Source organism: Macrotis lagotis, chromosome 1 (genome assembly GCF_037893015.1).
Source record: "Macrotis lagotis isolate mMagLag1 chromosome 1, bilby.v1.9.chrom.fasta, whole genome shotgun sequence".
NCBI classification, from domain to species: domain Eukaryota; kingdom Metazoa; phylum Chordata; class Mammalia; order Peramelemorphia; family Peramelidae; genus Macrotis; species Macrotis lagotis.
In genome coordinates this window covers 518,440,938-518,513,026 of record NC_133658.1, presented here as the reverse complement: position 1 = coordinate 518,513,026, position 72,089 = coordinate 518,440,938, and the positions used below count along the sequence as shown (strand labels likewise).

Below are 72,089 nucleotides of genomic sequence, written 5' to 3'. Positions count from 1 at the left end.
GGATGAGGGATGGCAGAATTGAGACATCAGTTCCCAGACCAAATCTGGTTGTCAAAGAAAAACAATATATATACTGGACTTTAAGTTCCTTTATGCATTTTCAAATAGGAGGAAATGTCTTTTTGTCTCCTAATTGATAGAGCAAATTAAATATATAAACACAAATAACTAAACAAACAGAAATCTTTTATTTTTAACACCACCATATATAATACACACACACACACACACACACACACACACACACACACACAAACACACACATATATTCTTTCCTTTCCTCTACCCAGAAAGTCATTCCTTTATAAAGGGTAAAAAAATTAAGGAAAAAAAGAACTTTAATATTAAATCAATTGATGCACCAGTTATGTCCCACACTGATATACCCTCATTTCTGAAAAGAAAGGAGGGAAGCACAATGAAAAAAACACATTTTCCTTCAGGTCCTCAGAGGATGAATGAGCAGTAAGTACAGGATTTTGCAGAAGGAGTGTACACCTAAACTCATTGGAGCACTTTGTTGCTTCTTCACTATCCCTGCTTTCCTCTGCAAATTCCTCCTTTATCTGTTTTTTAGAGTGGGATTTTTAGGAAGAAACAGACCTCCGGTTACAAAAATGGGTCTGTCTCTCAGAATTTTATATCAGGGAAGAGTGGATTTTTTTCTTTTTCTTTTCTAATTTCTGCTTTGGTTGATTTTTAAGCTACAGAATGTTAAATTCTTCAGGGCAAGAATATTTCAATTTGTAGTCCTAGTCTCCAGGGTCTAGCACATAGTATACGCTTAAGAAATGCTTGCTAATAGTGTTTAATGTGCTAATGTACCAAGGATTATTCATTATCTCAGTTGATCCTCAAAACCACCCTGGAAAGTATGTTCTATTATTATTCCCATTTTACAGATGAGGAAACTGAGGTCCTCCAGGTTAGGTGACTTGACCAGGGTCACACAGTTCATGTTTCAGTTGAGATTTAAACTCAGATCTTTCTGGACTCCAGACTTTGTGCTCTATCCACTTTGACTACAGCTGCTCCTAAATTAAATTGACTGGCACCCCTAAAGCTGTCAAGATTACAACAAACTTCTGCACCTTTAACACTGCTAGCTCCAGTCTTTGCTTTGCTGTTAGGGAACTCTAGTTCCCTCAGATTCTTCTAAGCTTGGACTCTTCTCTTGCTTTCCCTTTATTCATTGATAACAAAGCCTACATTTTTTCAAAAAAATACTTTATCAACATTCCATGGAAAGAAGTTTTCATTTATGAAAATAATGCTTATTATTACAGAGCATAAGAAATCTATCCTAAACCATTCCCAGTCTTCTTAGACTCCAGAATCAGCTCACAAAGTATCTTGCCCTTAAAGGAGGTTATTTCTTAATGTAGTAACAAAAGATACACATAAATTTAAGGCAGACATCTCAGTGGAATCAATCCAAAGTTAATCAGGAGTAGATAAGTTCTTATTCAAATTGAAAGGATCATAAGGGGCTTTGGATCATTGAATGAAAATCAAGTATGCCATGAAGAAACTGTATTTTGCAGCTTATGGAAAGAATCACACAGACCTTTGAATCAATTCAGACTCATTCAGGATTTCCCAGTTGAATCTAGTACAGAACTGCATAGGGACAGTTGCCTGAAAGGAAATAGGGAAAGGATAGAAAGGAGTGAATGAGTGAATTTCACCCTCAAACCCACCCCCCATACCTTTAACTATCATATTGACCAGGAAACAATTTTCTGAACTTTGAAAGATTGGAAGAAATAAAGTTCCTAATATGTCCACTGGAGGATGATAGTGACTAATGACAGTGTCCATATCATGAGCTAAGAGACTCGCCAATGATCCACTAGACACACCAAAGTTAGCTTCAATTCAATACATTGGATTTTATCTTAGGAATTGTCAATAAAGGTATTAACTTGGGACTTTTATTAACATTTACTAACGTTAATTCCATAATAAAAACAAATCAGATTTTTATTTCAAAGTTACAAAATTTTGAAAGTGATTCAAATTAAATTCTTCACAACAAGGAACTTTCCAAATACAAAAAACAAAGATCTAAAAGACATAGAAATAGCAACATTGGCTTTGGAAGAGTCCAGAAGAGAGCTGTCAGTGAGCATTTTATTCAGTGCCTATGATGGGTCACTCCCTGTTCTCAAGAAGTTCACAACTTAATGGGAGATATAAGATGAAGTACTATTATATATAAATGTGGTAATTGGGGATAAGATATAAGATTGGGGGAGGGGGAAATAAGCTTTTAAGCCTATTATACTATGTCTCAGACACTGTATGAAGTGATTCCTACCAATATTATCATCTCATTTGACCTTTACAGCAACTCTACAAGGTAGATGCTATTATTAGTTTCCTTTTTTACAATTGAGGAAAATGAGGCAGGCAGCAGTTAAGTGATTAGCCCAGCACGTAAACATTTGAATCAGGATTTGACCTCAGGTCTTCTTGACTCCAAGTCAATACTCTATCTGTTACCTGGGAGACCAGGCAAGATGAGATTTTAGTGGAGATTCACAGGAATCCAGGAAAGTCAGAAGATGGATATAAGGAAGGAGAGTATTTCAGGGATGAGGAATAATCAACGAAAATGTCTTGAATCTGGAGTTGAATGTCTTACATAAGGAAGAGCAAAAAGGTCCATGTCACTGGTGTATGTAGGGCAAAGGCTGTAGTGGACAGAGTGCTTGGCCTGGAATAAGGAAGACTCATCTTTCTGAGTTCAATCTATACTCAGATACTTCATAGCTGTGTGACCCTGAGTAAGTCACTTAGCCATGTTTGCCTTAGTTTCCTCTATAAAATGATCCAAAGAAAATGGCAAACCACTCAAATATCTCTGCCAAGAAAACCTCAAAATAAGACCACAAAGACTCAGAAATGACTGAACAATAACAATTATTCAATCCATAATATAATGATGCTTGATCATGATGATGGTATTATACAATTGAGGTAAGAGTCGTAGGACTTTATAGACATGGGGTAATCTTTAAATTCATTTTCAAGGTAATGCTTTATTATACTCATTTTACAAATGAGGAAACAGAAAGAGGGGCTGTGAAAGCATATTCTTGTTAAGTCCATAGTAGACATAAGGATTAACTTTGCCTTTTTTGAACTCAGTGCATTTAAACAGTCACACTCAACACTTTTTTCTTCTCTGGGAAATTAGCTGCAGAGTGGGATGGCATTACTTATCTTCCTTTCCCTTCAGAGAAGAAAACTAGCAGTAACTCTAGCTTCTAGCTGCCTATGGTTGGTTCTCTTCTCCAGGGGACCGGTGACCCAGCAGTCCTTTCCATCAGAATTAAATGGACCTGGTCCAAGCTGAGAGGCAGCCCTTGTATGCTTTCATATTCTCAAGGACACACAAAGCAAGTAAAGATTAGAACGAGTGATGCTGACTGAAAGATCATTAGAAAGCACAGGCTGTTACTGGTGTTTAATTAGACGGCTATTGGATTGCTAGGACCAAGGCAGACTTGCTCCTCATTTCCCATTTGACGGCCCCCAGTGGCAACATTTTAGAGATTAAGGCTTTCTTGCTACACTGGTAGTGTGTGGTATTTTGCTTTTTTGTTTTTTCCCCTCTCTAGTTTCTAAACCCACTGAGCTGAGAAATGGAATTCCCTGTTCTTGTCTTGCTGCTGGCTGATTAGCCACCAAAGGCTGCTACCTGCCGGCACTTTGGACTCTCAGTACTCCCTGCTCAGCTGTATTCATTTGCTAGTATCTTCTCTAAAATGTGTGTCTGCTGATTGTGTCCTTGTCCTTGAAGAAGGCACCCTGCCTTCTTCTATGGGAGAAAGTGAATCTGAGGTTGTATAACTGTCTCTCTCTATAAAATCTCCATGTTGGATAAACTATGATTTTATTCCCTCCAGATAAATGATTTTCCAGCTGCTTTTATTTTTCACCTGTGATGGAAATGGATATGGGAGGTTTTCCTAAACATGAAACCAGGAAAGAGAGCTCAGGGATGGAGGATGGGGACACAGAATAAATCTTATCACAGTGTCTCAGTGGCCAAATGCCTTTGATACCCTGTGGTTTTTTTTGTGTGTGTGTGGGTTCATTCTGATATTTGTCTTGCTCCAAGTGGGATGCCACATACAGTGGTAATACAACTGCCTAAATCTAGTTTGTGTGGCTAAGTCACAGTAGGATTAGTTTCTTGTGAAAAATAATTTATTCTGGTGGTTTGATTCTGGGATTCCTCCAAGTTACCACAAATGCAGCACAAATATGTTTCAAGGCATGTTTATCTAAAGTTTTCCTCAATGTGGAAATGAATGGTGTAAGATTGACTTTTTGAAAAAGTTTTTTTTCTTTTATTTTCTGAGCATTTACAAAAACAGATCAGAAAACCATGAGCCATAAAGAATATATACTTTGGAATATATACTTTTTCTTCAGTACTATGAAAATTCACTCAGAAAAAAAAACAATAGATTTTCATCTAATCAGGGGATTTCAAGGTTCCATTCATTCATTCTTCTAGTATATCCCCATTCCTCCAGGCAGAAATGAACATGGATCATTCCAGGGAGACCAATGTCTATCCTTTCCTTTTTAAAAACCTGTGGGAAGAAGAATTCACTACCAACCCCCTCATCTATTTCAGTGTTTATTAATTTTGTTCTTAGGAAGTTCTTCCTAAAGTCTAATTCAAATCCCTCCTGTTCAGTTGATTTCCTTTTTTATTTTAATCTTGTTCTGTATGTAGTAGAGATGGGGAGCAGCCAATCCATCCCGACTCCCTCCCCACAAACATACACATACATAAGAGTTATATATATGGGACATTAGAATTTAGTTTAAAATGTACCTATGGGGCGGGCGGCTAGGTGGTGCAGTGGATAAAGCACTGGCCCTGGAGTAAGGAGTACCTGGGTTCAAATCCAGTCTCAGACACTTAATAATTACCTAGTTATGTGGCCTTAGGCAAGCCACTTAACCCCATTTGCCTTACAAAAAAAACCCCAAAATAAAATAAAATGTACCTATGGGAATTCAAGTTAACTGATGAAAGTCATCCTCTTGCAGCTGAAAGGATTTAAGAACAATGTAATCTTTTCTGGGTAGAAATGGAATATGCAACAAGGGAGAAACTGGATTCCACATGACTTAATTTCCTTTGATAAAGGAATATCAGGGTCTTACTTTGAAATACTCCTGCCCACATTCATTCACAGTTAAAGACCCAGAATGTCATCACAGGATGTTTATAATGTATTTAAAAATGCCTGAAGAGATACATCTATGTCCTGTTCCTTTCATAAAATGGAGATGCTTCTCCGAGTGAGTCTAGAAAGGAATGAACTAGTAGGAGGCAGGCAAATCTGAAAGCAGTGTTGGAGTGATATCCTTAAGGGAATTTTTCTTTTCCTCCTTCCTTAATCAGCCCTGTAACTTTGATGGGAGTTACTGGACCAGTGAGAGAGACTGTATCTAGTGGGAGACAAAGACACACATATCAGATAAAAGGGAAACCAAAAGATATTCAATTGAAAGAAGAAATATCTTCAAGAAATGTGATCCCTGATCACCCAGAATTAGGAGATGTAGGAAAAGACTCTGGAAAACTAGCATGAGAGCTTTATGAAGAGTTCTCAGTTCTCAGGACTTGTGGGTTGTCTTTGTCATGAGGGTATCCTCCATATGTGCCAAGTGAACACTGGATTCTAAATGAGATCTCATTCTTCTCATTGGAACTATACATATCTGTAGATATCTGTCCATCTGTCTATCTGTCTATCTATCTATCTATCTGTCTATCTATCTAGCTATCTATATTTGAGCACCTGAGGTTTATGAGGTAGAATGTTTTTTACCATGCCCTCTTAGTAAATGTCTTTGTTAAGAGCTAATTGAGTCTACTGACTGATTATTAAAGAAAAGCATGGTGATCAGGACCTGTGAACTAGATTAGTAAATGTAACCACCCCTCTGGGGACACAATCTGAGAATTCAGGTGCTAGTTGGATGAGTTCACCAAGGGGGATGTTACACTTTCTGCCTGTAATTTAAGAAAACAGATGGTTTCCTGGATATCGCTTACACAAACCTTTATTATAAATCAAACAATTCATGTTTCCATGGAGGAAGGAAATGCTTCAGTAAGAATACATTAAAATATATAATTTCCAACTAAATATGAAATATAGTGAAAGTATCCTAAAGAAAGGGATAAGATATTTAAAATAGGCACACACGATCATTTCCCTGTGCCTACTCTTTGTTAATAAAAGGAGAATTTCTCATCCCTTTCTCCCCACGCATACAAGAGATGATAGCAGATAAGAGATGCTGTCAAATCCTGATCCATTAAAACCATGTAATAGCTAATATACAGCTTCCTTTCTACAATTCTAGAAAGAAAATGGAAACAAGGAGTCTGAAAAATGTCAAGATGGGGGAAGGTTAAAAAAAAAAGGAAAAAGGCATAAAGGGGATGCCCTGTGGGTCCTCAAAGTGAAGAGAAATCTGTGGTCAGTCATGCATTTGGGCCAGAGACTCAGTTTTTGTGTTTCCACAGGTTAGCAGGGGGTGTCACAAAGTGAACAACTCATTTTAAATCAAAGAAGCACACCAAGTTTCTGGTTAAGATAGAAGGAAGTCTAATTGTCCTGGGAGAAGAACAAGGACACTGTTGCCTGTAATGTGTTTGTAAAGAACCATGGAGAGTTTGGCTATAATCTTCCAGGCAGTCATCCATTCTGTGATTTTCGAATATTTATTTCTTATCCACTATGTACTATTCATTGCACTGAGGAATGAGAAAAAATATACAATCACTTCATCAACAAGAAGATATTAACTTTGTGTCAGAAACTTTGCTAGACATACATATCAAACAACCCCCCTAAAGGAAATGATATTCTAGTAGGGGGAGAAGGCATGTATGTGAATAAGTGAACAGATTAAATGAAATAAATATTAAGTGATTTGAAAGGAGATTGGGATGAGGAATGAGGAGATTCTCCTGGGGAAGGATGTAGGTTATTGTTATTCCCATTTTACAGCTGAGAAAACTAATGCAAATAGAGGCTAAATGACTTGCTCAGAACTCTAATAAACCAATTTGATTTAAATGGAGTGTACATAAGGAGGTAAAATCTAATCATGAGCAATAGGACATGATTGAAATGACTGTACTACAACAATTCGATTCTGATGATGATAGGGACAGATGTATCATCTGCCCATATTTGAATGTAAACAGTTTATAATTATTTAATTCCTAGTGATTGTTCATATTAATCTTTTTATGTTTCTTTTAACTCCTCAGTTTAAACTCAAAGTTTCTAGGAGTTCAGGTTTTGTCATCAGGAATGCTTATAATCCCTTTATTTCATTATTTTTCATTTATAGGACTATATTTAATTTTGCTGGGTAAATTATTCTTGGTTGTAAGCCCAAATCAATTACATACTGCACTATCAAATTCTAAGCTCTCTTCTCTTTTATAATGATAGCTCTAAATCATGTGTGAATTTGACTGTGGATCCTCAATATTTTAATTGTTTTTTTTTCTTTCTGACTGTTGTAGTATTTTTTCTTTGACTTGAAAGTTTAGATTTTGATTATGATATTCTTAGGAGTTTTAATTTTGGGATTTTTTCAGAAGATGACTGCTGAATTCTTGTTATTTCTATATTGCCCTCGGGAGCTAAGAGATATAGACATTTTCTTTTAAGATTTCTTGAAATAGGGTGGCTAGGTGGCATAGTGGATAAAGCACTGGCCCTGGAGTCAGGAGTACCTGGGTTCAAATCCAGTCTTAGACACTTAATAATTACCTAGCTGTGTGGCCTTGGGCAAGCCACTTAACCCCGTCTGCCTTGCAAAAACCTAAAAAAAAATATTTCTTGAAATGGGAACAGCTAGTTGGCACAGTGGATAGAGCACCAGCCCTGGAGTCAGGAGAATATGAGTTCAAATCTGCAAGTCATTTAATCCTGTTGCCTTAAATAAATAAAAATTTAAAAAAAGATTTCTTGAAATGAACTTCCAGTCAAGTTGGCAAAGAGAAGCCAGGAACATGTTAAGCTCTCCTAGGTTTCCTTCAGAAATGACATTAATCAAACCTTTTATCAGATTTTGGAGTGACAGAACCCACAAAAAAACAGAGTGAAATATCTTCCAGCAAAGTCTGTTGCAGGGAAATGTGGGTATGCCCAGGGCTGATGGTAGGAACCCAGGGCATGGGCAGCTGGGCAAATGGAAGACTAACCTGAGATCCTCACCTGTGGTAGCAGAGGTTTTTGCAATTTGAGCTGGCAAAACAGACAGGCTGGGAGAGCTCCAGCACAGGTGCCCAGGACCCCTCTTCAGTCAGTGGGGCTGCTCTGGATGATCTAACCTGTAGAGCGAGCCCCTGGCATTTCCAGCCTGGAGAAACTGGAAGGGTCTGACATTCCAGTACAAACAGCCCAGAGACAGCCCCAGATGTTTCCACCATTCCCAATAACCCAGGGAGCCAGTGGATGGTCCAGAGAGAGAGAGAGAGAGAGAGAGAGAGAGAGCCTCAGGCATTCCTTATCTGATTGGTCCAGTGAGCAACCCTCTAGAGTTCCTAACATTGACAGCCCCAGATGAGTAAGCAAGCCTCTAGGGTTCTCAACACCAAAACACAATGAGGAAACCCCTCTCCTAAAAGAAGAAAGTTGGGATAGGTAACAAATCCCAAATGAATAAGAAAAGTCAGAGAAAAAAGGTCTATTGAAAGTTACTCTAGAGAAAAGGATGGGCAAAAAAAAACACTCTCAGGAAAACGAAGGTGGAAGGGGTACTAATGTGAAGCTTTGGAAGAGAATGTGAATTCAGCTCTAACTCAGAGAGATTTCTTAAGAGAGCTCAGAAAGAATTTTAAAAGTCATATGGAAAAAATGGGGGGGGAATGCAAGAGAAAATTAACATCTTGCAACAAAAAGTGATAGAAGAAAACAAATCCTTTAAAAATACGATTCCTTTAAAAATAGAATTGACCAAATGGAAAAGAAGATGCAAAAGCTAACTGAAAAAACTACTTCCTTGAAAAATAGTCTGGGAATAGTGGAAGCTAATGATTCTATGAAACATCAAGAATTTGTTTAAAAATTTTTTTTGAATGAAAAAATAGAAGAAAATATAAAATACCTCACTGGTAAAAACAACTCACCTGGAAACTAGATCTAGGAGAAATAATTTAAAAATTATAGGACTACCAGAAAGATATGATCAAAAAAGACCCTGGATAGTCTTCTTCAGGAAATTGTCAAGAAGAACTGCCCTGATATTCTGAAACTAAAGGGCAAAATGGTCTTTGAAAAATTCACTGATAACTCCTGAAAGGGATTCCAAAATGAAAATGTCAAGGAATATTGTAATCAAACTCCAGAAACAAATAGAGGAAAAAATCCTGCAAGCAGTCAGAAAAAAGCAATTCAAATACTGAGGAGCCATAGTCAGGATTACACATGACCTGCTGAATCAACATTAAAAGTTCAAAGGACATGGGATATGTTATTATGGACCAGCACAAATGAGTGTATGTTTTCAGGGGGAAAAGGAGGTGGGGGCAAGGGAAGGAGGAACTGTTAGAAGGAAGGGAAGTAAGAAGAGAAAAGGGAAAGAAGGCAGTAAAGGTAGGTGGCAGTTAGATGGGAAGACAGATTGAGGGAGGTGGTATTCAGAAACAAAACATTAGTGAGGTGAAATAGGGTGAAAGAGGGGGGGAAAGTACAAATGAGGGGCAATAACATGAAGGGTAATAAAAAGTTAATAATTATAACTGTGAATGTGAAAGGAATGGACTCTCCCATAAACTAGAAGCAGATAGCAGAGTGGATTAAAAACCAGAATCCTACAATATGCTACTTACAAGAAACACATTTGAAACAGAGAGATACCCACAGGGTGAAGGTAAAAAGCTTCAACAGAATATATTATAATTCAACTGAAGTGAAAAAAGCAGGGGCAGTAATTCGTATTTCAGACAAAGCAATTGCAAAATTAGATCTCATTAAAAGGGATAAGGAAGGAAGCTACATTCTTTTAAAAGGTTCTATAGACAAATAAATAATTTCAATACTAAATACTAAAATTTCATTACTAAACCAAGTGGTATAGCACTTCTTAGAGGAGAGGCTAAATGAGTTACAGGAAGACATAGATAACAAAACTATAGTAGTGAGGGACCTCAACCTCCCACTCTCAGAATTAGGTAAATCTAACCATTAAATAAACAAGAAGGAAGTTAAGGAGGTAAATAGAGTTTCAGAAAAGTTAGTTATGATAGCTCTTTGGAAAAAAGTTGAGTGGTGGATAGAAAGGAATATACTTTTTTTCCCCTGTGGTATATGACCCACAAAAAAATTGACCATGTATTAGGGCATTAAAAACCTCATAATCAAATGCAGAAAGGTGGAAATATTAAATGCATCCTTTTCAGATGATGATGATGATGCAACAAAAATTACATGCAATAAAGAGCCATTGAAAGATAGACCTAAAATTAAGTGGAAATTAGATATAACCTAATTTTAAAGAATGAGCAGGTCAAACAACAAATTATAACAATAATTAATAATTTTATCTAAGACAATGACAAAAAAGAGACAACATACTAAAACTTGTGAGATACATTCAAAGCAGTTATTAGAAGAAATATATCTCTGAATGCACAATAAAATAGAGAAAGAGGAGATCAATGAATTGAACATACAACTAAAAAAATCTAGAGAAAGAACAAATTAAAAATCCACAAGTAAATACCAAATTAGAAATTCCAAAAATTAAAGGAGAAATTAATAAAATCAAAAGTAAGAAAACTGTTGAACTAATAAATAAAAAGAGTTGATTTATGGAAAAAACAATAAGATAAACTTTGGTTAATTTGATTTAAAAAAGAAGAAACCAAATTATCAGTAATAAAAATAAAAGTGGTAAATTCACCACCAGTGAGGAGTAAATTAAAGTAATAATTCAGAGCTATTTTGCCCAAGTGTATGTCAATAAATTTGACAAAAATATAAACCACCCAAGTTAAAAGAAGAGGAAATTAGATAGTTAAATAACCCCATCTTAGAAAAATTGAACAAGTCATCAATGAATTCACTAAGGGGAAAAAAAATCTTCAGGGCCAGATGGATTCACAAGTGAATTCTATCAACATTCAAGTTTCACTTCTATTTACACTATTTGGAAAAATAGGTGAAAGAGTTCTGCCAAACTGCTTCTTTGCCACTAATATGGTGTTGATACTTAAACCAGGAAGAGTCAAAATAGAGAAAGAAAATTATGGACCAATTTCCCTAATGAATGTGGGTGCAAAAAACTTAAATAAAATCTTAGCAAAATGATTACAGCAAGTTACCATTAGAAGAATATGCTATGAACAAGCAGGATTTATACCAGGAATGCAGAATTGGTTCAATATTAGGAATACTATCACTATAATTGACCATATCAATAGCAAACCTAACAGAAACCATGATTATTTCAATAGATACTAAAAAAAATTTTTGACAAAGTACAACACCCATCCTTATTGAAAACACTAGAGAGCAAGGGAATAAATGGAATGTTCCTTAAAATGATAAGCAATATCTATCTAAAACCATCAACAAGAATTATATGTAATGGGGATAAGCTAGAAGCATTCCCAATAAACTGGGGGTGAAACAAGGGATGTCCATTATCACACTACTATTCAATATTGTATTAGAAATGTTAGCTTTAGCCATAAGAGAAGAAAGATAAATTGAAGAAACTGGAAGAGGTAATGAAGAAGCAAAGCACTCACTCTTTCCAGATGTCAAGATAGTATACTCAGACAAGCCTAAATCATCTAAAATCAACTACAAAAACTACTTGAAACAATTAACATATTTAGCAAAGTTGCAGGATATTAAATAAACCCACATAAATTATCAGCATTTCTATATATTACCAACAAGTCACAACAGTAAGAGACAAAAAAGAGAAATTCCATTTAAAGTAACTGTGGATAACATAAAATACTTGGGAGTTTACCTTCTAAGGCAGACTCAGAAACTCTATGAAAATAGCTGTAAAACACTTTTCACATGAAAAAAATCAGATCTAAATAACTGGGCAAATGCCAATTGCTCATAGGTAGGCTAAGCTAAAATAATAAAAATAGCAATTCTACCTGAATTAAATTACTTATTCAGTGCCATACCAATCAAACTTTCAAAACATTACTTTATTGAGCTAGAAAAAATAGTAACTAAATTGATATTGAGGAATAAAAGGTCAAGAATATCAAGGAAATTAATGAAGAAAAATGCAAAGAAAGGTGTCCTAGCCATACCAGATCAAAACTGTTTGATATTAACTAGGAAAAAGAGAGATAGATTAGTGGAAAAGATTAAGGGCAAAAGAAAAAATAGTAAATGAAGATAGTAATATACTGTCTGATAAACCCAAAGGTTGTAGTTTCTGGGATAAGAACTCACTCTTTGAGAAAAACTGCTGGGAAAATGGAAGATAGTATGACAGAAATTAAGCTTAAATCAACATTTCATACCCTATATCAAGCTAAGGTCAAAATGAGTACAGAATTTAGACATTTAGACATAAAAGATGATATCTTAAGCTAATTAAGTGAGAAATTGTTTACTTGTCAGATCTATGGAATGGGGAGCAATTTATTATGAAAGAAGAGATAGAGAACATTATAGAATGCAAAATATTTTGTGCAAATAAAATGAAAGCAACCAAGGTAAGTTGGAAAACAATTTTTATAGCTACTGTTACTGACAAAGGATTAATTTCTAAAATATATAAGAGAGCTGAATCAAATTCATAAGAATACAAGTCATTCCTCAATTGATAAATGGTCAAAGGATGTGAAAAGGCAATTCTTAGATGAAGAAATTAAAGCTATCTATAGTCACATGAAAAAATGCTCTAAATCATTATTAATTAAAGAAATGCAAATTAAAACAACTCTGAGATACCACCTCACACTGATCAGATTGAGGAATATGACTAAAAAGGGAAATGATCAATGTTGGAGGGGATATGGGAAAACTGGGATGCTAATGCATTGATGGTGGAATTGGGAACTGATCTAGTCTTTCTGGAGAGCAATTTGGAATTATACCCAAAGGACAATAAAATTGTGCATATCTTTGATCCAGCAATACCATTACTAGGTCTGTATCCCAAAGAGATCATAAAAAAGGGGGAAAGACCCACATTGACAAGAATATTTATAGTAGGGCAGCTAGGTGGTATAGTGGATAAAGCACTGGCCTTGGAGTCAGCAGTACCTGGGTTCAAATCAGACACTTAATAATTACCTAGCTGTGTGGCCTTGGGCAAGCCACTTAACCCTGTTTGCCTTGCAAAAACATAAAAAAAGAATATTTATAGTAGTTCTTTTTTGTAGTGGCAAAGAATTGGAAATTGTGGGTATATCCAACAATTGGGGAATGACTGAACAAATTGTGATGTATGAGTGTGATAGACCACTATTGTTTTATAAGAAATCATGAGGGATGGAACTTCAGAATAGCCTGGAAAGACTTACATGAACTGATACAGATTGAAGTGAGTAGAAGCAGAAAAACATTGTACACATTGATAGCAACACTGGGTGATCATCAGCTATGATGGACTTGTTCATTTCAGCAGTACAATAAACAAAGACAATTCTAAAAGGCTTGTGATAGAAAATACCATCCATATCCAGAGAAGGAATGTGGAGTTTAAATGTAGACCAAGCCTTACAAGCTCAAAACCATGCAAAAAATGATTGTTGAAAGTGACCGTTGTAAAAATAAATAAAATATTTTTTAAAAAAGATTTCTTGGAGTGGCTAGGTGGTGCAGTGGACAGAGCACCAGGCCTGGAGTCAGGAGTACCTGAATTCAAATCCAACCTAAGACACTTAATAATTACCGAGCTGTGTGGCCTTGGGCAAGCCACTTAACCCCATTTGCCTTACAAAAACCTAAAAAAAAAAATTTCTCGTATTTTTATGTTTGTTCATGGCATTTAAGACCTCATTCTTTTATTATTTTGTTTTTTTTCGTTTTTGCAAGGCAGTAGGATGAAGTGGCTTGCCCAAGGCCACACAGCTAGGTAATTATTATATGTCTGAGGCTGGATTTGAACCCAGGTACCCCTGACTCCAGGGCTGGTGCTCTATCTACTGTGCCACCTTAGATCATTCATTCTTACATTCTTTTCTCCTCAATCTGTTTCCCAGGTCTGTTGTTTTTGTTATGAGATATTTTATATTTTCTTTTGTTTTTCAGTCTTTTGTGTTATCTTATATTTTTTGTTGTTTCATGAATTCATTGACTTCTATTTAATCCATTTTATTTTTAAGAACTTTGTTTTTGGGGCAAGGTTTTATACCTTTTATGCCAATCTGTCAATTCCCTTCCCAATTCCTTCTTCCATAGCTTTCACTTCTTTTTTATTGTTCCCCCTCTTAGGCTCCCATTTCATTTACTAAAACAAAACAAAACAATTTTTAAAACTGCTTCATCTTGGAGCAGCTAGGTGGCACAGTGTATAAAGCACCAGCCCGGGAGTCAGGAGTACCTGGGTTCAAATCCAGTCTCAGACACTTAATAATTACCTAGCTGTGTGGCCTTGGGCAAGCCACTTAACCCCATCTGCCTTGCAAAAACCTAACAAAAACCCTGCTTTATGTCTTTCAAGAATTCTAATTAAATTTGTATCCATACTGTTACAAAATTTAAGACTTTGCTCCTATGACAATAGTTAATTTATAATAATTTTCTTCTTCTGGGATTCTGTCTTGAGCATCTCTGTCAAGCGAATAACTTTTTATTAAGATTCTTTTTTTAATTATTTTTATGGTGAGATCTTGTTTTGTTTATTTATTCTTCCAAATTACTTCCTGACTTAAGACCTCATGATAGAGCCTGGTTCTATCCACTTCTGGAAGTAAGGTCCTGCTTTTTTAGGATGTTGAATTTTGTATTATTTCAGGATCTTGGGGATAAATGTGAAGTTCTATATAAATTTAAATTTTTTCTTCATGAATATAGGATACACGAAGCTAAGACTAGGCTAAAATTCATTTGAAAGTTTTTTTGGATATTTCAATGGATTGAGTCAACATGGGAGGTGGGGAAAACAATATCGTAGAATATATATACATATATTTATATATATATATATGTGTATATATATATTTATATATACATTATATGTGTGTATATATATATGAATGATACATGGTGACAATAAATAAATGAAACTTCTGCTATCCTCTGTGCCAGCCAGATCATGTTAGGAGTACTGTGTTCAATTCTAGGTACCACATTTTAATAAGGAAATTAATAAGCTGGAGGAGTCCAAAGAACAAGAGACTAGGTAAGATGAGAATCTGTTGAAGAAACTAGGGATGGTTAGGCTAAAGAACAGAACTCTTAGAGGAAAAGAGAAACTGTGTTCAAGTAGAAAGTAAAAAGATTATCATTTGGAAGAGGGATAAAATTTGTCCATTAGACCCAAAGGGTAGAAGTAAGAAGAATATGTCTAAATTGCAAAGAAACAGAATTTGGTTTGACTAAAGTATTTATTCAACAAAATTGCCAACAAAGGTATAGACTGATTTGAAAAATGTAAGATCAGCTTGATGACCAACCATAATTCCACAGGACTGATAAAGTATGTAGCTCATCTATTGATAGAGAAGTGATGGACTTAGCATGCAGAACAATTTATATGTGTGAGCATAAATTTACATATATAAGTATATATGTACATCTGAGTATATGTAATACACACACACACACACACACACACACACACACACATATATATATATATATATATATATATTTATATATAGCATGACCAATATGAGAATTTGTTTTGCCAATACATATTTGTTACAAGAATCCTTCATTCCCATTTTTTCTCAAATTGTTTGGAGGCCTGAGAGGAAAAGAAAGAAGTAAAGGCTTGATCATTGAAAAAAATAAAAGTCAATCAAATTCTGTCAAATTCTCTCTCTCTCCCAAAATGGGTCCTTTTATTTTATTTTTCAGGTAGGTGAGAGTTGTGCATTGTTGTAAACCAAGAGAAAGAACCAATGGAAAGTAAGATTGTTGATGAATCAAAGTCGTGGGGGAAGTAGAAGTATCTAGGTCTTGATCTTCTAAAGGGATGTTTATTTATGGTTTTTTAATATTTATTTATTCTCTTTTTGTACAAATAATGTTTTTATACATTAATAAAATATTCTTGTTTAAGAGTAAGCAGAATACCCCCACCCCCCCACAAAATATAGACTTGCTTGAGCAATAAAGTAAAGGGGAGAGAAAAAAATTAAAATAAAAAAATGATAGTAATAATTGTAGGTATGGCCAGGTGGCACAATGGACAGAGCAGTGACCAATAGTGACTTTGGAAGACATGTTTATGATCTTAGTGTTATCTTTGACTTTCCTTTGCTTTTACTTCTCAAATGTAGTTGCTTCCTTGTCAACTCTAGCTCTACAATATTGCACAAATTCACCCCTCCCATTTATATTCCCATTATTATTAATTTTTTTCTTCCTTCCTAATCCCACTCCGGTCTTACCATCATTAAGATGTCTTTTCCATCCATTTTTATAAGAAGCAAATCTGACTACATAAACTTTGCTCCATTTCCCTCCAGTCCACTTCAAAGTACATTTCTACCTTGCCTTTTACCCCCTTCCTTCCCTCTCTCTTTTAGAAATAAACATCCCTGAGCGGAGCCAAGATGGCAACTAGAGAGGAACATCTCTTAGGAGCTCTGTCATAAAACTTTGAAACTAAGGACTCTAACTAAACTTTCGAGAGACAGAACCCACAAAGGGACCCATTGAGGAAGTTCTCCTACTCAAGGTAACCTGGAAAAGAGCAGAAAGGCTCTGCTCCCTGGGATCAGATGGGCAGCCCACCAGAGGGGTGACCCGCCAGAACAAAAGAACTTCAGCCTCCTGGAGGCAGCCCCAGGGCACTGGGAGCCGAGGCTCACAGCAGTGGGGGAGTCTCCTTCGCTATGCCCTCGGGGAGCACCAGCACAAAGTGGGGGAAAAGCGGGGGACCTCTGCCAGAACCAGCATGTGAAACCCAGCCCTCATGGCACACAGCCAGCAATATGGTCTTTTGGCAGCCCAGATCCAGTAACAGAAGCAGGTGGAGTGGGTAAGCAGGAGCACCCAGGGCATGAACCCATTGAACCTAGGGAGGGGAGTGAAGAGAGAGACTGTAGAACTCTGATCTCTGCCCCTGGAACAGGACTCTGGGGCTCTGACCACATTCATATCCTGATCGCAGTCTAGGCCCCCCCATAGAACAGTAGGACCCCCCCCACCTCAGCTCCATGGCAGAGGGGGGGCGCTTATGGTCATTCACAGACCAGGAGGGAGGACAGAGCCTCACACACTGAGACCCTTGTGGGAGTTTCCCAAAAGCTCAGGAAGCACCCCAAAACCAGGCTCAGTATGGGACAATGAGCAAGCAGAGAAATAAGAGGAACATCATTGAGAAATATTTTTCATATGAGCCCAAGAAGGATCAAAATACTCAGTCTGAAGATGAGGAAGCACAAGCTCCTGCATCTAAAGACTCCAAGAAAAATAGAAATTGGGCTCAGGCTATGACAGAGCTCAAAAAAGACTTTGAAAATCAAATGAGGGAGTCAGAAGAAAAACTGGGAAAAGAAAGGAGAGAGATGCAGGAAAAACATGAAAATGAAGTCAGCAGCCTAATCAAGGAAATCCAAAAAAATGCTGAAGAAAATAGCATGCTAAAAACCAGCTTAGGTCAAATGGATAAAATAGTTCAAAACATTATTGAGGAGAAGAATGCTTTAAAAAGCAAAATTGGCCAGATGGAAAAAGAGATAAGAAAACTCTCTGAGGAAAACATATCCTCCAGACAAAGAATAAAACTCAAGGAGATTGATGAATTTACAAGAAACCAGGATTCATTACTTCAAAACCAAAAAAAAAAATTAGAAGAAAATGTGAAACATCTCATTGAAAAAACAACTGATATAGAAAACAGACCTAGAAAAGATAATTTAAAAATTATTGGAATACCTGAAAGTCATGATCAGGAAAAGAGTCTTGACATCCTTTTCAAAGAATTACTACAGGAAAATTGCCCTGATATTCTAGAAGCAGAGGACAAAATAGAAATGGAGAGAATCCACCGACCCCCCCCCCCCAAGAAAGAGATCCCAAAAAACCAACCCCTAGGAATATTATAGCTAAGTTCCAGAACTCCCAAGTCAAAGAGAAAATATTACAAGCAGCAAGAAGGACACAATTCAAATATCATGGAGCTGCAGTCAGGATCACACAGGACTTAGCAACAACTACATTAAAAGCTCATAGGGCTTGGAATATAATATACCGGAAGGCAAAAGAGCTTAGAATGCAACCGAGAATCAACTACCCAGCAAGGTTGAATGTTCTCTTCCAGGGAAAAAGATGGACTTTCAATGAATGAGGGGAATTTCAAATGTTCCTGTTGGAATGGCCAGAGCTGAACAGAAGGTTTGATCTTCAGATACAGGACTCGGGTGAAACAGAGAGAGTGGAGGAGAAGGGGAAAATATGAGGGACTTGATGATGATGAACTGCATGTATTCCTGCATAGAAAAATGACACTGATAATACTCATATGAATCTTCTCAGTTAATAGAGTAGGTAGAGGGAGCTTTTGTAGTTGAAGCACAGGAGAAAGCTGAATTTGAAGATAAAATATGGTGTAAAAAATGGAGTCAATAGAAAAAAGGGAAATGTAATGGGAGAAAGAAAAAGGAGAGGGGGACTAGGCCAAGATATCTCATATAATAAGTTTTTTTTTCTTTATTACAATGAGCTATTGCAATGATATGGAAGGGGGGAAGGCAAGGGGGAATGAGGGAATCTTCGCTCTCATCAGAGGTGGTTAGGAGAGGAAACAGCATATATACTCAATGGGGTATAGACATCGGGAGTAAGAAGGAGGGGGGGACAGGGGGAAGGGGGGGATGTGAGTGATGGAGGAGAGGATGGCCCATGGGGGGAGAGTGGTCAGATATAACACATTTTCCTTCTTTCTTCTTGCAAGCGACTGGGATTGGATGGCCTGTCTGGGACCATAGGGCCAGGTGGAAACTGAGCCTAAGGGATGGTAGGGGGGCTCAGGACCTCTTGGCCCCAGGACCAGGGATATGTCTGCTGTGCCACTCAGCTACCCTACAGCAGAGTCAGAGTGAAAGGAGAGAGAAAATATAGTACATGGTAGTGGAGAAATACGAAAGGAGGGAGTTGCAATCAGCAATGGCAACAGTGGAAAAATATGGAAGTAACTTTTGCGATGGACTTATCATAAAGAATGTGATCCACCCGCAACAGAGTTGTTTGTGTTAAAACAAAGACTGAAGCACATTTTTTATTATTATTATTTGGGGGGGGTGCAGGGTAAATGGGGCTGGGTGACCTGCCTGGAGCTGCATAGCAGGGTGATCGTTGGGTGTATGCAGCCAGATATGGGCTCGCATGCTCCTGGCTCCAGGGCTGGTGCTCTGTCCATTGTACCACCTGGCCATACTTATAATTATTACTATTTTTTTTAAATTTTATTTTTTTCTCTCCTCTTTATTGCTCAAGCGAGTCTATATTTTGTGGGGGGAGGGGGTATTCTGCTTACTCTTAAACAAGAATATTTTATTAATGTATAAAAAACATTATTTGTACAAAAAGAGAATAAATAAATATTAAAAAAAATAAACATCCCTTTTAGAAGATCAAGACCTAGATACTTCTACTTCCCCCATGACTTTGATTCATCAACAATTTTACTTTCCATTGGTTCTTTCTCTTGGTTTACAACAATGCACAACTCTCACCTACCTGAAAAATAAAATAAAATAAAATATTTCTTGACTTTATAAGTTATTATTCTTTCTCCTTTTCCTTTCATCATCAAACTCCTTGAAAGAGTTGTCTACATACACTGCTTTCCTCCAGCTCCTTTCACTCCTTATTCCCTGGCTTACATCTCTTGACTCTATGAAACATTCTGCTAGCATCAGAACTGTGATTGATGCAGTGACCAATAGTGACTTTGGAAGACAAAGATTTTCTCTTGGTTTAATGTCCTTGATCATAGTTCTTTAGGGGGAAGTATAGGAATGGAATGAAGCCTGTATTTCTGACATGGAAAATGTTTTTATTTGTTTTGCTTAACTAAACCTTTATGGGAGAGGGTACTTTAGGGGTGTGGAAAGTTAGTAGGTTAGAAGGGATCTTTGGGAACTGACAGTTATTTAAAAAGAAAACCAGGCATCAATTTAGCATTTATTTAAAAACACACTTTTCTCTTCAGCTGAAGATTTCTCTTCAGCTGAAGATTACCAGTAACCACCAAGTCCTGTGAACTATTCTCAGTCTTAATTATCTTTGTTCTCTTTGGGAAACAGTTGACCAATCTTTCCTCCTTGCATTTCCTTAGGCTTCTCTGAAACAGCACTTACCTTATTCTGATCCTGTCTTGCTAACCTGACTCTATCTCTTTTCCTTGTTCTTTTCCCCTCCTTCCACTCCAATTGTAGATATTCCATCAAGATTCTTTCCTTATCTTTCTTTTCCATTTGCTTTGCTTTTGGGCTCTGTAGATTCAGCTCTCATCACCGTATGGGTGACTTTCAGTTCTTAAAGCTAGTCCTGATCTCTTCTGTGTTCCAGAACTGCCCATCTAATTGCCTTCTGAACAGTTCCACCTGAATGAAAGGCAATAGTGGAGCAAAAATATGGCATTTGGAATCAGAAAACCTGGGCTTAAATTTTATTTCTGCTTCTTATTTATCTATATGACTTTAAGCAGGTCTCTTAAATTCTCTGGACCCCTGTTTCCTCAACTATAAAATGAAGGATTTGGGAAGAAATGATTTCCAATTCCTCTTACAATTTTAAAGTCTATGATCCTATATCTTGTTACTACCTAAAACTCAAAATACCTAATGCTGAACTTATTTCTTCTCTGTTTCTCAGTAAACCATGTCTTCCTCCAGATTTCCTTATTTATATTAGTTGGCAGGACTATTCTCCCTGTCACTCAGGCTCAAAACCTGAGTCATCTTTGATTTCTCTCTCTTTGCCCTCGCAGCCAATCAGTCGAGTCTTGTCAATTCTACCTCCATGACTTTTCTTGCCACCTCCTTTCTATTCCTACTGCTACCCACTAAGCTGACCTCTTTTTCCCAGTAACTCAAAGTAATTGCTTCATTTCCTTCTGGTTTCCCATAGCATTTTTTTGTATATTTTCCCTGTCACTTACCATATATTCCCTTGTATTAGTGCACACTTTACATCCTCTCCTGTACTATGTTACAATGTTTGTATTTGATTAGGGATTCCTGGACTCTTTGCCAGAAATATTCACTATATTAATCTCCCAAATTCTTCAGAATCTTCTTCAGTTCAGACAGTGATCTTTTGACTTTGTAAGTAGCACATGTAGGAGGACTGATTTCTACACAGTGCCAGGGACTGAGAACACATCCATCATTGGGAGACATTCATTAGACATCTCCTACAGTGAAACATAATGATGTCACTAGTCAAGGACTCAACAGGTAAGGTGGGGGTGAGAAAGTGGAAGTGAGTACTAAAAATTGGACATGAGAAGGTAAACTATGAAGGGATGGAATAGGAATCATAAAGAGTGATATTGCAGGGATATCCCAGATCTCAGTAAACCTAGAAGAATCTTAACAACTTCAGAGTCAAGGCAAGAGACCTCCCAGATTACTGGAAGCTCCATTTATTCTAACTCCAGAAAATTTTGCTATATGTCCCAGGATCAGTGTGTAATGCAATTGACAACCTGAATCCCCATTCAATTAATTCTCTGTTACTATACTATATAGGAGACACATAAATTCAAGGTCAAAATAATTTAACATATGAAATAAAGGAGAAAGAGCAGAAGAAGAAAGAAGAAAAAGAAGAGGCCAATGAAGAGGAAGAAGAGGAGGAAGAAGAGAAAAAAGAAGAGAAGAAGAAGAAGAAGAAGAAGAAAAAGAAAAAGAATTGATCAGTGAAATGATTTATATACAAATAGGTGCAATTCACCATAGGGGAACTATGATACCATCTCTCTTTATTCCTCTGACTCCCTAGCACTAGGTTGAATGGTACAGAGTCACTTCATAACTTACAGTTTCAGTTTGTCCATCCATCAATAAACAAATATTAAGCATGAGCTATGTTTCAGATCTTGTGCTAAGTACCTGAATTTTTAAGAAAGAAGCAAAGGATAAAAAGACAAAAAATCCCTGTCCTCAAGGGTAGCTCAAGTGATCAGAAGAGACAATATGCAAACAACTATGAACAAATAAGATATATAAATGACAAATAGAATATAATTAAGAGAGGGAAAGCACTGGAATGAAGAGCTGTTGGGAAGGGTTTCCTATAGAAGATGCAATTTTAATTAGTCCTTGAAGGAAATGAGAGATGGCAAAAAGTAGAGATCTAGAAAGAGAACATTCCAGATATTGTGGGGTGGGGGTACAGGTAGGGAAAATACCTGGAGCTCAGAGATGGAGTGGCCCTGGTTCATGGAGTAGTAAGGAGATCACTGCCATTGGACAAAAGAGCGTATGTGAGGGAGTAAGGTGTAAGAAGACTGAAAAGGTAAAAGAGGGCCGGGTTATGAAGGACTTTGAATGCTAAACAGAGCAGGCTGTGTTTGATCCTGGAGACAACTGGGAGAACTTATGATGATGGGGATTTCCTGTGTTTTAGGAAAAATTACTTTAGGAAAGGCATGTTAGTGGCTGAATAGAGAATAGACTGGAGTGGACAGAGACTTGAGGAAAGTAGACCTACTAAACAGCCTTTGCCTATAGTCCAGATCTGAGGGTGATCAGGGTCTGCACTTAAGTGGTGGCAGCATCAGAGGGGAGAAGGGGACATATAGGAGAGATGTGGTGAAATTGAAATTTAAGGGTTTTGACAACAGATTGGAAATAACTGGGAAAGGATAAAAGGTGGTAATAATAATAATAATCAATGATTATAACTAACATTTATATATAACAAGCACTATAAAATTATTTCATTTGATCCTCAAAATAATCATGGGAATTAGGTGCTTTTCATTTTGCACATGAGGAAACTGAGGCAAATGGGTTAAATGACTTACCCAGGATTACTCAGCTTTCTGAGATCTAATCTGAAGATAGGTCTACCTGACTACAGGTAGTGCATCCTATTCATTGTACCACCTAATCTAAACATGAAGGACTAGGAAGATAGTGTTTACCTCTACAGTAATAGAGAATTTAGAAGGAAGGGAGAATTTAGAGGGAAAGCAAATGAGTTTGATTTTTGGATCCACTGAGTTTAAGATGTCTACTGTTCATCCAATCCCATGTGTCTGAAAGACAGGTGGGGAAATGAGATTGGGAATCAGCAGGATAGGGGCATCAGGGGCAGAATAGGTAGATTGAAGAATAATCAGCACAAAGATGGCAACTGTTGTTGATGTTATGAAATTCATGACTGCTGATGTTACTTGGGACAACATAAGGGAATACACAATAGTGGCATATGCTTAGGATTCAATGTTACCTGGCTTCTGAAATCCTATGCAAAATATCTTCCATCAGGATGAATACCTGTACCTGAGGTATTTGTCTTTGTCAGTAATATATCTCACCTGAAGTCTAGAATTACTAGGTCCCTGAAAGATTTACCAGGGGGTCATGGACAGTATGTCTGGGCTGCTTAATGCACTCTTCTTCCTCATCCTTGCTCCCCCCAACCCAAAGCTTGCCTCTCCCTTATCCTGTTTATATAGCTTCCATTATGAGTCCAGAAACCCTTTCTAAATTTGCCAGCTTATGGAGCTCTATTCACTGATCAGATGGTATATGGTGATCAGCAAACCCAAGCATTGTGAGAGACAGAGCTCAGTGAATTTTTTCCCAATGTGTCAGGAATGCCCTTAGACACAGGCATTATGGAAAAATGATCCAGGTGAGGGACAAGCTATTGTAGAACAGCACCTTCTTTGCTGAAGAAGCAGTTTGCATCAAAGAGCAATGATTACTGAACCAAGTCTTCCATTCAATAAATCTTAAAAGGAATGACTGTCTTCTGATTCTTTCTGTCCCATCAGCCAAATGTGGCAAGATCTTTTGAATGGTCTGTTAATGTGTGTGTTTGTGTGTGTGTGTGTGTGTGTGTGTGTGAGAGAGAGAGAGAGAGAGAGAGAGAGAGAGAGAGAAACAGACATACAGAGACAGAGAGAGACAGAGAGATGGAAAAATAGAGAGACAGAGACAGAGAGTTTGAGATTGAGATTGATCCTGAATTTGGCTCTCAGGGTCCTGGATATCTGTTCCATTTTGTGTTTCTAAACTTTAGTAGAGGTGACTGAACAGTGATTCTGAGATAAAGATCAGAAGTGGTAGAGCTAGTTCTTACTGGCTAGGATTACGTAAGTCCATTTTTACATTTTTATTATGAGCATTTATACCTCAACAAATTACCAAACATTACAAAACAGGGTCTAGATTTATTGTTTTGTTGATTGTCTAGTTGTATACTGTACATTAAATTTAAAAATGTGTCTTGTGCATTTTGTTGTTTTCATCTGGAGATCATTGTTACACATTTTACCACCACTTTACAGCTTTTTTAAAAAAATTAGAAAGATTTTATTTGTTTTGAGTTTTACAATTTTCCCCCAATTTTGCTTCCCTTCCCCCACCCCCCACAGAAGGCAGTTTATTAGTCTTTACATCATTCCTATAGTATGCTTTGATCTAAGTTGAATGTGATGAGAGCAGTGTACAGCTTTGTAGGAATCTCTATGTCTTCAAAAGCTCAGAAGCTCCTGGGTCCATTACTTAGTGATGGCTATCCTGGAAGAAATGCTTCCTAAAGTTACAACAATGCTTCCTGGAAATGATGATCTCCCCAGGAGACTGGGGCCAAGCAAAACCCCAGAAGCTATGCACCCTAAGGAAGATATTCATACATTGCAAGTCTGAGATGAAGGTGAAGTGACTGTTCAGCAGTTCCACAAATTGTCTCATGTTTTAATGTTTTAGGTATCAACCTCTTGGGAAAGTACAATAGAAGTTATGAATTACTGTTTTGTGTTTTAAGTCTTTGTCAGTAAGCACTTAGAAATCTTTTGTCTTTCAAACATTTCTTTCTTTATTTTAGTGGAGGAAATAAATAACTGTCCTACACCTTATCAAGTTTTTACATTGAGTACTTTTCTATAATGGAGTCTATTCATTCCTCTTAAAGAGTCTTCAGGCATGAGAAATCTTTTCTGGCGTTCTGAGGTTGTTGCATAAAGTACTGAAGAAATCTAACTTATATCTTTAAATTCCAGGACTTCCAAGAGTTAGAACCAGTCTGTGTGAGTACAGAACTCAAACCTGTTAGAAGAAGAGGACACCCCAGCTCTCCTGGGTCAGTAGACACATAGACATGGCAGTTTTTTTTCCCCTATTAACTCTTTACTTTGTTATTCTCTAGCTTCTCCTTAAAGTTGGTATGTCCATCCTGGTTTGGGGTTTTGTTTTCCTGTCTCAAAATAGAAGGGAAAATAAACATCAAATACATTTTCACATTTCTCCCAGAAAGTTCCTCCCTTCCCCCTGACCCTTTTCCAGTTAAACAAATACCCCTAAACACTTTACAGAGACCTTTCTTCTCACTTCATCTATCTCTAATGGGTGGTACTCTAAGCAGTTAGAAAACACCAAAATAAAAACAAATTTATTCCTGATCATGCTAGAAATCTACAAAGCAGATTGCCAATATTTGTGAGCTCCTTGAGGAGAGGGGTTGTTTTGTTATGTTTGAGTTCCCTATGGTGTCTAGAATGGTTCTTTGAACAACTCAATAAATATTGACTGGATAAATGAATGTACCAGATGGAATTTGAGATAGAACTTGAAAAATGCCTAGAAATTTTATAGTAAGAGATAGTAGAGGGAGATAATTCCACACAGAGAGAACATGAACGAGAGTATGAGTAGAGGAAAGCAGAGGATATTCAGGGAATTTGGCCAGGATATAAGGTTCATATAGAAAAAATAGTAGGCCAAAGAACAAGAAAAGTAGACTTATGGAGAGCCTTGAATATTAGAATAAATAGTTTGGACTTCATTTCATGGGAAATATGAACCAAAGAGAATTTTTGAGCAGAGAAAGACATGAACGAGAATTACTTTAGTAATTTTTAAATCTCTTAGGAAAGGGGAGAAATTGAAGGCTTCAAAACCATTTATAATGACTAAGTCTGAAAATGAAACCCTTCAAATGGAAATGCAAACAAACCAACAAACAAACCAATATGGAGAGCTATTTATGAATTTACATGGTGACAAAAGGATCCCATGAAACTCTTCCAAAGGAGCCATTGAGAAAGGTCACTTGCTTCTCCCCTCTCTTTTTTTCTCACAGTATCAATAAGCTGGTTAAGACTCTCTATTCCTTTCTTATGGAAGTACAGGGCAGTGACCAAGAACAGCTTTCTGGAGAAGAACCACTAAATTGCAAAGGTGAGGAAATCAACATAAGACTTTGGACCCAGCACTTCAGTGAAAATGAAGTGATAAGGAGGTCAGAGACAGAAAGGAAGGGTCCATAATATTACTTTTTGTGGAAGCAAAGAACTAGAAATAAAAAAAATGCCATAGGTGTATGGAGAATGAGTATTCCTGGCCCATACATCTAAGTTGTCCAGAAATGATTAGGGAATGACTGACAAAACTATATAATATGAATGAATTGGGAATGTTATTACACCATGAAAAATGACAAATCTGAGAAATTCAGAGAAACACAAAAATGCCTATGAATTTATACAAGCAAAGCAGTCAGAATCAGAAAAATAATTTACATGACTACAATAATGTAAATGAAAATGATAATAAAAGGCAAGGGGCCATAGATGAAAGGCAATGATCAATATTTTTCTGGGGAGAGGTGATGAAACATTTCTTTTCCTAGTGAAGACACAGGACTCTAATGCTGGGCAATGCTATGTACCTTGTCAGATGTGGCCACAGCAGTGGCTGCTTTTAACTTACTGTTTTTCTTCACAACAACGAATAGTTATCTAGGGGGAGGGGAGAAGATAGAGAGGTGAAAAGTCTCAGAAAATGTGGTTTAAAAGGGCAAAAGGAAAAGATACATTTTTTTTAAAAAAGGGAAATAATCACTAAAAAGGGCTTTGAAGAGTGATGCTATAAAGGAAATAAGCATGGTAGGGAGGGGAAAAAAGAGGAATTCTTAAACCTTACAGCAAAGATAATCTAAGGATTGTTCTAGGATGGATTAAACTGGCAAATTATGGATTTTAAAGGAAAATAAATCAGAGGGGAAAGGACTCCTCGGGTACCCCAGCATTTTGTGAATTTAAATAACAATGGTGCTTCTCAATCACACTGTCACTGGGGTTCATGCCATGGCATCATATTATACATGAGCTACCTTGTAAATATGAGGTCTTTGACTCTGCCCTTTTGATATTTCTGTTAAGTAAATGTTTTGGGACAATGTTCAAAATAATATATGTTATACTGCACCTCAGGCTGTAACCCAATGAGACTTCAGTGTACAGGGCTTGGAAATAGAGCCAGAAGAAGAAAGAGATAGGAAGGAAGGAAGGAAGGAAGGAAGGAAGGAAGGAAGGAAGGAAGGAAGGAAGGAAGGAAGGAAGGAAGGAAGGAAGGAAGGAAGGAAGGAAGGAAGGAAGGAAGGAAGGAGAAGGAAAAACTAAAAGGGATCTGACAGACCAAGCAAGGCATTTAAAAAGTAAAATATTTAATCAGGACCAAATGACGAGTAAAGGAATAGAAAAACACATTCCAACACTCCTGAAGATGTGCAATCTCCTTCCAAATTCCCACCAGAGTAACCTCAATGCTTCTGGTATTTTCACTTATTAAACTAAGGAATACTCTGTGTCTGTTGCTCCAGCGTCCTCCATAGCACCATTGGAGAAACCTAGGAAATAATCCTCCCAAAAGACTTATACTCCAGTCTCTACCCTGCCCAAACTGAGTCTGACTATAGCAGCTAGGTATCCTTTTGTCCCACCATCTCCTTGTTCTATGGAACTCTCAGCTTGTTCTCATGCTCTTATTGCCTCTCTTCCTAGGCTTGGCATGGCCAAGTTTGCTTTTCCGTATAGCCTTCCTCCTTTTCCTCCTCCTCTTCTTCTTTCTCCTTCTTTTCCTCCTCCTTTTCTCATCCTCTTCCTTTTCTTTTTCTTTCTTAGTTTTTATGTTGAGACAACTGGATGTTATAGTGGAAAGAGCATGAGACCCAGAATGAGAAAGACCAGAGTTCTAATCTAGCTTCAGGCATTTACTATTGGTATGATTCTGGGCAAACTTTGCCTGCTTCAATCTGTAAAGTGTGGATAATTAGAGCACCTACTTTTCACAGTTGTGAGGATCAAATGAGATGATATTTGTAAAGTGCTATTCAAATCCTAAAGTGTTTTATAAATGCTAACTATCATTAATTTTGTGAACTGAAACCTATAAAGGCTTTGCAAATATTTAGTATCTGGGGAAAGTACCTCAAGTTAAAAATTTAGAATGGCACCAGTGGAATTGGTATCATTATATATCTGATAGTGTCATCGTGGAGAGCTATCATAGTCATCTTTGTAGCTTTGCTATTTTGTTTCTGTATACTGTCTGAACATTTACCCAGATCTGGGCGATGAGGATGATTTTAGTTTCCTCTGCTACATCTTCCCTTCTGCTTGCATGCCATTCAAAATCTTTAGAATGAGCGTGAGAGGAAAGAAATTTCCCCTGAAGTGTCCTGGGGAGCTTAAGAAAGATTCCTTTTCCTAATGCAATTTGAGAGAAGACTAATTAAAGTGGCTGTATCAAGGATTCAGTATTATTCAGCAAAAGAAGGATCAAGATATATTTACCAGTCAGTTACCCACCTCGGTGGCCCTAGCTCTCTTCTTTTGCCTGTCATACAGGAGATTGGACTTTCCAGACTTCAGGCTGCAAGGTTGTTTTTTAAAGGAGGGATAGTGTGGTGTTGGATCTGATAAAATGGATATACACACATCATTCTGGACCCTCCAAGGAAAGAAGAGAAAGGAAGAATTTGAAGTCAGAATTAAAGAGGGATAAAAGGAAGTTGGGAAAGGGTGGAGGCTGGAAGAGGAAAATCTTTAAACCCCCATATTTCCTCTCTCTTGTGATGTCTATGTGGTCTGCTTGTGAATGATTAATATAATAAGGGCGTCAGAAGAGGGCTGCTAATAATGAACACTGATTGGGAGCAAGCCACAGCTGTTCTGATGGATTTCTGAACAGCAGTCTCTTGCTGAATGAGCCTCGTGATTATTTATCTGCAAGCCAGGGTCTTCATTGTGTAGGCTCTGCTGTCTCAGCCTGTGGGCTGACTGGTGTGCCAAAGCTATAGAAATCTCTGATGATGACGGATTCTAGATGAGTTGCTTTCTGTCTTCCATGCAATGTGGTACAATCCTAAATCAGGACACTCGGAAAAAAATCAGACAGATCCTCAAGGACAGAAGCCTGAAGCTGCAACATCCAATGCTACAGTCAGACACAAGGGAAACGCACATGGAGATCTTTGATTGTTCAAAAGACAATTTTGATTCTATTGGCAGAGAGGCATGTTTAACCTCATTAACACAAATATTCAGGTAGACCATAGAGTCAATCAGAGCTGGAAGGAATCGTAGGCAACACCTAATACAACAATCTACCATGTCCCCTCATTTTACACATGAGGAAACTGAGAACCAAAAAGACTTACCCAGGATCACATAGTGAGGATGACTTCAGCAGGCTCAGGATTTGAAATGAGGTATTCAGACATCAATATCAGTGCCTTTTCTTGACATCATAGTGAATGACCTATACAATGTAATTAAAGTCAGTCACTTAAGAAGCCTTTATTAAAGACTTACATTATACTCAATAGAGCAAAGATTGTGCCAATTTTCAGATGATTCAGGCTGAAAAATCTTTTCTTTCCTAAATTTACCTATCACTTCTACTAGCATTGGGGGCTATAGAAATGAAATCTCATTTTAAGAAACTGTCCAAAGAAATATTTGTGCAATATCTGGTTCAAGTAGATTTCAGAACAATGGTATTATTTGAATCATTCCGTGAAGTAAATTGTAACAGGACTTGATTTGTGTTTACTACTAGTCTAACGTAAATAAAAGAGCAGTGGTATTTCCAGTTTACAATAGCTGGCTAATCATGCTATTTCATTATGCCTATGGAGAAAAAACTTAAGGCTCAGCCAGTGACTTATGACTCTGAGAAACATGGAAATATGATTTTCTCATTTACTAGTTCACCTTTTGATTTGATTTAGTTTAATTTTTTAAATCATTCAATTGGAGTTAAAAGATACTTTTTAAAAATGGCAACTTATTCAAGAAGCTATGAGAACTGGAAACGGAAGGGATTCTTATCAATTGAGGAATGGCTAAACAAGTGATACTATATGATTGTGATGGAATACTATTGTAAATATAAATAGGAAATGATGAGCTCAATGATTTTAGAAAAACTTGGAAAGACTTCCACTAAATAATGAATAGCAAAATAAGCAGAACCAAAAAAACCATTGTATTCAATAAAAAGTCATTTAAGAATGATTTTCTGCAAATAAGTTATTTGTCTGTTATAAATACTCAAATTAACTATAAAGGACATATGAAGAAAGATGCTATCTGCATCCAGAGAAAGAACTGATAAATAGAAGTAGTATAAAATAATTTTATACTGATTTATCTATGTATATATGTATATAAACATATTTATTTATTTGTATCTAAAGTTAGCCTTCTCTAGAGGGAGGAAGGGAAAAAAGAGAAAAAGAAATTTACAAATATACAATAAAATATATTGTGCATTTGAAAGGAATAGCAAGATGTGCATAATAGATTTGCAGTTTCATTTGCAATCATCCTTTTAAATTATATTTTGTTATGGAAATGCTTGTCTTATTCCAAAATTTAAAAATTTTTTAAAAGAGAAGCTGGGGCAGCTAGGTGGTGCAGTGGATAAAGCACCAGCCCTGGAGTCAGGAGGACTTCAAATTTGACCTCAGACAGACATTTAATAATTACCTAGCTGTGGGACCTTGGACAAATCACTTAACCCCACTGCCTTGATGAACAACCTAACAAATAGTCCGTCTTCAGAGAGAAGTAACATTTGCCCTATTTATTCCCCTCCTGACTTCACCTCTAACCCTTCTGAACTTTCTTTTAATCTTCCATCATCATCATCATCATCATCATCTTCACCATCATCATCATCTTCATCATCATCATCATCATCATCATCATCATCCTAGCTAAAATTTATATATTACCTACTTTGTGCCAGATACTATACTAAACATTTTAGAAATATTACCTGATTGATCCTTACAACAACTCTGAGAGGTAGGTGCTATTATTATTATTATTCTCATTTTACTCATCAGGAAATCAAGGCAAGTAGAGATTAATAAAACTTGCTCAGGGTCATAAGTATATAAGCTAATAAGTATATGAGGCTGGTTTTGAATTCAGATCTTCCTGACTACAGCCAGCCCTGTGCTCTATCTATTTCTCTACCTAGCTCCCTCTTCAATGTTCCAGAAATTTCTTCATCTGGGAGGCTCATTTTACCTCTGGATTTTTATACACTGTAAATATTTTTCCTCTAATTGACTAGTTCCATCTAGGATCTTCATTTTAAATTAACCATATTTAACTCAATAGAGTGACCAGGAGAAAACCCCAAAATACCTATGGGTAAGCAAAAAGGACTCCCAGAAGGCATATTTACTATCTAAACTTGAGTCTACTTTTCCTTGGACTTTGTTGTAATTATGGAAGTGTATTGTCACAGTTTTTGACAAGTGGAGAGGAGGTATGAAATGTTTTATAGCAATTGTTCATTCCAATTAGCTTTGTAAAATACCTTTTTCTAGAAGTTAATTTATTAGTTGATTAATTCCTATCAATTGACAATCATTACAAAAAGAACAGTTGTGGTGGCTTATGAGTTACAGCAATAGAAAAGATACACTCCAACCCCTAGAGTGTAGAAATTAGCATAGTAGTCATACTCTAGTAAGCCAACTTGTTAGTGAGTAGGAGAGATTGGAAAGGGAAGAGGCTGAAAACAAGGAGATCAATTAGGAAGTGATTGCAATAGTTCATGTGAAAGGTAAGAAGAGTTCATATTAGTGTAGAGGGGTAGTTAGGTGACACAATGGATAACGGACTGACTCTGAAATCAGGAGGACTTGAGTTCAAATCCAGCCTCAGACACTTGACATTTACAAGCTGTGAGATCTTGGGTAAGTCACTTAACCCCATTTGCCTCACATCCAGTGCTGTCTCTAGTCTTGTTTCCTGCCTCTTCCCTTTCTAGATCTACATGAGGTTGGTGACTTAGCACAGCACCCTCTCACTCAAAACCAATCGATGTGGTTGTCATGGCATCACCTCCCTGATGTCATGGTCTTCTTTGATAATGAAGGATTAAAAAAAATTATCATCATCAAAGTCCCCTTAAGTGAAAAGTGAAAAGAAGCAAATGTATGTGAGACATATTGTGAGTTTAGAGTTGACAAGATTGCAAGACTGTAATATTGCTCTCAAATGACATTGGGAAATTTGCAGAACCTGATAAGCAATTTGTAAAAAACAGCAATTGCACTGTAAAGACAAACAGCTTTGGAAGACTTAAGAACTCTGACTGACCACTGCAATGACCGATCATAATTCTAGCGGAGAATTATGAACTATGTTACTCTCCTGACAGAGAGGTGAGGGTCTCAAGGTTCAGAATTCATACATAATCAATGGGGAAATTCTTTTCTTTGCTGATTATGGTTATGAGAATTTATTACAAAGATTTTGCTTTTCTTTCTTTTTTTTTCAGTTGCTTCCTATAATCTGGGGTATCCTCCCCACAACTGTTAAATTGAAATTCCTAAACACAGATTTAATAATGACTTTCCCTTACTGATATATTTTCAGTGACTTCATGTTGTTAAAATTATATGTTAAAATTTCAATATTTCAAATTTCCAATTTTCCAAATTTCAATTTCCAAATATAGTATTTAGGGCTCATCCATACCTTTCTGATTTTATTTTTTATTACTTCGCTTCACATAAAGCCATTTAAGTGTTGGAAGGTTTTGCAAAAGACCTTTAGGATTTCACCACCAAGAGACTGGATAGTAGGAACAATATCTTAAACCCTCATTTCATGCAAAGCTAGTTTTTCCATAAAATATATTGAAACTACCCTCAAAACTTGGCTAACCCTGAATTCCAGTACTGGAACCATCAATCTAGTCTCCTAGTGATCTAAACACAAAAGTCAGGAAATAAGGAATCAGGAGCTAGGTTTCTGAATAAAGGACAAGCCAAAATAAATCAGAAGGGTGGGGACCTCTTGAATCATTGCTGTATACTGAATACATATTGTGAGACCAACCTGAATTGGCCCTGTCCCACAACAGTGATACTACCTTAACAGAGTCCCCTCTTTCCTCCCAAGTAGAATTCAAGTCCTACCTCCCATAAAAGAGATTTTAATTGAGCCTTTTTGCCTCTTTAAATAATTTTGTATGATACATTTTACTATTTTCTTATTTGTATAAATCTCCCTCTACTCCCTGATACTCTCTTATCTCTAGATTTTTAGTTTACCATTCTCTCCTGATTCTCCTCCTACCTATCTGACATCTTCTTTGTCTCCTCTGCTGGATCCTCTTCCAGATCACATTCTCTAGTCATTTGTGTCCCTCTGGGTCCTTTCCTAGTCCTCTGCTCTCCTCTCTTTATTATTCTCTTGCTGTTTTCATCAGATCCCATGTATTTAATTGTGATCTTTATGCTGTTGATTCTCAAATCTACCTTTCTGCTTTAATCTCTCCTCTGATTTCCAAACTCACATCTTTACTTGCCTTTTGGACATCTAGAGCTACATGTCCTATAGACATTTTAAACTCAATAGGATCTACCTAACCTATCTGAAAAAAAGAGATGGGGGAAAAGGAGTAAAGAAAAGGGGGCAGGTAGGTGGTACAGTAGGATAGAGCACCAACTCCAGAGTCAGGAGGACCTGAGTTCCTATCTGGCCTCAGACACTTGATACTTACTAGCTGTATGACCTTAGGCAAGTCACTTAACTCTGATTGACTCACATTCAGGGCCATTTCCTCTCTGATTTATATCTGACCACTGGACCTAGATGACTCTGGAGAAGAAAGTGAGAGGAGTGACTTAATACAGCCCCCCCATACAATTCATGTTCATGTCATGACATCACTTCCCTGATGTCATGTTTTTTTTTCGAGAATAAAAGAGAAACATCAACATCTTAACCTCTCTGCTTATCTCTAATTTCATATCTCTAACTACCTTTCAGATATCTTAAACTGATGTCCAGAGGACATTTTAAACTTTATCTGTCTATAAACCAACTCATTATCTTTCCCTCTCCACTGTCTTTCTGCCTACCTTCCTTTCCTATTACTATAAAGGGCAAAGGCATGCTCCTAATATTTCAGACTTGCAACCTAGGAGTCATCTTGGATATCTCATTATTTCACACCCCCCACATCCCATCTGTTGCTAAGTCCTATTGATTTCACCTTTGCAACACCTCTTAAATACATCCCCTTCTCTCCTCAGACATTGCCACCCCTCTAGTGCAGACCCTCATCTGGATTACTGCAATAGCCTACTGGTGGGTCTGCCTGCCCTAGCTCTCTTCCCATTCCAATCTATTCTCTATTTGGCCACCAAATTGATTTTCTTAAAGCATTAGGTCTTACTAAGTTATTCTTCTTCCAACTCTTTCCTTAATAAACTCCAGTGGATCCCTGCCACCTTTAGGGCCAAAATCCTGTTTGTTATTCAAAGTCCTTCATAACCTAGGCTCCTCATACTTTCCAGACTTCTTATACCTTACTCCTCACCAGGGACTCTTTAATCCAATGACACTGGTCTCTTGGCTGTGATACTCCTCTTGGCTTCATCTCAAACATTTTTTGGACTGTACTGTATGCTTAGAATACTCTCCTTCTTCAACCTACTTCCTTCAACTCTTTTAGTATCTTTCCCTCCCTTAATCATTTCCTACTTCTCTTATGTGAATCTTGTTTATACTTATTTGTTTGGTTGTAGTCTCCCTCGTTTGGCTATGAACTCCTTGAGGGAAGAGAATAATTTTTTGTCTCTGTTTGCATTTCCAAAATTTAACACAGTGTCTTTTATATTGTAGGTATTTCATAAATGCTTATAGACTAGTAACTATTGACCTTAATTAGAGATCAGGTTTCTTGAGGGCAGAGACAGTTTCTTTTTTATCCCTTTATCTTCAGCACCTAGTAGGGACTTAATAAATGTTTACAGAATTGAATTGTTGAAGTGTGCTGAAGTGAATTGAATTGAAAATGGTTTAATGAGGAAGAAAATGTGCTTTCTTGCCCTTTGCACAGACCAAACATCTCTAAATATATTTATAATCCTGAGCTCATTTGAGGGAGCTTGGCAGTTTGCAGTAATTCACATACACTGGGGAGTATTACACTAGTTCTGCAAAAGGAAAAAAAAGAAAATTATAAATGTTCAGGAAAGAACAACCCATTGAACTCAGAACTGTTGCCCCCAAAGAGAATCAGTAGCTATACAAGTCACCCTTTTGATTCACACCTGCTGTGTAAGATCCCTCCTGAATTTCAGGATACAAAATTATCAGCTCTAGGAACAAGAGAGTGAACCCTCTAGAGATAACCAGCTTAGTACAAGTGACAAACCTGTCAGGAGATGGCAATCAACTAGCTCCCATTGGAAGGCAGACACATTGGAAAGTACCCGAACCCTTCAAGCCTGCCTAGGAGAGGTGTTGATGTATTTCTTTCCTAATTGTTCATTCCTTGCTTTATATATTTTTCTTTTTCTTTTTTCCCTCATGACTGAGGCCATTGACCCTGAAAAGTACCTCTGTCATCTTAAGATGCATAGAGAACGTCAACAAATAAAAGTCTCTAAACTCTATCGTTATGGGACTGACAGTTCCAAACTGGGCTGTGGGTCTGACCTCTAATGTTTCCACTCACCCACCCTCATTTCCAAACTAGACACACTGATGTTTATAGGGAGCTGAAATCAGATTGGCATGATCCATTGAAAGCTAGTCATAGGTCTGCCCTTTGGGAAATTCTCAATTATTAGACAGAAACAGTGGCTTTGAGAAGGAAAAATATTTCACTTGGCAGAACAGTTCCCTATACCTAGTTTCACAGTTAACCCCCCCCCCATTTTTCTCTGGTTGCCACAACTCAAGTTGAAACAGTGACAATGCCAACTCTTTCTGTACTAAGTCTGTGTCCAAAATAATATAATCATGGGTTTAGAGCTGAAAGGGAAATTGGAGTATATATAAGAGTTCAAACTTCTCATTTTATGAGAGTGGAGACTGAAGCCCCAGGAGGTTAGATAAGTTACATAAAGTCACATAGATGGTAAAAATCAAGGGTAAGTTTGAAATTCTCCAATGGAGACAGCGTTCTTTCTACTGGACAGTTGGTTCACATCTGGCTTCAGACGCTTGATACTTACTAGTTGTGTGACCTTGGGGAAGTCACTTAACCCTGATTGCCTCACATCCAGGACAATCTCCAGTTGTCCATATCCATATCTGGCTACTGGATCCAGATAGTTCCAGAGAATAAAGTTAGGCTGGTGACCTAGCACACCATCACTTAAAATACAATTCACCTGTTTGTCATGGCTTTATTTTTCTAATGTCAAGATCTTCTTTGTAACGAAGAACAAACATCTTCATCTTTCTACTGTTCTCACTCTTTAAGGATATCAACTCACAATTTAGGAGTGCCCTCAGATTTACAAAATACTTTTCTCATGACTAGCTTTTCAGGTATGCAGGGAAGGCAAGGATTATTATTCCTATTCCTATTTTACAGCAGAGGAAACTGAGGCAATAGCAATGAAGTGACTTCCCTACATAGAAGATGGAAGAACTTAGAGTCATTGCTCTTCCTATTCAATTGAACTATTCAGTCTAAGTCAATCATTGATGTTTCCACCATACTGAGACCCTGAGAGCAAGAAGGATCCTTTCCAAGAAGAATTCTTAATTTAGACACTCCCTAGAGATGGTCCTTTACTAGATAGCCTTCTTTGAGAAGCCAGAGTTCTTCTAAATATGAAATCAGCTGTATGTTTATTTCTAATCATTTTAGATCCAGAGAGGTAAAAAAGATGTTGATTTGTTTCCTCTGACCAGTAAATAAAGACAAATTTTGACCTAAGGAATTTTTTAAAGTTAAAGAATGTTTTGTTCTTTTTTTTAAAAAAAATTAGGTCCGGGGCAGCTAGGTGGTGCAGTGGATAGAGTACAGACCCTGGAGTCAGAAGGACCTGAGCTCAAATCCTGCCTCAGACACTTAATAATCACCTAGCTGTGTGATCTTGGGGAAATCACTTATCCCCATTGCCTTGCAAAAACCAAAAATAAATAAATAAGTCTATGGAAGAAAGAAAACAGTAATGAAATAAATACAGCAATATAAAACTGTGGAAGATGACATGGTCAAAGGCAAACAGGAGGTTAGGGTATTCACCCTGGCATCACAGATAGATGGATTGGAGTGGAGAGGGATTTGAGATGGGGAGCCTTGTATTTGATCTCTTTACATTAAACTACTCTAAGTCATACTTTGCCTAATTGTCAAAAAGATTTTCCTAAAGCATAGGCTTAATGTGTCACTTGATTGCTCAATATTGGCTCCTTATTATCCTAAAATAGAAACTTTTCTGTTAGGTATTTAAATCTCTTTATAAACTGAACACTTCCTCATATTTCTCTTCCTATGGTCTGTGTGATCTATTCAGGCATACTGGCCTAGTCCCTGTTCCCACCACTACCACCACTTCCATACCCAGACTGCCCTTCCTCTTCAACTTGTCCATTTGCAACCCCTTTTGTTCAGCACTCTTCCCACTGCTATTTGAAGGCTGATACCTCTACCACCTTACCTTAGTAACTAATGCATTCTCTTGCAAAATGTTCTTTTAATGTATATACACTCTCTACAAAAATGCAGAATACGAGGGAGATTCACATGGAAAGAATACATAGGGAGCATTTTGGGAATGTATTTTCCTTTAGCGACTATCCTAATAGTAACCTGGAATGGGATGGGGGGGGGGGGAGGTGTGTATGATAAACATGAGCAGGTTTGATTGTTAAAGCCCCTTACTCTAGGTAGAGCACCACCCCACCTCTCATCACTGGCAAAGCACATAAGCAATTTTTAGGAATGTTTCCGTTACAGTATCAGTTTTAGTAGGTGGATGGGTAATACAAATCTTCTTTGTCCCAGGTTTTACTTGCTTTTGCCTTAGGGGATTGTTTCTTCTAGATTTAGGAATATGCATGTATTATGCATACATACATACATTATTGCCTATATTTAGCAGAAATTATGTGTGTATATACATTCATATTAAAACATACATATCTATACATGTATGTGTTTTGTACATATGCATGTTTGTATTTACATATATATTCCTCTGGAAATGATATAAATTTAACTATATATAGAGATGTATATATTTGTGAGTGTTTATTCCTATGGTGAAATAGATACATCTATATCTTGGCAGATATAAATATGGATTTGAATCCATATCTACATAGATAGTTCCAAGGATCTCTCTCCCCACTTGTATAAATGCAAATATTTTAGATGTACATATATATACACATAAACATATATATAAATACATATACATTACATACACATATACAAGGTCTAGAATTAGTAGAAAAACAATTATCTATGTGTATAATAGATATATCTCCAAAAAAAAAAAAACAAATTCCTACCAGTTAGCAGGATTGTACTTCGTGTGTGTGTGTGTGTGTGTGTGTGTGTGTGTAGAGAGCATGTATCTATGTTCATACAAATATTTATGTTGTGTATATAGGCATCTATTTATGTATGTACACAATCTATATCCTTGTCAAAAGGAACAGAGAAAGTATTGCAAATATTATCAAGTCTCACAAATGAAACTGAAGAACATGGGGATATTGTGTTTTTCTCACTTTGAGGGAAAGGAAAATAAGAAAAAAAGGGGAAAAAAGAAAAAGAAAAAAGGAAAAGAAAGGGAAAAGGAAAGGATTAGCAATAGACAAATAGAGACTGAATCTATGATTTCCTTTGTATATGGAACTTCCATATGAGGAAACTCCCTCTACCAATGCAAGCAGCTATAAATTAGAATTATAACATACAGTCCCAGAGAGTTGCCTAGAGCACTTTCTAAGTATATGCAGGTATATGAATATTTATAAATGCATATGTAAAAATAATTCCCTCTCTGTTTATAGACTCCCCTGTTTATGGAAACTCGTGCTTGCCTAGAGGTACAATTCAATATGATTTCATTGCAATTGGAGTTTCCAAATAGAGTCAGCATCAGTTTTTCTTCCCCTTATCCTTCAGCATCATTGAAGTGGGAACATTTCTTGGACCTCCACATCTAGACTTCTAAACTCCTCCTCTAATCACTACCTATGTCACCACTAATAATAACTGATGAAGATTTGTCAGCCACCTTTTTTTCTTTTATATGAAGTCAGGGATAAAATAATAGCAATGGAAGACCAGGGAGCAATGGTAGACAGAAAGAAGCCAAGGGCTGAAGTTTCTGGTTGCCTCCAGAGAATCAGCTCCTCCTCCTTAGTTAATCCTTCTCCCACAGGATGAAGAAATTGTTCACCATCTTAATGCAGATACAAGCTTTGAGCTGATCCCAAAGGAGGAGAAATGTAAAGTTCCCTCTGACTCCGCTAAAGTTTCACCAGTTTCCCTATCACTTCCCTTCAGGGGCAGGTGGAAAGGCCATCCTTCAGCTTTGATTCTCATTGTATACACCTGAAGCTTTTTGGATCACAGCGAAAGGTTGGAAACTACATTGCAGGAACTTGGCACTGTTTAACCCTTCTTGCATATCCTCTCATGTGGTGGATAAATAGGAAGGATGCTCATTCAAGCTTCATGCTTTTCTTTCTCAGACACCTTCAGAAACACAGTCTCACATAACCAAGTTCCAAACACACCATGCATTGGTGAATCCTATGCTCTCCAGGTGAGGAGACTAGGAAACCAGGGCTACACATACACTTGAATGTGTATATGTTGCTTCCCTAATGCTCTTTGAGGGAAGGGAATATTTCACTTTTGTCTTTGCATTCCCAGTGCTCATAGAGTTTGTAGTATATACTCTATCATAAGGGTTTTAAAAATACTTGTTGATATGATACATCCTGATCTTGGATAGAGGACTGATAAACTTTTTCATATCCCTTAGACCACCATGCTATATAATAATAACTGACATTGATATAGCTATAAATATTCTGAGATACATAAACTTAATTACACTCATTTTATAAATGAGGAAACTGAGGCAAAGAAAGAAGGAAGTGACCTTTTTCTGCTTTTTATTTCTGTGGGAAAGTTTGTGGAAGGAGTAGGAGAACAGAAAAGGATGTGATTTCAATAAAAATGAGGAAATTGTGAAGGTGTTTTGAAATAATTTGAACTTGTGGAAAAAGGACAAAGATTGAATTAAGAGAAAAGAAATTTGGAAGGAATAAGGCAAAATTTGAAGGAGAACAATCTCCATGCTGAAATTTTATTTCTGGATTCTGTGAAAGAGAACTATAAAAGGAGCAGGACTAAGGCATGAGAATTTGAAGAGAAGGTTCAAGGGGAAGGACAAGCAAAATAATGTGGTTGACCAGGAAAAAGTAATATAAAAAATAAACAAAAATGGTTAATTAAATTAGTGAGTACAAAAATTTAGTGAAAAAAGTAGTGAGAAAAACACAAGACATTATGAGGTGGCTATAAAGTTTTGAAACAATCAATTCATAAGTTAATATTTTTTAAGAATCTATTAGTCCACAAACTGGGCTAAGTGATAGAGATACAAAAATAGGGATAGTACTTGCCCTCAAGCAGCTTATATGCTAAAGGATGTGGGGGATATAGATGATAAAAGGTTATAAGTTCTTAAGAAGGTACCTATAGGTTAAGTGTTCACATACTTGAATAGTCCAGAAACAAGGATGAGAATCTCCAACATGATGGAGAGTTGGTAAAATTTTATGGTGACTAACCTGAAGTGTTTGTACTTCCTTGACAGCCAAGTGACTGCAATCTATGTTACCAGTGTACACTGGACTCTCTTTGAAAAGGTAATTTGAAGGAAACTGAGGAATATCTCTTTATCAAGTTATTAGGAACAATTAAGTGGTTTTATTTTTTTAAAGGCAGAAGTGAGACTTTAGTAGAAAGAGAAAGATAGATTTTAAGTGGCAGAGGAGAAATTTGATGCTTGTCAAGAACTTGGAGAGTGAAAAATTTTCGAGAAAGAAAAGAAGGAAAAGGACAATTGTACATTTTGACTTAAAAAATTAAGTTTGAACTTCTTTCTCAAGAGTAGTGAAGTATCTTCTCATCACCTAAGAAATGATAAATTATATCCACAGATACTTTTGGTGGAGAGATTGTCCAATAAAGAACAGAAGAAGAGAAGTGGTGGTTGTTGATTCAGGAAGACTGAGACAATTATTTTTCAACTTGATAACAATAGAGAGATCTCTAGTCTTCCTAGGGCATAAGTCCATGATTTCCTGAGACCATTAACTCCCAACCACTTCTAGTAGTTCATATGGATGTAAATAATATTGTTGAAAGGAACATAAAAAATGTGCCAAAGTATTTGAAGACTTAGCAAAGAAACTGAAGATCATAAAAGCATAGATTATATTATTCTCCTTGCTTTCTATCAAAGGCAAAGGATGCATGGGGAAAATAGAGAGGTGATTTAGTTAAGAAATAGCAACTAGGGGCAGCTAGGTGGCACAGTGGATAGAGCACCGGCCCTGGAGTCAGGAGGATCTGAGTTCAAATCCAGTCTCAGACACTTAATAATTACCTAGCTGTGTGACCTTCAGCAAGTCACTTAATCCCACTGCCTTGAAAAAAAACTAAAAAACAAAAAAAAATCAAAGAAATGGCAACTAAAGTAAATTTCTGGACCACAGTTTAAAATATGAGAATCAGCAAGTATGAAGTTCACTGAGGTTGATGTTCACCTAACAAAATCTGTCAAGAATGTATTTGCATAAATAATCAAAATCTAATCAAAAAGGTATTTGAACTCTCACTCTTACAAATGACATGGTGGTCTACCTAGAGAATCCCAAGAAATCATCCAAAAAACTACTGGAAACAATTAGCAATTTTAGCAAAGTTGCAGGTTATAAAATAAACCCTCATAGATCCTTAACTTTTCTATATATGTCTAGCAAGGTACAGCAGGAAAAGCTAGAAAGAGAAATCCCACTCAAAGTAACCTCAGACAATATGAAATACCTGGGAGTCTATTTGCCAAGACAGACTCAGAAACTTTTTGAAAACAATTATAAAGCACTTCTCACACAAATTAAATCAGATTTAAATAACTGGGCAAATATCAACTGCTCATGGATAGGTAGAGCTAATATAATAAAAATGACAATTCTACCAAAACTAAACTACCTGTTTAGTGCCCTACCAAAATTCCAAAAAATTACTTTAATGAGTTAGAAAAACTTGCAAGTAAATTCATATGGAGAAATAAAAAATCAAGAATTTCTAGGAATTTAATGAAAAAAGTGCAAAAGAAGGGGGGATTAGTACTACCTGATCTGAAATTATATTATAAAGCATCAGTCAACAAAACTGTTTGGTATTGGCTAAGAAATAGAGTGGTGGACCAATGGAATAGACTAGGTACAAAAGCAGGAGATGATTATAGTAATCTGCTGTTTGATAAACCCAAAGAATCTGGCTATTGGGATAAAAATTCTCTCTTTGATAAAAACTGCTGGGAAAATTGGAAGTTAGTATGAAAGAAACTTAGATTAGACCAACACCTCATACCCTTTACCAAGATAAGATCCAAATGGTTACAGGACATAGACATAAAAAACAATACTATAAGCAAATTGGACGATCAAGGACTAATTTACCTGTCAGATCTATGGAAAAGGGAGCAGTTTATGACTAAGGAAGAGATGGAGAACATCACCAAAAACCAACTAGATGATTTCGATTACATGAAATTAAAAAGCTTTTGTACAGATAAAACCACTGTAATCAAGATTAAAAGAAATGTAGTAAATTGGGAAACAACCTGACAAAGGATTCTAACAAAGGACTCATTTCTAAAATATATACAGAGAACTGAGTCATATTTTTTAAAAAAGCCATTCCCCAATTGACAAATTGTCAAAGGACATACAAAGGCAATTTACAGCTGAGATCAAAGCAATCCATAGACATATGAAAAATTGCTCTAAATCATTAATTATTAGAGAAATGCAAATCAAAGCTTCTCTGAGGTGCTACCTTGCACCTCTCAGACTGGCCAATATGACCAGAAAGGATAATGATCATTGTTGGAAGGGCTGTGGGAAATTTGGGACACTTTCATACTGTTGCTGGAGCTGTGAACTTATCCAGCCTTTCTGGAGAGAAATTTGGAACTACGCCCAAAGGGCAACAAAAATGAGCATACCCTTTCATCCAGCAATACCGCTACTGGGTCTATACCCTGAAGAGATGATGAAAAAGGGTAAAAACATCATTTGTACAAAAATATTCATAGCAGCCCTGTTTGTGGTGCCAAAGAATTGAAAATCAAGTAAATGTCCTTCAATTGGGGAATGGCTTAGCAAACTGTGATATATGTATGTCATGTTCTATTAGAAACCAGGAGGGATGGGAATTCAGGGAAGCCTGGAGGGATTTGCATGAACTGATGGTGAGTGAGATGAGCAGAACCAGAAAAACACTGTACACCCTATCAGCAAGATGTGGGTGATTTTCAACTTTGATGGACTTGCTTGCTCCATCAGCGAAACAACCAGGGACAATTTTGGGCTGTCCACAATGGAGAATACCATCTGTATTCAGACAAAAAACTGTGGAGTTTGGACAAATTTCAAGGACTATTCCCTTTAATTTAGGAAAAAAAACAGATATCTTATTGTCTGTTCTTGTTATCGCCTATACTTTTTGTTTCTTCCTTAAGGATGTGATTTCTCTCTTATCACACTCAATTTGGATCAATGTACAACATGGAAACAAAATAAAGACTGACACATTGCTTTCTGTGGGGGTGGGGTGGGGGAAAGAAGTAAGATTGGGAGAAAAAATTGTTAAACTCAAAACTCAAATAAAATCTTTAAAAATAAAAAAAGATATTTGAGAATGAAGAGAGGAAACTATATATAATTCTATTTATCTATCTTATTTTATCTTCTATCTAGCTATCATCATCTATATCTATCTATCTACCATCTCCCCCCACCCCAAATCTAAGTACCATGGAAAGCAGCTGTAATTAAGAAAAACAATTGATTCACACAAATGGTCATAGGAGATAAAATTCAAGAATGAAGAAAAACCCATCACCTCAAATGTCTATGTGTCCCAAAAATCAGTAGAAATTCTAACATAAGGAAATAAATTTGATTCCATAGATACTTTGATTTGATTCCATAATAAATTTGATTCCATAGATTCCATACAACTTGTTGGAATTAAACATATGACTGGAATACTATTTTAAATGGATATTTAAAAGGAGTATGATAAACAAAGGGTGTGAATATCACATTTGGTATTAAGAAGCTATATTCATATAATGAAGTATAGATCAAGAGAAACATGATGGAAAACATTTGGGTGAAGATCAACAGATAAGGAAATAGAAGCAATTTTAGCAACAACATATGGACAAACTGGACAGAAAAGATAAATCATGAAGAATTTGGTATAGAAATCACAAAACTGGCAGGAAAGTCAAATTAAATAAATCAAGGAACATTTATTAAGAACCTACCCTGTAGTGTATGCAATTGTCAGACATGGTATTAAGAGCTTGGAGCAGAGAGGAAACCAAGATACTGTCCTTATTCTCAAGGAATTAATAATCTAATGCAGAGACAATATGCAAACAACTACATAAAAACACACATATATACATATATGTATATATACATAGATATGCATGTCAATATGTATTTGTGTGTGTATATGTATGTATAATAAATTGAGATAATCTGGTTAAGATAGACTGGCAAAGACTTCTTGCAGAAGATGAGACAAATAATTAAATGAGGAAAGTCAGGAAAGCCTATTATTAACACTATCTATCCTGAATCCTTGGCTACTCAGTGTTCAAAACCTGTTCTTCCTCCCTAATGCTGCCCATTCACCACTATATTTCCATTCTTCAACCCAAAGCCTTCAGTCTTTAGCTATATTCTCTCTGGAATGCCACTTTATAGGTAGGTAATAGACAACTTTCATTATAAAATCTTTTCCTTTCTAACTCCTTCCATCTTCTTACCCTCACTGAAACCTGGATCCCTCCTGATGACAAATTTCTCACTACCCTTTTAAATATTGCTTGCACTCTCACTCATAAGTGAACATATTGTTTTAGGAAAGCTGGAATATTCCTTGTTTTCCTTTGCTGTTTCCAGGCTTTCTCTGCAATTCTGACTGTAACCTCTCTTAGAGATTCAAATGATACATATTTATCACCCAATCAAAATTCTGATGACTATTTTCTACTGGAATATTCTACTTCCAAGTGAGTTCTTCACTTGGCGTGTGATCTTTTTCTCTTTCCCAGTGTCTACCCTAATACTAGGGCACTTCATCATACATAGTGATATTTTTTCAAACACCCTTACCTCTCATGTCCCATGACCCACCTCCTCCACTGTACCTCTGCTACACATAGAGAGAGAGTCATTCCATTGATCTAGCCATCACCTATGAATACATCATCTCCATGTTAAAGGACTCTGAAATTACCTCATCTGATTACAATCTGTTGCCATTCTCTCCCTACCTGCCTTGCAATCCAACTCCTGTTCTTCATCTTCATCATGACCTCTAATACTGTCAGCCCTCAATTCTTTCCCAAGTCATCACACTTCTTTCAATTTTTTTAGTTTATTCCCTAGAATTCTCTAAGTAGACCCTCATATTATCTGCCAAGATTGATAGATTTGTTTATTTGTTGTCTATTCTAATTCCTTTAATTTTTTCTTCTCTTATTGATATTTCAATGCAATATTGAATAATGACAATTGACAAATTTGCTTCACCCCAATCTTATTGGGAAGACTTCTAGCTTACCCCATTACAAATAATACTTATTGATGGTTATAGATAAATATCACTTTTCATTTTAAGGAAAATTTTCTTTATTCCTATGTTCCTCAGTGTTTTTAAAAAAAAATAGAAATGGGTATTGTATTTTGTCAAAGGGTTTTTTTCATCTGTTGAGTTTCCCTAATACTGAATTAGTCCTACATTCCTCACAGAAATCCCATCTGGACAAGTATGATCCTGGAATAACCTTTATTTTAAATTGATTTTAAAAATTGTAAAAAAAAAAGGAATAAAATTAAATTAAAAAATAAATGAATAAGGCAAAATGACAACAAAACAAGAATAAAATAAATAATCAGAAACCACGAAATAGAGAAACATCTTCAAAAATATCTAAATTAATATATTACCTAGAGACTTTAAATAAAATCTTTCATAGTCTGACCCCTTCCTACGTTTCAAATTTTCTAACATTTTACTACCTTTCATGTATCAGTGATCCAGTCATATTGCCTCTTTGCTGTTCCTCAAACAGATACTCCAACCCCTGTCTGAGCATCTTTGCTGGCTGTTTTCCATTCCTGGAACACCCTCCCTCCTTGTCTCTGCCTCCAAGACTCTGACTGTCTGTAAATCTCAGTTAAATCCTACCTTCTATGAGAAATCTTTCCCAGTCTGATACTATCCTTACTTTATTCCATATACTTTGTTTTTACATAGTTATTTGCATGTTGTCTTCTACATTAGACTGTGAGTTGCTTGAGAGCAGAGACTTTGGGGTTTTATTTTTGTTTTGTTTTTATTTTATTTTTTGACCTTTTTTATCCTCAGTGCTTAGCAAAGTCCTAGCTCACAGTAGGCATTTTAATAGTTGTTAGTTAAATGATAATTGGCTTATCCAATCTCAGAAAAATAAATAGTAAAAACTTTAGGAGAGTTACGGGAGTTGGGTAGAAAGGGAGGTTGAGAATAGAGTAAAAAGAGAAAAATACTCCTCACCCTAATAGATTGATTGGAGAAGTCTATCAGTTTTTAAAGGAATAATCAAAATCAATATTGCACAAATTGTTCTCAAAATTGAAAAAGAATATCCATCAGACTATTTAATGAGACAAATAAAAAAATCCACAAAATCTTGTCAAATATACTAGAGTAATTTATTTAAGAAATAATTTATTATGATCAAGATGAATTTATGTCAAGGAAATAAGGTGGGTTCAACATCAGAAGAACAATTAACTACAAGCAAATACTAAATAATAATAAACATCAAAAAAGCAAATGATTATCTAAATGAATGTAGAAAAAGCTTTTTGTCAAAGAGCAGAACATATTAATACTAGAAGAATACTCTTACAAAGAATAGACAAAGAAGACACACCAACCAACCAAATGACCGGCGGTATGAGTTGCACAATTATGTTTATTATAGTGAGGGGTATCCTGTACAAGATATCCTTCTCATTGCCCTTACCAGAATTTTTCCACCCCAGAGCTTAATTTTTAGGATACAGGACTATGGGAGGTAATCTGGCTACTGTGGGAGTCTCTTGGCCTCTCATATCAGGGAAGCACCACAGCATATCAGTAATACTGAGCAAAGCAGGAGTTGGTACCATGTGATGATAATATATGATAACCTACTACATCCTAACCTGTTTCTTGATGGATTAATGTCAATACAGTCTTTCTTCTCAAACCTTTCATCTTTGCTCACCTGACACTGCTGTAACTGCACACTCTTCAAAGTGTGAACCCTATTCTCACCCCATTCCACAGTGTCCCTGGCCTTCAAAAAGAAAAGAGAACTCTCCAGGGGATCTGACTCCCTTTGGATCCACTAAGGACAACAGAGACCATCTTCTATCCCTTCTGAATGGTGCCATCCTATTTCCCAGAACTGACTGACCCATGTTCAACTGCTGTTCACATGGAACCCTCCTCCACTTTGGCCTTCAAAAGTAATAGGAACACACTAGAATCTTTTCCTATAAATATGGGAGCATAACAAGGATGCCAATTCTCCCTACTATTATTTGATATAAAATTCTAGAAATAGCAATAAGAAAAGAAATAAATAAAAGTAAAAAGCAGAGTTAAACTATCTTGCTTTCTGTTAACATGGTCTTTTACTTAGAAAAGTCTAAGGAAATCAGAAAATACTTAATAATTGAGAAAATAGATTCAGTAAAGTGCCAGGCTATAAATTAAAATACACATACATAAACACAAATAGCATTTCTATATGATAAAAACAAATCCAAGAGGCACCAATGGAAAGAGAGATCCCATACAAAATAAGTATAAAAAACACAAATACTTGGGAATTATTCTAGGGTATAAAAAAATTTATACAATTGTAAGTACAAAGTGTTTCTTAAAAAAAGAAAGAACAACTGAAATAGCTGTTCATGGGCAGACTATGGCACTGTGATAAAAATAAAAATACTGCTAAAGTTCATTTACAGTTTTAATAGTATACCAATAAAATTTTCAAAAGAATAATTTACAATTCTTGATAAAATAGTAACAAAATTCATTTGGAAGAACAGAAAATATGGAATAAAAAGGGAAATAATGAAAAAAGTGAATGAAAGCAGTTCCAGATCTCAAACTAAGTTATGAAGCAGTAGTCATAAAACTCAGTTGGTAGCAGTTTAAAAAATATGGAAGTAGAAAAAAGAGAATAAGAAACAATGGAATTCCATAAATGAATATTCAATAAATCTGAAAGTATAATTTGCTTAGGAAAGAACTCCCTATTTGATAAAAAGAACTCAAGGAAATGGAAAGTAGTCTGGCAGTAATTAAGATTAGACCAACATTTGAAGTCATAGTCAAAAAGGATTTATGATATTAATATTAAAGATCATACTACAAAAAAAATTTAGAAGAGATGCAAATCACATATCTTTCACAACCAAACAGAAGCAACTATACAAAGATAAAACAGATCCTTCTGATTATATGAAATTGGAAAGCTTATAGTAAAAGAAGATGAATACATCTAGGATTGAATAAGTCAAATGAAGAAAAAAAGCAATTGTGTCAAATTTTTTAGATAATAGTTTTATATCCAAGATATAAAGATAATGAATACACATATATGTGAATGTGAATATACATCTACATACATCATTCATACATAATGTGTATGTGTATAGACATACATATATGGTAGAGAAGTAGGGAGAGAAAGGGAGGGGTGAGCAGTTAGGGGGCAGCAGTGGATAGAGAGCTGGATCTGTCATCAGGAAGATTTGGCTTCTCCCTAGCTGTTTTACCTTGGACAAATAACTTAACTTGTGCTTGATTCAGTCTCCTCCATTGCAAAATGGGAATAATAATTTCTATCTCCAGGATTACTATGAGGATCAATTGAGATATTTGTAAAGTGCTTTACAAAGCTTAAGGCACTATATAAGTGCTAGCTGATATATAATCAAAAGCCATTCCTCAACATAAAAGGGGTCAAAAGATATGAACAGTTACTGAAAGAATAATAAACCATTAAGAACCATATGAAAGAATGTTCTAAATCATTAATAAGAGCAGTGCAAATCAAAACATCCTTGAGATTTCAACTCATGCAGAAATGGCAAAAAGATGGGAATAGTCAATGTTGGAGGAGTTATGGCAAGGAGAAATATCAACAATCTCAGATATACAAATGAGTCAACTTGTATGGCAGAAAATGAAAAATTAAAAAGTCTCTTGATGAAGGTGAAAGAAGAGAGTTGTAAAAGCTTGAATCTTAACATTAAAAGAGGAAAAAAAACTAAGATCATGGCAAATAGTCCTATCACTTCCTGGCAAATAGAAGTGAAATGGAAGCAGTGTCAGATTTTATATTCTTCGGCTCAAAGATCACTACAGATGGCAATTGCAGCCATGAAATTAAGACTCTTACTCCTTGGAAGAAAAGCTATGGAAAATCTGAACAGCATACTAAAAAGCAAAGACCTCCCTTTACTGACAAAAATCAATATAGTCAAAACTCTGATTTTTCTAGTAACAATCTATGACTGTGAAAGTTGGACCATAAGGAAAGCTGAGTATTGTAGAATCGATGCTTTCAAATGTAGTCCTGAAGAAGACTTTTGAGGGTCCTTTGAAGAGCATTGAGATCAAATAATTCAATCCTTAAGGAAATTAATTCAAACTACATTGGAAGGACAAATAATGAAGCTAAAGCCTAAATATTTTGGCCACATATTGAGAAGACAGAATGAAAGGGTCATTGGAAAAGACCCTGATGTTGGGAAAGATTGAAGGTGAAAAGGGGCGGCTAGGTGGCGTAGTGGATAAAGCACCAGCCCTGGAGTCAGGAGTATCTGGGTTCAAATCTGGTCTCGGACACTTAATAATTACCTAGCTGTGTGGCCCTGGGCAAGCCACTTAGCCCCATTTTGCCTTGCAAAAAAAAAAAACCTAAAAAAAAAACGATTGAAGGCAAAAGGGGAAGGGGATGGCAGAGGATGGGATGGATAGATAGTGCATAGATAGATAGATATATAGATAGATAGATAGATAGATAGATAGGATGCAAGGATCATAAACTTGGGTCGACTTTGAGAGATATTGGAGAGAGAGGGACCTGGTGGGTTATGGTCCATGTTTTTATGCAGAGTTGGAAATGATTGAATAAATAAGCAATAACAATAAAAGGTACATTATTAGCCCACCATTGGTAGAGTTGTGGCTAGTATAATTATTTTGGAAAGTAATTTGGAATTATATAAATAAAGTGACTAAAATTATAGATTTGATTTTAACCTCTATGATTTTTGAATCTCTTTAATCAGAGATTCCATAATCAAGCATTTAACTAAAGGAGGTTATGGATAAGAAAGTCCCCCTAATATTCCAAAATGTTTAGGGCAACTTTTTTTATAGTAGCAAAAAATAGGAAATAAGGTAGATACAGATAATAACAACAATAATAACAACAATAACTAATATTTCTATAGTGCTTTAAGGTTTTCAAATGGTTTTATAAATATTATTTCTTTTTTTTTCTTATAACAATTCTGGGTGGTAGGTACCCTCACTAACCCCATTTTATACATGGGGAAATTGAAACAAATTGATGTTAAGTGACTTGCCCAGGGTCACAGAGTCAGTAAGTATTTGAAACTGCATTTGTAGTCCTTTTCCTGACTCCAGGTTCAATCTCTTTTCATTTCTCCATGAAGCTGCCATCAATTGGGCAACAGTTACACACATTATTACATGGATACTGTGCCATTAGAAATAATGAATATGACAAATACAGAAAAGCATGGAAAAGCTCATCTTCAGGTACAGACTATAAGGTCAAGAGGTATGAGGAACCAAAAGGCTTGAGAGGAATATAAATAATTGGGAAGCTTAGAGCCCTTTTGCCTCACTGACTTTTGTGAGAGACAGCTTTCAAAAAAAGGAAAATGTTGAGTAGGATATCATTTAGCTATGACAGATTAAAGGTGGGTCAAGGTGGAGTGATCTCCCCAGAATTTTATTCTGCTACTAATGAGATGAGGTCAGAAGTAGGCCAATGGATTTTGGAATTTGAAGGGAATGGATGACCATATGCATATCATGGATAGTGGTGAGATGTAAAGTAACCCAGATGGAACACTTTGATTCCCCCATTCTTACTAGCAGCTAACCTGTAGAAGCTACCATCACTGCTTCAATTACTTTCTTTCCATTTTTCCTTGAAACATAAGACGGGCAGAGGATAGGGAAGGAGAGACAGACTCAAATCTTATATACGGTATTTTTACAGGCTGAAATAAAAAAACATGTTCCTTTAAATGTTTTTTTCTATGTTCATTAATGCTTCAACCAAACCATGATTTTTTGCTGTGATTTATGCCTAAGTTCTCAATGCAAAATTTGATAATGAGAGGGAGAACTTATCTTTAAAGGGACAAGAGATATTTATTCCCTTAGAACAAGTTTGGGGGTTGGGAATAGCCTTGATAAAGAGAGAGAATACATACACATAGATAAATAATGTATATATGTTTATAGTCTATTATATATATATATATATGCATGAATTGTGTGCATATATTTGTATATGCACATGTATGCATGTGTGTATGTATATACATATGTATGTGAACTTATAGATATATATTTATACAGCTTTTACTTTGAGTTTAATATGAGAAAAATGAATGACAGTGGGGTATTTGTGAAGGAGGGTGGTATAGTTTAACTGAGTTTATCATTTGGCATTGTATACTCTGGTGGCTTTGGCCCTGGTGCTAGAAGAGATGAGTTACATGCATTTTCTAGTTTTGTCAATTTAATAAGAGTTCAGTTAGGGATACACCACTCTATATAGTGGGCTCTCTAACAATAATGCCACCAGCCCAACTACTAAATTTTGCTTTTAAGCCTATTCCTATAATTTCAGTAGTGTGGAGAATTCACAATGTGAAAAGTTTCTTCACTGATGTCATTCAGCAAATCATCTGTAAAAATCTTAGAGAGAGGCCTGGGGTACTAGACTTTCCCATGGTGACACAACTTGTATGTGTCAGAGGTAGGACTTGAATAAAGGTCTTCCTGACTAAAACCAGCCCTGGTGCTACAGAAAGATTACTAGACTTGAAGTCAGTGAAACTGAGGTCAAATCCTGAACCAATTATTTACCTATGATCTTGGAAAAGTAACCTAAATTTTGGGGGGCCTCAGTATCCTCATGTGTAAAATGAAGCTTCTAGATTGAATGATCTAGATAAAACTCTTCTGCATCTAAATGTATGGGTCTTTCTTCACTATATTATTCTACTTTATTAAAACAAATTGAATTTATTTGACCTTGAAAATTTCCATTAAACTGGTAGGGTAGGTCTCAAACCCTTCTTCCCAGCAAATTATTGTCAGTTCATATTTTTCTGCTTCAAGCTCCTAATCCTTGTGAATCTAAAATTGAATGACATGTAGGTTACGTCAGTAAGCTAAATTCTCTTGGATGGGATTCAACAAGGGATACTTTAACTAAAATCTATCATATTGTTAAAGGGAGTTTTTGATAAATTGATAAAAAAGAGTCAATATGATTTGATAAGGCTTTAATTCTTTTATCTCTTAAAAATTATTTTGTCTCACTATTATAATTGGAGAACTAGATAGATGATAGATAGATAGATAGATAGATGATATATAATATTCTAGAAAAATCCTTTCAAGGCTTTTTTGTTTTAAGATTCAAATTTTCTTCTTTAAAAACAATGGAATTCTACCACTATTGTTTTATCCTTCCTTCTTAAAGAAGACTATGACACCAGGGAGGTGATGCTATGACATCTATGTGAATTAGATTTGAGTGAGGGGGATACTGTACTATGTCACCAGCCTCACTTTCTTCTCTGAAGCCATCTGGGTTCAGTGGCCTGATAAGAATTATGATAACTGAAGATAGTCCTGGATGTAAGACAATGAGGGTTAAGTGACTTGCCCAAGATCACATAGCTAGTAACTTTCAAGTTTCTGAGACCAGATTTGAACTCAGGTCCTCCTGACTCAAGGGCCAATGGTCTATCAACTGAACCATATAACTGCACTCTACCAATATAAACCAGTCAACAAGATAACTACCATCAATTCCATATGCCTGCTCTTACAACTCTCCAACTTCCTGGGACTCTAAGTTGGAGAAAAAATGTCTTTCTCCATTGGTGGGAAAAGTTTTTCAACATACTGGTAAAAATATAGTTCTACCCTAAACTCTAGTTATGTTTCTATAGAACATACTTTTAATTGTAGGCTAGTGACTCTGAGCAATTAAGGCACTTTATACTTTTAGAAGGAAAATGGAAAGGAAGTAGACAAGGAATAGGTGGCAAATATGTAACTATGTATAAATGTATATTTATATGTATATTCTACAAACAAATATATATATATGTTTACCTATATGTGTATATTAATATGCATACATATGTGTATATATCTGTTGCTACTATTATCTACATTCATATACATATATGTAATAGCAGAAATTACTCAGTGTGAATAACAGAAGGTAAAAAATTTGTAAAAACCAGGCACATTATAAAATGCTGACATGAGAAAGACAGAGAGAGACAAAGAGAAAGAGAGAAAATTAGTATGGTAGCTTTGATCCCATTTTCATAGGGCCAGCCAAGCTGCATCACTCCCCAAGGATTCTAGATGTCTTTGCTATCAGATTGAACCCCCCACTGGCTGTGTTCCCCTATTTTAGGAGGCCAGTGGCTAGCATCTCCAGTTCCATTTAATCACTTAAAATCAATTTTAACTTTTTTAAAGGGATATTTTCTTCCAAGATACAGCAAGAACAAACATATAAACATTTCAACCCTCTATCATTTCTAAAATATACCCTATCCCACACAACTTTTATTTCTCTGGGCATATTGGGGGTGGGAATAGTAGTGATGAGGTTAGTCTCTCTGATGCAGCATGGCTAACCTATAAGCTTTTATCTTGGCTACTGATGGGCTGGAATCCTGAAGATCACTCCCCAAGATTGCTCTTTGCTCTTCAGGGCACTGATGTTATGGTCACTATCAGACTTGCAATGATAGGATGTTGAGGAGCCCTCTGGACCTTTATAGCTCACAGATACTTTTCCTGGTTACCTAAGTTCCTTGAGATGAAGAGAGACAGTTTCTGGTACTGACAGGCCTTTTTGAAAGCCTCTATAGCTAAGAATCTCTTCTTAAAAATATGGTTAGACACCCAGAAGCAGTTATAGATTGTCTATGTCTGCTGTGCAGTATGTTTCTCCAAGGCATTTCCTTTACATCATCATGATTCTCCTGAAAGCCAACTTCTCCACATGAGGATGCCCTCTGAGTCACTTTGGTCATGCCCCATTGTCCTCAGAAACTTGTCTTCTTTAAGTCTAGGATCAACTTAAATATATTTATCCTTCACACAGAGCAGCATTTATTTTCCTAGAAAGTAGTGACTATTACATATAACAGGAAGATAATTCCTACTGGTATTTGGCAACAAAGAAACAAACTAAAAGAAAGAAACAATGAAAGAAAGAAAAGGAAAGAAGAGAAAAGAAAAGAATCCCTATATATCAAAAGAGTGACATTCAAATAAGAGAGTAGAGAGATGTGTATCACCTTGGGTTTGGGAATGATTGTGCCTCCTAGTAGATGTATGTCCTGGTAGAAGTCCCTTCACTTCTCATTTTTCCTCATATGAAAAAGGAGTTAGACTAAATAGTGGCAAAATTACCTTCTAAGAATAATAATCTATGATGATCAATTTAGTATAAATGTTCAATTTGATCTCAATAAATCGATTTCTTTACTTCAGAAAATGTAAACCTGAAGCACAGGAAGGGAAGTCCAAAAGTTTGGGATCCCACATATTGTAGTGATTAAAATTCTGGATTTCTAGTTCTAGTTTTCTACTTTATTTTTTTGAAAAACCTCTTTTTCAGGTTACTCTAAATCTGGGCTATTTTCTATGATTCATATGCAACAAAGGGTGAAAAGTGGTGGCCTATAGAGATTTTTTTAAGTCTCTGTTAAAATGAATGAAAATTGGTTTTGAAGTAGGGGTCTAGGCTCATTTCCTGTGTGTGGTTAGAGGACCTGGTACAAGGGTTGACCTCCTGGTTTTCTCTCCCAAAGGTCACAGACCTAATCTGATGCCTCTTCACCTCTCACAGTTCAGCTTAAAAATGTCCATAGTGAAATGGAACCTGGTGCCAATAGCCTTCCATGTGTGTTAGGTTTTTGCAGATAACTTGGCTCTTTGTTATTCGCACTGAGCAAAGCTAGAAAAAAGATCGTTACCCTGATCCAACAGCATCTTAGTCATACCCCTTCCCATCTGAGGTCAAAAGCATTTTCTCCCTGCAGGAAGAAGAGCCTCCTGACAGTACCATCAGACCTGATTTTTAGGCAAAGCACAAAAGTTGTACAGGTGGTCAGCTCTGTTATTGGTCACAGCTCTGTAAGCCACATTAGTAATCAAGTCATAGTATGTATGTTATGCTGCAGATCACTGATCTCCCATGGCATAATTCTAAAGGATACCTAATCAACCAATCACAGGGAATTATACCCCATCACTGGATTTGTCTCCAGTACAAACATTTTTCCCTCTGTATTCATTATCAGCTGTTCTGCTATTGCTCTTCCTTCTACTACTAGTCTTCTCTGTCTATAAAAATTCTCAACCATCTCCCTTTCTCCACTGGGGGTGAGCCTCTCAGGAAGTTATTTCTAACCCATACCAGCAGTTACACAGTCAATATTCCACACACATCCCACCAACATCAGAACCATATGGTTGTGACACTTTACAGGGAAGGGTTTTGTTCTTTGGGGCAATGGCTGGTCAGAGTCCCATCCCCATCCTTCTTTTCTCAAGATACATTGGCAGGAATATCTTGGGATTTGCTTTGCAATTTCATTATATAATCTTCCCCCTTCCCCCCAAACAATTCTTCATCCAAACTAACATATTCCTGTTAAAGGTATTATCATCATTCCAGTCACCCAAATTTGAAACCTTAGCATCATTCTCAACTCTCTCCATTTATCTCTCCATAACACCCCAGTGCACACTGTCATTAACTCTCAATTGGATTGTATCAATATCCTTCTAGTTGGTATCCCTGATTCAAGTCTCTCCCCACTGAAAATCATCTTTCACAATACTATCAAGATACATTTCTCTACCCAATAAGCTTCAATGTCTCCCTATTGATCAAAAATATCATATTTATCCTATCCTTCAAAAATTTCCATTTTGTTAGTTTTATAATGTATTTAATTATTGGAATAGTGGTACTGAAATATAATTTATAAATAATACACATATAGTTGGGGTGCATTCTCAATTTTTTTCCTGTTAAGGGTTCACCGTTAAACATTTGGAGATCACTGGTATAAACCAGTTAAAGAGCTGGCTCAGGAATCAGAAAGATCTGAGTTTCAGTCTTGCCTCTGACATTCATCAGTTATAGGACTAGAAGTGAATCATCTAATGAACCTGAACCTTGATAGTCTCATTTGTAAAATGGAGATAATCATGCTAATTCTGAGAGTTATCCTCAGGGTCCAAAAGACCTGGGGTTAAGCAAGGCCTCTGTCACATTGTCCCTGGGCAAGTGCTTTAATTTTTCATTGTCCCTCACTCCTGATAATTATCAGGAGAAGTAGCACCATTCTCCCCTCACTACTTCACCTACTTTTCCCTTCCTTTTTTTTAATTGGTGTAGAAATTCAGACCTAGGGAGTCATCGAATTATAATCTCTAGTGCTCCAAGGGAATTTATGTCATCTAGTTCACAATTTTTTACAAATGAGGAAAGTGAAGCTCAGAGAGTTTAAATGATTTGCTCACATCCACCCAAGTAGCAAGCACTGAGTTCAAACTCAAATCCTCTAACTCCAAATCCAACATTCTTTCCTCTGGAGTACCTTGAAAAATAGGTTGATTTGACCCACAAATGAAGTTCAAGTCTGACCTAGAAATGCAATATGTCTACAAGACCAGGCAGTCCCATGCTTCTGGGGTTAGGGGTGTAAGAGGGAATGCTCATTAGTGGTACATCATTCACACAAATGGAAAAGGGGTTCTTTGGCCAGAGTCCAAGCCCTGCATTCAAATCCAATCCCTGATTGATAAATAGCAATATAAAGCATTGATTCTGAGACATAGCTCAGACCACAGCACTCATTCAGTAAATAGGAAGTGTGTAGCTACCACATGATGCAGTTACTTCAATATTTACCTTTCAAAAAAAATCAAAACAATCCCACAAAATATCCAGAATCCTTCACTTGCTTAGAATATTCTTGTTGTTGTAGTTTAGTCATTTCTGACTCTTTGTGATTCTCCCCCTCATTGGTTTGTTGGGGGGGTTTTTGGTAAAGATACTGAAGTGGTTTGCATTTCCTTTTCTAGCTCATTTTACAGAGCATGAAACTGAGGCAAACAGGGTAAATGACTTACCCAGGATCACACAGCTAAAAAAAGTATTTGAGACCAGATTTAAACTCAGGTCTTCCTGACTCAAGTTCTGTTATCCAATATCCACTGTGTCACTTGGCTTCCTGGACCATCCTAGTAGTCATTTCTTAAGAATTTTCACAAGTAATTCCCTGGGTAATCCTTCTGGGAGACTGGTTTCAGAACCTTTAAATTGAGCTTGTTTATAAATTATTATTCATCATCATCCTCCTCAACAAGTACATGGTGCCTTGGTGATAGAGGTGCTTCGTTAAAATAAGTAGTGATCCTTTAAGCTAGGTAGCTCAATGGATAAAGTACCAGATCTGGAGTCAGGAAGACTTGAGTTCAAATGTGACCTCAGACTCTTACTGGGCAAGTTGCTTCATCTTTTTTCCCTCAGCTTCTTTCTTATAAAATGAACTGAAGATGGATATGTCAAAGCACTTTAGTATCTTTGTCAAAACAAAAAACAAACAAACAAAAAAAACTGAAAGGGGTCACAAAGATGTGGAAATGATTGAACAACATCTTAGCCAGGTATTCTAGTTAAATACCTGAATAATCTAGTCAACTGCATGAATCCAGCTTCTAAGGCTTCAAATCAAGTACTGATAACAATGAGTTATTTACAATATTAGCTGTGGATATTAACTCCATGTTTCCTCTTCTTCTTCCCTCTATAAAATGAAATTAATCTAGTCATGCTTCCTCCCTATTTCATAGGTATGCAGTAAAAATAACAAGGAAGTGATTGTTAAGGCCCTATGCCAACACAAAATGCTAGCAGCAAATAGCATGTTATTAGCTTCATTATTTTTGCATTGTTGCTGGCATCATCAGGACTTGAGTCCCTGAACATTCCCACACAGGTAGCCAGCTGGGAATGCTAGGCATCCTATGAATGGTTATGGTGACTATTAATAATATACTTTAATAAAAGGAACCAGAAAGACTGATCATGCAAATACAATGGATGAGATACCAATCAATGATTTCAGGATTGTATTACAGAAATCTTTGTACCCTCCACAATGACTTGCCCACACAAATATGCCATGCATATCACATCTGCAGTGGTATTTGACTCTGGAATTTCAGGTAGGTGTGTGTTGGGGGGGAGGAAAGGGAGAGAGTCTCATCCGCTTACTTTGAACTCCCAACTCATCTTTACTTCTGATTCTATACAACTAAATTGACTTCTAGATTTTAGATAGTGAAGCATTACATGAATGAATATATATTTTATGAATATATATTAACACACATTAAGAACTGACTATATATGTGTATATACACAAATATATGTATATGTATATGTATATATATATATATATGACATGTGTGTCTGTGTGTCTGTATGTTTGTGTATCACTTAGATGGTACAGAGGATAGTACCAGACCTGAAGTCAGGAGATTCATCTTCCTGAGTTCAAATCTGACCTTAAATATTATAAGCTGTGTGATCCTGGACAAGTCACTTAAATCTGTAAAATGACCTGGAAAAGTAAATAGCAAACCATTATAATACCTTTGCCAATAAAACCCAAAATAGGATCACATAGAGTCAGACACAACTGAAACAATGACAAAATATGAAGTAGGTATATATATATATATATATATATATATATATATATATATATATATACATACACAAATACACATTTTTGTGACATACATATATGACTATGTAATACCATGTTAGAGGCCCTATATCACTTCAAACCATACTCATATCAGCATCAGTAAATACAAGTGAGATTAAAAATGGGATCAGGGAACCACAAGCAGAGGATTCCCTCAAAAGTCTGCAATTAGTGAGTTTTTGCTGCTATCAACCAAAGGCTTGGGCTCTCAGCAGCATAATTTTTTTTCCATTCTTTCTCTCATGGTTTTCCTATGCTTACCCAAAGAGAATGGATTCTTCTCTGGAGAATGGATGGAAAAGGAATTCCACAAAATGAAAATGGCCTGGAAGGAAGGGTATGATCTGTGTGTGGATAGAGAGAGAACCCATACTGATGAGGTCACAGCTCTTCCAAAATTCTGAAGTATTTTTTTTTCCACTGTAGCAGGTTTTCAACCACAGCAGACCCCAAATCACAGAAAATGTATATTTAGGTCCCTCTAAAACTATAGTCTTTTTAAAAAACAAATATACTGAGTATCTGATGTACTACTTGCTAAGGAGGTGCAAGGATGAAGAAGACTGCCCACATGAATTGAATAGAGCAGATAAAACCTGTGCACTAATAACTATTAGAAAAAAATGTGGGGGTGGGGGTGGGGGGGAATGCAAAAATACAATGAGAGACATGGAGGGAGAGAAATCTCTTCCAGCTATGGGTTTTAAGGGATTTGTCTCCACAGCTAGAATGATTACAGCATAGATAACATGCCATTGAGAGTAAAATGTGTCTTCTTGATCATGCTGTGCCAGGACAAATATCATCCCTATTGCCCCCTCTTCCTCTCTTCCCCACCCATATTTTGTTTGGATTTATTGCTTATAGACAAAGACTGTTTGCTTTTGTCTAGCCTCCTGTATCTAACAGCCTTATGAACTGTAGTCTTCAGTCTCTGGGTTGATTAAACATGGGGAGATATTGGCCCCCTTTCCAGTTTACCACTGTCCTGGTATAGCTTCATCATCTCCCTTCTTGGATTCCCAAGCTGACTCAAAAAGAGAAGGTTGATGTCAGATACAACCATAGTGACTTTGAGGGGGAAAATGTCAAGGTCAGAGAGGGACACAATGACCCTTCAAACAAAGCTGTAATCTTTCCATCAGCATAAGTTTTGTGATCCTCAGGCAGTCATAAGGGCATTAGTCTCTGGAAAACTGTAGCAGGATAAGAAAATGAGTAGACCTGGGCTCTGAGTTCTAGCACTTATCAAAGTAGAAATCTTGGGACCTCAGAAAAGGGAATGCTATCAGATGGCTGCTGTGTTGGTTAGGTTTAAGAAACTTTCTTTTTTTTTCTTTTTCTCTTTGTATTTCTTTGATATAACATCAGCAGGCTGAGTGACATTGGTAAGAGAAGATACATTCAGAAATGGATATGTCTCCCTGTCTGTTAATAAAAATACAATACACATACAGAAAGCATTTATTAACTACCTCCTGGGAGTACCCAGAGACCCTTCACAGAAGAGATGGCATTTGAATGGGACCTTGAAGAGAAGAAAGAGGGGGAAATGAACAGGCATAGCTAGAGGTACCATTGAAGGGTAAAATACACAGACACACACACATAAACACACACAAACACACAAACACAAAGAATATTTAAATTAGCTTTACAGCTCAGCAAAAAAAAAAAAAAAATCAAGTTTTTTTTATAGGTTCTCATTCCCTGTTTTATTTTTTAAGATATTTAGCCTGTATTTTTGGATGTTAGTCTTCCTTCTGGCTACTTGGTTCCAGGTTCTAACTATCCTGCAGCCAGTAGAATTGTTTATATTTTGCAATGGATTCCCATTGACTTTTCTTAGTCAAGTCTCTCTTTTCTGGATCCTTTCAGACAGTTTTAACGAAATTCCCCTCAGTGGGTGTTTCCCCAAGTGTTTCTTAACTGGCTGCCCCCCATTGCTCTTTAACAGTCAAGGAATCATCCTAGTTTCAGATCTCAATTTTTTCTAAACAGTTTCTTTTTTAATTCTATAGCTTGACTCTCCACTCTACCCATATATGCTTCCTAGTCTCATTGTCCTTTTGCCTCTCAGTCAGTCATCACTCAGTAAAAGAATTAGCATCTCAAAAGGCCTCCTTTACAGCTTATGACATTATCTATAGGAAAACAAATAACAAAGCTATGGGTCCTCCTTTCTATCCAGTAGTTCAATTTTTCTTTCTTTCCTAGAACTGAGAGATAACTTCTCCAGCAAGTCTGAAAGTGATTTGGGAGTCTTTCTCCCTATTTTCCCCTCCTTAAGAAAATTCTTCTTGTACTTAACTCATTACCTTTCCCCCCAAAACTCTAACTCTGCTGCTATTTCCATCAAGGGCAACACCTTAGTTCTAGTCATCCTGGTTTCCAACCTCAATTTAACCAGAACTCTACATTCTTTCTACTCATCCCCCATAGCCAAGCAGTTGCCAAATGTTACTCATTCCATCTCCACAATAGCTCTCCTCTTTTCTCTACTCCAAAGGCCATCAGCCTAAGTTTGCATCACTTACCTGAAATATTACAATAGAGGTCTAATTGATCTCTCAGCCTTCAATTTCCCCATTTCTAATCCAAAAAGCACACTGCTACCTAAGTAATATCTGTGCCAAAAGACAGATTAGATCAGATCCCTTCTTAAAGAGGTTCAGTACATGTGTAATAGGAAATATTATCTCCAAGGTCAAATACAAACTCTTATGATTGGTATTTAAAGTCCTTCACAATATGGATCCAGATGACTTTTCCATACTTGTTACAAATTATTCTCCATATTATGATTTTCCAAACTGGCCAACTTGCTGTCTTACAGGTCACTCAAAGCCTCTTAAAGGGCTGTCCTCTCCCATGTGTTTTGCCTTGGCTCAGTCTCATACAATTCCCAACCTCCTTAAAGGCTGAGCTCAGACAATTTTTGCTGTATGAAATCTTTTCTTATCCCTAATGTTTAGTGGTTCTTTCAAATCAGCATTACCAAGCACTTATGTTGTATGGATTGTGTTTTTATTAATATGTTCATAGGTTGTTTTTGCTGATAGAATGTAAGCTCATTGAGAGCAAGTATTATTTTCTTTTGCTATTACTACTGAAGGGCATTGCCTGAGATCTGGAAAAGACTTTATCTTGAAAAGATCAATCTCACCTCCTACATCCAGCCCATAGATAGACATCTTGATCTATGTCTTGCCACTGGATGGAGGAAACACTCTGATGACTCTGGAAGAGAGAGTGAAGCTGATGGTTGTGCATCTTTGCCTCACTAAAATCCAATATACTTGTGAGTCAAGATGTCACTCTCCTGATGTCATTGGTACTCTTCAAGAAGGAAGGGTGATCATGGTGGCTAGGTGGCGCAGTGGATAAAGCGCTGGCCCTGGAGTCAGGAGTACCTGGGTTCAAATCTGGTCTTAGATACTTAATGATTACCTAGCTGTGCAACCTTGGGCAAGCCACTTAACCCCATTTACCTTGCCAAAAAAAACTAAAAAAAAAGAAGGAAGGGTGATCAGTAACAAAGTAGTCACTTCATATATTAATAATTTATTTATTATATTATTATATTATAATAATTACTTTATAATTAAAAAATCATCTATTTTTTAAAAGTGATTCTCAAAAATGTACCCACAAGTCATAACAACTCATATTTATAAAATGCCTCAAAGTTTGCAAAGCCCATTCCTCAATAAAGAGCAAACAAAAAAACCCCCCTCTATTTAAAGGAATTTAAAAAAAAATTTTGGTCAAAAACAACCTCTCTCTCTCTCTCTCTCTCTCTCATCTTCTCTCTCTCTCTCTCTCTCTCACTCTTCTCTCTATATATATATATATATATATATATATATATATATATATCTACATATATATATGGATATAAATAGATATATACATATGTATACGTGTATATATATATGAATAATATAAATATATATATATATATATATATATATACACATTTACAAATAGAATTGGATGTGGTCTCACTGCCTGTAATACTGGGTTTAATAGAGCTTTGTAGTTAATAAGAAATTTCCACTTTAAAAATGAGACCTGGAGATTTTAAATGACTTGCTTAGTGCTCCATGTCAGTCCAATGCTTTGGAGACTTAAAGGTAGTTATATACAAGAATGAGACCAGTCTTTCAATGCTAAAAGCCCTATACTATGGAACTTTAACTTATACAAAAGGGAAGGCTATGATGTAGGTCAAGATAACAACAATTAAAGAGGAAACACAGAGAAGAGTCAGGGAGGAAAAAATACAAGAGAAAAAAATAACAACAACAACAAAAAAACAACCAACCAACCAAACTTATCTATACCTCCAACTAAGAACCAAAATAAGGAAGGACAGGCAAGAGACTCAACTAGGCAGGGCACTAGTACAAGGGACAGAATGATCTTTAAGTCATTGCAGAAAAAAAGGAGTCCATGGCAGTCTTACAACCCCAAGCTTGGTTCAGCATTACACTGATTTCTTAACATCTTAAGTCTTCTTACCATGTTTTATAGATGGAACTCCAACTTTCAATATTACCCCATGCATCAAGGCAGCTCATGTATACAGTATAAAGGGGGGATTTATAAAGAAGGATCATTGTCACCAGATGGGCTAACAGCATATAAATTTTTAGAAAGTGCTAGTAGATCTTTAGAAGTATCTAATTAGGGGACAGCTAGATGGCACAGTGGATAGAACACTGGCCCTGGAGTCAGGAGGACCTGAGTTCAAAGTTGGTCTCAGATACACAATAATTACCTAGCTGTGCAACCTTGGACAAGTCACTTAACCCCACTGCCTTGTAAAAAACTAAAAAAAAATGTATCTACTCAGGATGGGGTGCCAGGCAGGAGAAGGAGGGCATGTTGTCTAGGGCAAAGACAGTTACCAACCAAAAAAAAAACATTCTGGGTCCAAAAAACCCCAAAACAAAAAAACTTCTAGACTAGCTACCACACCGGCTCAAACAAATAGAAAGAGCTGAGGCAAGACTCAGGTATAAGTTTTCTGGCTCCCAAATAAAATCCTTTGTTTTGGTGGAAGCCTTCTTTGACCCCTCTTTATTCTGATGCCTTACCTCTGTTGATTATTTCCTATGTATCTTAGTATATAGCTTGTTTTATATATATTGGTTTTCTTGTGGCCTCCTCCATTATATTATAAACTCCTTGAAGGCAGGAATTATCTTTTGCCTCTTTTTGTGTCCCCTGAGCTTAGCACATTGCCCAGTACAAAGACATATTTCAAACCTATTTATTAATTGAAGTCCAATGCTCTTTCATTTACACTGTGTTCCAACAAGGAAGGTATCACATAATTCACAATGAATGGAGGCGATGAATGTTCACCACTGCTCTTTTACCTTCATGGGAACAGTTCCAACTTTAGTTTCCTAAATAATTCAACACATATTTATTACGTGATTACTCTATACCAAGCCTTGTGTTAGGTGATGAGGATACAAAGACCAATGAAACAATTTCTGCCCTCAGGGAGTTCACATTTTACTAACTCTGATTTCACAATCATGCTTTAAGACATTCCACATTTCCTCACTGATTCACACAACAGACACATAATAAATAGTCTGTATATCCATTATGTAGGACACTATGCAGAACATAATTGTGGTAAAATCCACCTACCACCAATTTACCTTCCATGACATCCTCTCCTGCAGAATCAAGACTCTCCAATTAAATCAAACATATCTACTCATGCAAATTAATATATAATGTTTGTAGATGTTACATGCAAAAACCAGTCCACACTGTTGTGCTGGAAGGGTGAAAATCCTAAAGAAAGTCTATCTCTTAGGTAAACAAATGACTATTTTCATCAAGAAGACCCAGAGTGGGCTAAGATTACCATAAAGTGTTATATATCCTTTGATTAATCATTGTAATTTTTATATGTGAAAACAGCTGCCCTGTGTAGCACTAGAACAGGAAACCCTTCCCCCACCACTACATTTTGGAACAGTATGTTTCTGAAAGAGAGAGAATGTAATTTGTTTCTTGGTTATGGAATTTGATACTGCTTGGTAAACAGCAGGGCCCTGGCATCAAATACAGTGAAGAGAGCTTTAGAAATATTGGCTCAGGCCATTTTGCGTGGGTTGTGGTAACTAATATGGGGGTGGAGTGGGGGAATTAAGAGTAAGAAGCCCCTGTTCTTGCTATAAAACATTTCCCTCTTTCTTCTGACCTTTGAGATAAATCATTCATTTATATTCACCTCCAAACAAGTTGAGTAGCAACCTGCTTTCTTTAGTTTGCTGTAGCCAGCCCACATGAGAGGAGGGATCTAGATGGGTAATATTTGCTTTCCTTATCACTTCTGGAGTAAATAGCTTGGAGAGTTAGTCATTGGAGTGCTTATGTGTGTGTATGTTATGGGAAGTGTATACAAGGAGTATGCTGGTAAGTATTTAACTAGTTCTCCAAAAAAAAGTATCTATGACTCACTTTTAAGTTTAATTTGCATTATTAATATTCAGCCTATCACTTTTCTTAAGACTTAATCAACAAGGGGTGGCTAGGTGGTGTAGTGGACTAACTACTGGAGTCTGGAGTGCCTGGGTTCAAATCCAGTCTCAGACACTTAATAATTACCTAGCTGTGTGGCCTTGGGCAAGCCACTTAACTCCATTTGCATTGCAAAAACCTAAAAAAGGAAGACTTAATCAACAAAACAATAAATCAAACTTATTTTGTAGTGTTTGCCAATTTCAGTCCTTCCACTGAAAATTTAACAGCTACATCTCTTAAGTGACTGGCTCCAGCACACTGGAGCCTGATTGATTAAACTGATATTTTTCTTATGGTTCAAGTTCATGAATTATTAGATAAATAAATATGATATTTTCCTTCGCAGTGTGGCAGAATGGAGGAAAGCACTAGCCAGAAGATCTGGGTAAAAATCCTTGCTCCTGTATTTACTAGCTCTGACCCTGAGCAAAGTCACTAACTTCTCTGAGCTTCAGTTTCTTTATCTGTAAAATGGGACTAAAAATACATTTATTTTCTACCTCATGGAATTGTTAGAAAGTATTATAAGAACATGACCTATTCTTTTTTAAAAATTTATTTGGGAGCTGCCAGGTAGTGCAGTGGATAGAACACTGGCCCTGGAATCAGAAGTACCTGAGTTTAAAGCGGAACTCAGACATGTAGTAATTACCTAGCTGTGTGGTCTTGGGCAAGTCACTTAACCCCATTGCCTTGCAAAAAAAAAACCCTTAAAAATTGTTTATTTTTTCATATTACTATGATAATCTTGTTGTAAAAGTAAACACAATCTTCCCTCCCCCTACAAAAACAGAGAAACCTCAAGAAAAATAAAGAGAGAGAAAAAAGTATACTTCAGATACCATCAACTCTGCCTTTGGGATGGATTGCATTATTTATCATAAGTCCATCAGAAAAGTTGATTCAATATTTTTTCCCACAGTTGCTATTTCTGTTGTACCTGCCTCCATCCTATGCCTTCCCACCCCCATTTATTCTATTCTCTCTTTCCTTTCACTCTGTCCCTTCTCAAAAGTGTGATGTATCTGACTACCCTGACACATGATCTTCCCTCTTTTCTATCCCCTACACCTTTCCCCTCCCCTCCCCCTCTCCCCTTTACCTATCCCATCCCTTTCCTCTCCTTTTTTCTCTAGGGTAAGCTAGATCTCTATACCCTATTGAATGAGTATGTTATTTCCTCTCTGAGCCACTTCTGATGAGAATGAAAGCTCACTCATTCCCCCTCACTTCCCCCCTTCCACTCCATTGCAAAAAGTTTTTCTTGATTCTTTTACATGAAATATATTAGCCCATTCTACCTCTACCTTTCTCCCAGTACATTCCTTCTTGCCCATTAACTCCATCTTTATAATATATTATACCTTCATATTCAACTCTATATTATACCTTCATATTCAACTCCCTCTTGAGCCTTGTCTATATATGCTCCTTCTAACTGCCCTAATAAATGAGAAAGTTCTTATGAGTTATCAGTAACATCTTTCCATACAGGAATACAAGCAGTTTGCCATCCTTAAATCCCTCCTAATTTGCTCTTCCCATCCACCTTCTCTTATGCTGAGTCCTGAAGTAAACTTTCTGTTCAGCTCAGCTCATTTCAACAAAAAAATATGGAAGAACCCTTAAAGTAGATGCCACTAAATCCTGTGTAATCCTGACTGCAGCTTCACAACATTTGAATTGTTTCTCTCTGGCTGCTCTGTTTGTAATATTTTCTCCATGACTTGGGAGTTCTGAAATTTGGCTTAATATTCCTGGAAGTTTGTATTGGGGATCTCTTTCAGGAGGTGATCAGTGGATTTCCTCAATTTCTAGTTTACCCTCTGCTTCTAGGATATTAGGATAATTTTCCTGGAGAATTTCTTGAAAATAAAGTCTTGGTTCTTTTTCTGGTCATGACTTTCAGATAGTTCTATAATTTTATATTATCTCTGACCTGTTTTCCAGGTCAGTTGTTTTTCCAATGGGATAGTTCATATTTTCTTCTAGCTTTTCATTCTTATGGTTTTTCTTTATTGTTTCTTGATTTCTCACAAAGTATCACTACCCTTATCTCAATTCTACATTTGAAGGAATTATTTTCTTCAAGGAGCTTTTGTTTCTCCATTTCTAATTCTCCTTTGTAAGGCATTCTTCTCCTCATTGACCTTGTGGACTGCTTTTTTCCATTTAACCAAACTGTTTTTAAGGTGTTATTTTCTTCGGTAATTTTTTTTATAATTCCTTCACCAAGTTGCTGGCTTGGCTTTAATGATTTTCCCACATTGCTCTTATTTTTCTTCCCAATTTTTCCTCTATCTCCCTTTCTTGATTTTCAAAATCTTTTTTGAGTTCTTCCATAGGTTGACACCAATTCATATTTTCCTTGGAGGCTTTGGATACTTTGACTTTGTCATTTTCTGAGTATGTACTTTTATCCTCCATGGGACCAAAGTAATTGTCTATGGTCAGATTCTTTTTTTTTTTCTGTTGTTTGCTCATTTCCTCAGTCTATGACTTGGTTTTAAGTCTTTGTTGAGGCAGGGTTCTGCTTCCAGAGTGAAGGTTACACTTTTCGAAGTTTTTGATGGTTTTGGCAATGGTTTGGGGGAACATTTTCCCCAGGAACCTCAATTCTTTCAAGGTCTTATGAACTCTCTGACCTGTGCTCTGGTCTGTGGATGTCCACAAGCACTCCCCTCTGTCCTGGACCTGTGAGGAGGGTCACTGCTCCACTATGGCAATATGGGATCCCAGACTACAACCTGGATCTAAATATGGGCAAAGCAACAGAGTGCTTCACTATCCCAGGGAATAGTGAAGAGACCTCTGCAGTCTCCCCGATCCCCTTACTGCTTCAAGGCTGAGAGCTCTGGAAGCAGGGGCTCCAAAGACCTGCTTCTGGTTCCTGGGCCTGGATCTGCACAGAGATGGCACTGGCCTGGGCTCTGTGCTCACTCTGGTGTGGCAGAGTTTTCCCACTGACCTTCCAATTTGTCCTTGGCAGTTCCTGGGCTGAGAAGTCTGGAAATCACTCCCTCTGATAGAGATCCAGACACCTCCAGGGATCTAGGCACCTGTGGACTGTTCCTGGATGGCTAGAGCTGATTTGCTCCAGTGGCCAGTCCAACCTGGGCTGTGCTGTGACCCTTTTCATCCCTGGGGGAACAAGTTGTCTTGGACCAGAAAATTGTTTCACTCAGTCTTTCTCTGGGTTCTGCCATTCTAGAATTTGGTTAGAGTCATAATTTATAAGCATTTGGAGTGGTCTGGAATTTTCTGCCTTCACTCTGCCATCTTGGTTCTGTCCCCCACCCTGTGATCTATTCTTGGGGGGTGAAATGGTTATTTAAGCTCTCAGGAAACAGAATTCACAGATTATAAGTATTATCTCCTTTGTTTACAGCTTTCTCTTTTACTCATACAGCCTTATCCTAGCTCAGTATCTCATCACCTCTCACTTGTAATATTGAAACAGCTACCCAATTGACTCTTTGTTACAAGTCTCTTTCCTTTCTAAGCTATCCTCTACATTGATAACAAAGTGATTTTTCCTAAGCATAGGTCTGGTCATGTGATTTCCTTAATAAATTCCAATGACTCCTTATTACCTCTAGGATCCTCTCTAAGTTCTTCTGTTTAGCCTTCAAAGCCCTTCACAACTTGCCCCCAGTATACTCTTCCAATCTTATTAGGCACTACCCTCTTTGCTATCCTCAATGGTCTAATGAAACTATTAGATTGTAAGCTCCTTGAGGGCAGGGACTGTCTTTTTGCCTTTTTTTGTATTCCCATTGTTCAGTACAGTGCCTAGCAAATAGTAGGCACTTAATAAATGTTGATTGATTGTTTCTCATACAGGACATTCTTTCTCCCATTTCTATGACTTACTGATTTATACTGTCTATTCAATTATAGAATTCCTTATTCCTTCTACATTCAATCTGTCCTGATTCCCCTAAATTCTTAAACCTACTCTGATTTTTATGTTGTATTTATTGTATTTCTATTACATGCATATATCTATATATAACTGTATTTATATAGAGATGTTTACATATAGATATGTTCACTTATATTTTTATAGTTATATCTTATAGTTATGAATTAATCTTTCTTAATAGAGTTATATTTCCTGAAGGCAGGGACTATATCATCATTGTCTTTGTATTTCCAGTGCTGAAAGAGTGACTAATGTTGTGCTTGTTGGTGGATCGGAATATTATTGCTATATAAGAAATGAGGAGCAGGAAGATTTCAGAAAAACCTAGAAAAATGTACATGAAGTGATGCTGAGTGAAGTGAGCAAGAGAACAAATGTACACTTGAACAACAACATTGTGCATGATCAAAAACAATTCTAAAAGACCTTCCACATCCAGAGAAAGAACTATGGAATCTACATGCAAATCAAAGCATCCTATTTTCACTTTTAAAAATTTTTTTGTTTGTTTTTTCTTTCTCATGTGTTTTCACTTTTTGTTCTGATATTATGGATGTATGTGTAATATGATTGTGCATGTATAACCTGTATCAAATTATTTGCTATCTTAGTGTTAGGGAAGGGAAGGATGGGAGGGAGAAAACTTTACAAATTTGAATGTTGAAAATTATATTTACATATCATTGGGAAAATAAATAAAAAATGTATTTTTTTACTCATTCAAATTCTTACAATTTATTTAAATATATTATTTATTTTATATAATATAATATTAATATATTATATAATAATGAATTACTATTTAAATGATTTTATTAAATTTATTTTTAATTTAAAAAAAAAAACTACTTTGTAGCTTCCCAAAGTCTCTGGGCATTCCCCAGCATATTACAGCCCTTCCTAAAAATGTGGTACCCACAACTGAACACATTGTCCAATGAGAGCAAGACTATTACATTCCTCCAGGCCTGGTTACCATTTCTTCCTTAATGCAGCCTAAAATCCCTCTAACTGTTTTTTAAAATTACTTCTGTATCATTGTTTTCCTTTATATGAGAGGCTGCAAGGTGAAGAACTGACCTTGGAGCTAGGAACATCTAGGTTCAAACCCTGATCTGTGATTCTTGGAAAATCACTTATACTGTCAGTGTTCTCGGCAACTTTCTAAGATCATAAGTTGAAGAGAAAGATATCATCTTTCATAGGTAGAGGCAATTTTCTCATCTAAGAATTTCCCTAACCCAATGAATCTTAGGTAAGGTCTCTATCTTTGCTTACTCATATTATATTTACAATCCTTTAAAATCCTTTTAAAACAAGATTGTTATCTCTCCCATCTTGACTTCTAAAGTTGAATATTAAGCCAAGTATATCTTTATATTTTCCCTATTCTATGTCATCTACTTATATTCATCACAATATTTTAAGGTAATAAGATATTTTTGGATCCTTATTCACTGAATGTGTTAACTATCTCTGCTAGTTTTCTGTAATCTGACAATTTGATAATCCTTCTATCTTTTCCTTTGTCAAAATTACTGGCTAAAATATTAACCACCAGCATAGGTTCAACATCATATTCAGGAGCATCAACCCCCATCCCCCACCCCAGACTTCTTTTTAGGTTTATAGATAA

At 36.5% G+C, this 72,089-nt stretch overlaps 1 long non-coding RNA gene across 2 annotated transcripts; it reads right to left on the bottom strand.

Moving 5' to 3' along the window:
• Window positions 1-24,821: 24,821 nt before the first annotated feature.
• LOC141520883 (uncharacterized) lies at window positions 24,822-69,688 on the bottom strand. 2 transcript variants are annotated; one of them, XR_012477786.1, is made up of 4 exons: window positions 69,497-69,688; window positions 29,853-29,953; window positions 29,002-29,143; window positions 24,822-25,611 (listed from the first exon to the last, which is right to left on the bottom strand). It is a non-coding gene; the product is annotated as an uncharacterized LOC141520883 (long non-coding RNA). The 2 variants fall into 2 exon arrangements; XR_012477787.1 differs by having other exon boundaries at window positions 29,002-29,136.
• Window positions 69,689-72,089: the final 2,401 nt, after the last annotated feature.